The sequence below is a fragment of the Salmo salar genome, chromosome 10 (assembly GCF_965601325.2).
Source record: "Salmo salar chromosome 10, fSalSal1, whole genome shotgun sequence".
NCBI classification, from domain to species: domain Eukaryota; kingdom Metazoa; phylum Chordata; class Actinopteri; order Salmoniformes; family Salmonidae; genus Salmo; species Salmo salar.
In genome coordinates, this window is record NC_138300.1 from 126045001 (window position 1) to 126110000 (window position 65000).

General features: G+C 44.1%; 2 protein-coding genes and 5 non-coding genes across 8 annotated transcripts in view; 6 read left to right on the forward strand and 1 right to left on the reverse strand.

The window, feature by feature from the left end:
• Window positions 1-30508: 30508 nt before the first annotated feature.
• LOC106561854 (large ribosomal subunit protein uL4A) lies at window positions 30509-40952 on the forward strand. Of its 2 annotated transcripts, none has more exons than XM_014126120.3 (10): window positions 30509-30595; window positions 31276-31447; window positions 31662-31768; window positions 32256-32394; window positions 34916-35040; window positions 35325-35454; window positions 35649-35805; window positions 37258-37341; window positions 37689-37809; window positions 40826-40952. In XM_014126120.3, exons 1-10 carry the CDS (start codon window positions 30593-30595, stop codon window positions 40883-40885), a joined length of 1098 nt encoding a protein of 365 aa, XP_013981595.2. In that variant the 5' UTR covers window positions 30509-30592; the 3' UTR covers window positions 40886-40952. The 2 variants fall into 2 exon arrangements, with proteins under 2 accessions (XP_013981595.2, XP_013981596.2); XM_014126121.3 differs by having other exon boundaries at window positions 30551-30820.
• Window positions 31056-31154, forward strand: LOC123724981 (small nucleolar RNA SNORD16). The gene has a single exon (XR_006757458.1). It is a non-coding gene; the product is annotated as a small nucleolar RNA SNORD16 (small nucleolar RNA).
• On the forward strand, window positions 31513-31581 carry LOC123724978 (small nucleolar RNA SNORD18). The gene has a single exon (XR_006757455.1). It is a non-coding gene; the product is annotated as a small nucleolar RNA SNORD18 (small nucleolar RNA).
• Window positions 32018-32116, forward strand: LOC123724982 (small nucleolar RNA SNORD16). The gene has a single exon (XR_006757459.1). It is a non-coding gene; the product is annotated as a small nucleolar RNA SNORD16 (small nucleolar RNA).
• LOC123724977 (small nucleolar RNA SNORD18) lies at window positions 35142-35209 on the forward strand. The gene has a single exon (XR_006757454.1). It is a non-coding gene; the product is annotated as a small nucleolar RNA SNORD18 (small nucleolar RNA).
• On the forward strand, window positions 37068-37135 carry LOC123724979 (small nucleolar RNA SNORD18). Its single transcript, XR_006757456.1, has one exon. It is a non-coding gene; the product is annotated as a small nucleolar RNA SNORD18 (small nucleolar RNA).
• Window positions 40953-60648: 19696 nt separating the features above from the next.
• The window catches only part of LOC106591986 (ras-related protein Rab-11A), a 20909-nt gene continuing 16557 nt past the window's right edge, over window positions 60649-65000 (reverse strand). The window contains exon 5 of the mRNA XM_045688599.2: window positions 60649-61055. Coding sequence (XP_045544555.1) covers window positions 60919-61055 — 137 coding nt within the window. The 3' untranslated portion in view covers window positions 60649-60918. The remainder of the gene's footprint in view (window positions 61056-65000) is intronic.

Consider the following 65000-nt stretch of genomic DNA (forward strand, 5'->3'; position numbering starts at 1 on the left):
CACACTGCTTTTCAGATTCTTAGTTGTCCTTCAGAAATCATAATCTATTTTAAGGTGACTCAGAGTTTTATATATTTGAAAAATTGTGATTTGGCCTTCACACTGTTGTAAAAAGAAAATTCAAATGAGGTGGGGCACTTTTCTGGGTAAAGTTATAATTTAACTGTCTAATCTTCTTCCTCTTCTGCCAGTTACTGATGGTGTAATCTGTCTGGTGGGGCCTTCTACCAGTTACTGATGGTGTCATCTGTCTGGTGGAGCCTTCTACCAGTTACTGATGGTGTAATCTGTCTGGTGGAGCCTTCTACCAGTTACTGATGGTGTAATCTGTCTGGTGGAGCCTTCTACCAGTTACTGATGGTGTAATCTGTCTGGTGGGGCCTTCTACCAGTTACTGATGGTGTAATCTGTCTGGTGGAGCCTTCTACCAGTTACTGATGGTGTCATCTGTCTGGTGGGGCCTTCTGCCAGTTACTGATGGTGTAATCTGTCTGGTGGAGCCTTCTACCAGTTACTGATGGTGTAATCTGTCTGGTGGAGCCTTCTGCCAGTTACTGATGGTGTAATCTGTCTGGTGGAGCCTTCTGCCAGTTACTGATGGTGTAATCTGTCTGGTGGAGCCTTCTGCCAGTTACTGATGGTGTAATCTGTCTGGTGGAGCCTTCTGCCAGTTACTGATGGTGTAATCTGTCTGGTGGAGCCTTCTACCAGTTACTGATGGTGTAATCTGTCTGGTGGAGCCTTCTGCCAGTTACTGATGGTGTAATCTGTCTGGTGGAGCCTTCTGCCAGTTACTGATGGTGTCATCTGTCTGGTGGGGCCTTCTGCCAGTTACTGATGGTGTAATCTGTCTGGTGGAGCCTTCTGCCAGTTACTGATGGTGTAATCTGTCTGTCTGGTGGAGCCTTCTGCCATAACAGACCTCCATGCAGTTGTGAGTACTCTTAATACTCCACAGATTTTTCATGATGGGTTTAGAGTAGAACACCAACATTGTTCATTACAGGAGGATGAACACAGCCTGTCAGCTGCCACAGAGAGGGAAGATACAGAGACGCCTATTGAGGTTTACACCTTAAAAATAACATCTAACCGTTGACCATAATAAAGCTTTCACCTTCTTTTTCTCTAACAGAGCAATGCTGGAAATTACAATGAGGAAGAGGGTCCATCCACCTCCGCAGCACAACTTACCTCAGTAAGATGTTGTTCAGCATTGGTCTATGACTTACAATGAAACTAAGTAGACCTGGCACTGTGAAATTCAATGTCATTTTTTTGTGTCCCTACAGCTCCTTGGGTGCACTTCGAGAAACAAATTGAAAATGTGATTTAGAAAATGACCTCAAGGCTGTAGATGCAAAAGATAAAAATAGAAAAACAACTGCGGGAACATCAGTTAAAGGTCGGTGGATTTTTACTTGTTTGAACAACATCAAAAATATGAACTACTGTACTGCATTCGGACTTGCGGGAAATAAAGAAGACTTCATAAAAATACAGACATATTTGTAAGGACCGACGCTGGAGAAGAGAAGCGGGTACGAGGAGTAGAACATTTCATATTGGTATCAGACATCAAACGGGACAGAGACCGCGTCAGAATACATTAATCCTGAAGCGGGGGACAGAGCTTGGGAGTAGAGAGATACAGGGGAGGTAATGACAGAGGTGATTGAGTCCAATAATCGCTGATGCGCGTGACGGGGAAAGGCAGGTGCGCGTAATGATGGTGGCAGGAGTACGTAATGCTGGAAAGCCTGGAACCTTCGCGAGTGCCAGGTAGCAGGCGTGACAATATTGTCTTTATTTGACACTGAGGAGGTGATGGGTCAATCAGAAATGATGGAGGAGGGACTGAGGGACTGAGGGAGAGGGACTGAGGAGGAGGGGCTGAGGGAGAGGGACTGAGGGAGAGGGACTGAGGGAGAGGGACTGAGGGAGAGGGACTGAGGGAGAGGGACTGAGGAGGAGGGGCTGAGGGAGAGGAACTGAGGGAGAGGGACTGAGGAGGAGGGGACTGAGGGAGAGGAACTGAGGGAGAGGGACTGAGGGACTGAGGGAGAGGGACTGAGGGGGAGGGGCTGAGGGAGAGGGACTGAGGGAGAGGAACTGAGGGAGAGGGGACTGAGGGACTGAGGGAGAGGGACTGAGGGAGAGGGACTGAGGGGGAGGGGCTGAGGGAGAGGGACTGAGGAGGAGGGGACTGAGGAGGAGGGGACTGAGGAGGAGGGGCTGAGGGAGAGGAACTGAGGGAGAGGGGACTGAGGGACTGAGGGAGAGGGACTGAGGGGGAGGGGCTGAGGGAGAGGGACTGAGGAGGAGGGGACTGAGGAGGAGGGGACTGAGGAGGAGGGGCTGAGGGACTGAGGGAGAGGGGACTGAGGAGGAGGAGGGACTTAGGGACTGAGGGAGAGGGGACTGAGGGAGAGGGGACTGAGGGAGAGGGACTGAGGAGGAGGGGCTGAGGGAGAGGGACTGAGGGAGAGGGACTGAGGAGGAGGGGCTGAGGGAGAGGAACTGAGGGAGAGGGGACTGAGGGACTGAGGGAGAGGGACTGAGGGGGAGGGGCTGAGGGAGAGGGACTGAGGAGGAGGGGACTGAGGAGGAGGGGACTGAGGAGGAGGGGCTGAGGGACTGAGGGAGAGGGGACTGAGGAGGAGGAGGGACTTAGGGACTGAGGGAGAGGGGACTGAGGGAGAGGGGACTGAGGGAGAGGGACTGAGGGAGAGGGACTGAGGGAGAGGGACTGAGGAGGAGGGGCTGAGGGAGAGGAACTGAGGGAGAGGGACTGAGGGACTGAGGGAGAGGGACTGAGGGGGAGGGGCTGAGGGAGAGGGACTGAGGAGGAGGGGACTGAGGAGGAGGGGACTGAGGAGGAGGGGCTGAGGGACTGAGGGAGAGGGGACTGAGGAGGAGGAGGGACTGAGGGACTGAGGGAGAGGGACTGAGGGAGAGTGACTGAGGAGGAGTGGCTGAGGGAGAGGGACTGAGGGAGAGGGACTGAGGGAGAGGGACTGAAGGAGAGGGACTGAGGAGGAGGGGACTGAAGGAGAAGGACTGAGGAGGAGGGACTGAGGGAGAGGGACTGAGGAGGAGGGGACTGAGGGAGAGGGACTGAGGGAGAGGGACTGAGGGAGGGGCAGTCTTCTACAACTACCATACAGTTTGTCTTAATTAGATCAGATATATCCATGGTCTTTCATTTGTATGGCTGTGAATCGAAGGGTAAGAGAGGTCACTGTATCAGTGATCTGTCTGAAAAAGAAACTGAAGTACCCATTATCTTCCATTTCTATAACTGGTATAGATTACAATTGGATAGATCCACCGTTTTTGTAATGTTTTCACATTCTCTTACATTGACATTCCCTGTGTCCACCACATTTAAATGGACTTTCTATGTGAGTGGCATTTTATGATCATAGGGCCTGACAGGCCAGTTTAATGGTTTTAATTCTTAATCACCAGGACAGCACCTTCCCTCAATAACAACTTCCCTGTGTGTGTGTGTGTTTATACCAGGAGATCAATCAGACTCTGTTTCTATTCTATACCTCCTGTAGTTTATACCAGGAGATCAATCAGACTCTGTTTCTATTCTATACCTCCTGTAGTTTATACCAGGAGATCAATCAGACTCTGTTTCTATTCTATACCTCCTGTAGTTTATACCAGGAGATCAATCAGACTCTGTTTCTATTCTATACCTCCTGTAGTTTATACCAGGAGATCAATCAGACTCTGTTTCTATTCTATACCTCCTGTAGTTTATACCAGGAGATCAATCAGACTCTGTTTCTATTCTATACCTCCTGTAGTTTATACCAGGAGATCAATCAGACTCTGTTTCTATTCTATACCTCCTGTAGTTTATACCAGGAGATCAATCAGACTCTGTTTCTATTCTATACCTCCTGTAGTTTATACCAGGAGATCAATCAGACTCTGTTTCTATTCTATACCTCCTGTAGTTTATACCAGGAGATCAATCAGACTCTGTTTCTATTCTATACCTCCTGTAGTTTATACCAGGAGATCAATCAGACTCTGTTTCTGACCTCTAGTTCCTGTAACTAGGAGAAGCCATCATGATGACTCTGCCACGTCATCCACAGGAGGCTGCTGAGGGGAGGATGGCTTCGAATAATGGCTGGAACCCAGCGAATGGAATGCCGTTCCATAATTCCGCTCCAGCCGTTAACACGAGCCTGTCCTCCGCAACCTCCCGTGACTTCATTATAATGGTAATTGCCACGTTTCACTTTCAGTGAATGTATCCCCTTAAACCGTTTAGCAAATTATTGTATTCTGATTGTCCCACCTGCCCACCATGCTAATGTAGTTATTAACAGCTGCAATAATAGTACTGCTACATAACTGCTTAAATGCTTAACTGCTACATAAATGCTTATACCTTCACATTGATATGCAATTTAATTGACTAGCTCACAAGAAAATAAAAATGTTTATAGGTATATTTCATGCTCATGTAAACAGGATTATAAAACGTATTTCAATGAGAAAGAGCTTCATTGTTCTTGTAATTGTATAGTCTCCCAGTACAATGCACATATTTATAATGAACATTAAAAGTGTGCTATAAAAATGTTTATAGTTAATGGCAGAACATTATGGCTAGAATACAAGTGTTCTGTTTTCTTTTCTTTTCTTGAATATTTATCAAAGGGTTATTTTATTAACTCCAACCAAACAGCCAGGGCAACCAGAGGAAGCCAGGGCAACCAGAGGAAGCCAGGGCAACCAGAGGAAGCCAGGGCAACCAGAGGAAGCCAGGGCAACCAGGGGAAGCCAGGGCAACCAGAGGAAGCCAGGGCAACCAGGGGAAGCCAGGGCAACCAGAGGAAGCCAGGGACACCAGAGGAAGCCAGGGCAACCAGGGGAAGCCAGGGCAACCAGAGGAAGCCAGGGCAACCAGAGGAAGCCAGGGCAACCAGGGGAAGCCAGGGAAACCAGAGGAAGCCAGGGCAACCAGGGGAAGCCAGGGCAACCAGAGGAAGCCAGGGCAACCAGAGGAAGCCAGGGAAACCAGAGGAAGCCAGGGAAACCAGAGGAAGCCAGGGCAACCAGGGGAAGCCAGGGCAACCAGAGGAAGCCAGGGCAACCAGAGGAAGCCAGGGAAACCAGAGGAAGCCAGGGAAACCAGAGGAAGCCAGGGCCAACCAGGGGAAGCCAGGGCAACCAGAGGAAGCCAGGGACACCCAGGGGAAGCCAGGGCAACCAGGGGAAGCCAGGGCCAGCCAGGGGAAGCCAGGACCAGCCAGGGGAAGCCAGGACCAACCAGGGGAAGCCAGGGCCAACCAGGGGAAGCCAGGGCCAGCCAGGGGAAGCCAGGACCAGCCAGGGGAAGCCAGGACCAGCCAGGGGAAGCCAGGACCAACCAGGGGAAGCCAGGGCCAGCCAGGGGAAGCCAGGGCCAGCCAGGTCCAGCCAGGGCCAGCCAGGGGAAGCCAGGGCCAACCAGGGCCGGCCAGGGCCAGCCAGGGGAAGCCAGGGCCAACCAGGGGAAGCCAGGGCCAGCCAGGGGAAGCCAGGGCCAGCCAGGTCCAGCCAGGGCCAGCCAGGGGAAGTCAGGGCCAGCCAGGGGAAGCCAGGGCCAGCCAGGTCCAGCCAGGGCCAGCCAGGGGAAGCCAGGGCAACCAGGGGAAGCCAGGGCCAGCCAGGGGAAGCCAGGGGAAGCGCTGTTCCACTGTGAGTGGACATGAGACATCAGACAGTAGCAGAGAGACTACGATATCAGACCTGCTCGGCAATAAAAAATAAAAATAAATGGTGTTTGCTCTAGCCAGCCCTTAAATTATTTACAAAAGTATTTCAACCCAGGTCTGATGTTGATATTTCATCATCATCATCATCATCATCATATTCCAAAACTGTGTGTGTGTGTGTGTGTGTGTGTGTGTGTGTGTGTGTGTTTGTGTGTGTGTGTGTGTGTACACTGTAAGATCCCAGGGTCAACAACAGGCTGCCATGGTGATTCCGCCCAACCACACACCATAAAGCACACAATGGTGCTGCAAAAATATGTAAGGAAGGGAACGCTTGTCGTTAGTTCTCAACGGAAGAGTGACCTCATCCCGAGACTTTGACTATAAATGCACTTCACACAGGGAGCTTCGAGCTACACTCTGTGAGGGCCTTTGTTTGGTTGTGTGTCCACATAAAGTGGAGATATCTGGCCATAAATAACACAGATAGCTACTACTTCAGATCAGAGACATGTATGCATCTATATGTATATCTATGTGTATATCTATGTGTATATGTATATCTATATGTATATCTATGTGTATATCTATATGTATATCTATGTGTATATCTATGTGTATATGTATATCTATGTGTATATCTATATGTGTATCTATGTGTATATCTATATGTGTATCTATATGTATATCTATATGTATCTATGTGTATCTATATGTATCTATATGTATATCTATATGTATATGTATATCTATATGTATATCTATATGTATATCCATGTGTATATCTATATGTATATGTATATGTATATCTATATCTATGTGTATATCTATATGTATATCTAGATGTATATTTATGTGTATATCTATATGTATATGTATATCTATGTGTATATCTATATGTATATGTATATCTAGATGTATATTTATGTGTATATCTATATGTATATCTATATGTATATCTATGTGTATATCTATATGTATATGTATATCTATATGTATATCTATGTGTATATCTATATGTATATATATATCTATGTGTATATGTATATGTATATCTATATCAATATGTATATCTATGTGTATATCTATGTGTATCTATATATATCTATGTGTATCTATATGTATATGTATATCTATATGTATATCTATGTGTATATGTATATGTATATCTATATCTATGTGTATCTATATATATCTATGTGTATCTATATGTATATGTATATCTATATGTATATCTATGTGTATATCTATATGTATATCTATGTGTATATCTATGTGTATATCTATGTGTATCTATATATATCTATGTGTATCTATATGTATATCTATATCTATATGTATATCTATGTGTATATGTAAATGTATATGTATATCTATGTGTATATGTATATGTATATCTATATGTATATCTATATCTATATGTATATCTATGTGTATATGTATATGTATATCTATGTGTATATCTATATGTATATCTATATGTATATCTATATCTATATGTATATCTATGTGTATATGTATATGTATATCTATGTGTATATCTATGTGTATATCTATATGTATATCTATGTGTATATCTATATGTATATGTATATCTATATCTATATGTATATCTATGTGTATATGTATATGTATATCTATGTGTATATCTATATGTATATTGTCACGTAGAGTAGGCCAGAAGGCTAAACTGGAAAACCTAACCTCTATAAAAAATAAAAAAGATGGCGGAGCCGCAAAAGTTCTTCTGTGCAACGGTGTTTATTTACATAGTGATTCCGGAACAAAACAACAGCACTGCCATCAAACATATACCTTATGGGACAGCTTAAAAACAAAGCTGCCCCACCCACAGCTCAATCCAAAATGCCTCTCCATGAACTGAAAGAGAGGCTCCTTTTGTAGGGGTAGCCCCTCCCCTCAGAACAATTAACACTAATTAATTAAGCAATTATCTATTCAACATACAGTTTCCATTTATCTAAACATACCAAAATATATACATTGCACCACGTTTATGAAACAATATCACAATATAACATTTACAAAATTACATCACTACTGACTGTCTTCCAATATGCCCATTTACATTAATGAGCCATTCCGGACAGGCACTACAAAGTAAGCCCAATTCCCTTAGCTCGGGTCCTTATCCAGCATACCTGGAAGCTACAGAGATGGAGAGAGAGAGGAACAGAACAAACAACCGCTCATCCATAACATCGATAAGTATACTAAATATTGCTTATATTAAATATGAACACCTGTCTGTTTATTTCTTTATACCATAACCGGTTACTGAAGTAAGTGTGAAATGTATGTACTAAGATAGAGAAGCTAACTTGTGTGTCGACCCACATTGTTAACTTATCTGATAATGGAGCAGGGAGGAGTGATGAATGTGTGCGTGCGTTAAAGTACCAAATGCTGCCCGTGGCCAGTGACGGACTTCTACGTCACATATATCTATGTGTATATGTATATCTATATCTATATGTATGTGTATATCTATATCTATGTGTATATCTATATGTGTATATCTATATGTATATGTATATCTATATCTATATGTATATCTATATGTATATGTATATCTATATGTATATCTATGTGTATCTATATGTATATCTATATCTATATATATGTGTATATCTATATGTATATCTATATGTATATCTATATCTATGTGTATATCTATATGTATATCTATATGTATATCTATATGTATATCTATGTGTATATCTATGTGTATATGTATATCTATGTGTATATCTATATGTATATGTATATCTATGTGTATATCTATATGTATATGTATATCTATGTGTATATCTATATGTATATGTATATCTATGTGTATATCTATATGTATATGTATATCTATGTGTATATCTATATGTATATGTATATCTATATCTATATGTATATCTATATCTATATCTATATGTATATCTATATCTATGTGTATATCTATGTGTATATATATATCTATGTGTATATCTATATCTATGTGTATATCTATGTGTATCTATATGTATATGTATATCTATGTGTATCTATATGTATATGTATATCTATGTGTATCTATATGTATATCCTCTATGGGCTAGGTGGGACGCAAGCGTCCCACCCGTGGTGCACTCCATCAACAGCAGGTGCATTTCAAGAGCGGCAAATTTGAATCCAAATAAATGTCAAAATTCAAATTTTTCAAACATACAACTATTTTACACCCTTTGAAAGATAAACATCTCCTTAATCTAACCACGTTTTACGATTTCAAAAAGGTTTTACGGCGAAAGCATAAATTTAGAGTATGTTAGGACAGTACATTTACAAGAGTTGTGTGTAATGTTGTGCCAATTCAAAGACAGGCGTCACCAAAACCATAAAATCAGCTAAAATTATGCACTAACCTTTTACAATCTCCAACAGATGACACTCCTAGGACATTATGTTAGACAATGCATGCATTTTTAGTTCTATCAAGTTCATATTTATATCCAAAAACAGCGTTTTACTGTGGCGTTGATGTTCAGGAAATCGTTTCCCTCCAATAACCGGCATTCAAGTCAGCACCACAAATTAAATAATTAAAATTAGAAAACATTGGTAAAATATTATATTGTCATTTAAAGAATTATAGATTTACATCTCTTGAACGCAATCAACTTGCCAGATTTAAAAATAACCTTACTGGGAAATCACACTTTGCAATAATCTGAGCACTGCGCCCAGAAAAATACGCGTTGCGATACAGACTAGCCGCCATGTTGGGGAGGTCTAAAATCGAAAATACTATGTAAATAATTCATTACCTTTGATTCTCTTCATCAGATGTCACTTCCAGGTATCACAGGTCCATAACGAATGTAGTTTTGTTCAAAAAAGCTCATCATTTATGTCCAAAAATCTCCGTCTTGTTAGCACATGATCTAAGCCCGCCGGACTTCACTTCATGAACGAGGGGAAAAAATATATTTACGTTCGTTCAAACATGTCAAACGTTGTATAGCATAAATCATTAGGGCCTATTTTAACCAGAACATGAATAAAATTCAAGGCGGACGAATGCAAAATCTTTTCAAACGTATTGGAACGAGGGTACCCAGCATGACCTAGCGCGCCAGGTGTCTAATGGGCCATCATCGTTCCATGGCTCTTGTTCGGTCAGATCTCCCTCCAGAAGACTCAAAACACTTTGTAAAGGCTGGTGGCATCTAGTGGAAGCAATAGGAAGTGCCAAAATATTCCTCAGCCCCTGTGTTTTTCAATGGCATAGGTTTAAAGGTAATACAACACATCAGGTATCCACTTCCTGTCAGAATCTGTCTCAGGGTTTTGCCTGCCAAATGAGTTCTGTTATACTCAGACACCATTCAAACAGTTTTAGAAACTTTAGGGTGTTTTCTATCCATATATATAATAAGTATATGCATATTCTAGTTACTGGGTAGGATTAGTAACCAGATTAAATCGGGTACATTTTTTTATCCAGCCGTGCAAATACTGCCCCCTAGCCCTAACAGGATATCTATGTGTATATCTATATCTATGTGTATATCTACATGTATATCTATGTGTATATCTATATCTATATGTATATCTATGTGAATATCTATATGTATATCTATATGTATATCTATATGTATATCTATGTGTATATGTATATCTATGTGTATATCTATGTGTATGTCTATGTGTATATCTATGTGTATATCTATATCTATGTGTATATCTATGTGTATCTATATGTATATGTATATCTATGTGTATATCTATATGTATATCTATATGTATATCTATGTGTATATCTATATCTATGTGTATATCTATGTGTATATCTATATGTATATGTATATCTATGTGTATCTATGTGTATATCTATATCTATGTGTATATCTACATGTATATCTATATGTATATCTATGTGTATATCTATATGTATATCTATGTGTATATCTATATCTATATGTATATCTATGTGTATATCTATATGTATATCTATATGTATATCTATATCTATGTGTGTATCTATGTATATCTATATGTATATCTATTTGTATATGTATCTATATGTGTATCTATATGTATATCTATATCTATGTGTATCTATATCTATATGTATATGTATGTGTATATCCATATGTATATCTATATGTATATCTATATGTATATGTATGTGTGTATCTATGTATATCTATATGTATATATGTATATGTATATCTATGTGTGTATCTATGTATATCTATATGTATATGTATCTATATGTGTATCTATATGTATATCTATATCTATGTGTATCTATATCTATGTGTATATCTATGTGTATATCTATGTGTATATCTATGTGTATATCTATGTGTGTGTATATGTATATCTATATGTATATCTATATGTATATCTATGTGTATATCTATGTGTGTCTATATGTATATCTATATGTATATCTATATGTATATCTATGTATGGCTGTGCTTCAGCACTTTTGATTGATGTTTGATCCATTAGGCACTAAAACAGCTGAGGAACATCTCATGTCCCAGTCTGTCACTAGACACTGAGCAGTCTCAGGTTATGTCTCATGTCCTCTGAGTCTGTCACTAGACACTGAGCAGTCTCAGGTTATGTCTCATGTCCTCTGAGTCTGTCACTAGACACTGAGCAGTCTCAGGTTATGTCTCATGTCCTCTGAGTCTGTCACTAGACACTGAGCAGTCTCAGGTTATGTCTCATGTCCTCTGAGTCTGTCACTAGACACTGAGCAGTCTCAGGTTATGTCTCATGTCCTCTGAGTCTGTCACTAGACACTGAGCAGTCTCGAGGTTATGTCTCATGTCCTCTGAGTCTGTCACTAGACACTGAGCAGTCTCAGGTTATGTCTCAAACTGAACCCTATTTACCTACAGTATATAGTGCATTACTTTTGACCAGGGTCTTTTGGGTCGCGCACTATGTAAGTGACATGACTTTCATTAATGTGATGACTGCTATTTATCCAATAATTACAGTTGAAGTCGGAAGTTTACATACACCTTAGCCAAAATCATTTAAACTCAGTTTTTAACAATTCCTGACATTTAATCCCAGTAAAAAGTCCCTGTCTTAGGTCAGTTAGGATCACCACTTTATTTTAAGAATGTGAAATGTCAGAATAATAGTAGAGAGAATGATTTATTTCAGCTTTTATTTCTTTCATCACATTCCCAGTGTGTCAGAAGTTTACAAACACTCAATTAGTATTTGGTAGCACTGCCTTTAAATTGTTTAACTTGGGTCAAACGTTTCAGGTAGCCTTCCACAAGCTTCCCACAATAAGTTGGGTGACTTTTGGCCCATTCCTCCTGACAGAGCTGGTGTAACTGAGTCAGGTTTGTAGGCCTCCTTGCTCGCACCTGCTTTTTCAGTTCTGCCCACACATTTTCTATAAGATTGAGGTCAAGGCTTTGTGATGGCCACTCCAATACCTTGACTATGTTGTCCTTAAGCCATTTTGCCACAACTTCGGAAGTGTGCTTGGGGTCATTGTCCATTTGGAAGACCCATTTGCAACCAAGCTTTAACTTCTTGACTGATATTTTGAGATGTTGCTTCAATATATCCACATCATTTTCCATCCTCATGATGCCATTTTATGAAGTGCACCAGTCCCTCCTGCAGCAAAGCACCCCCACAACATGATGCTACCACCCCTGTGCTTCACGGTTGGGATGGTGTTCTTCGGCTTGCAAGCCTGGCGGTTTTGGAGCAGTGGCTTCTTCCTTGCTGATCGGCCAATCAGGTTATGTTGATACACGACTCGTTTTTCTGTGGATATAGATACTTTTGTACCGGTTTCCTCCAGCATCTTCCCAGGGTCCTTTGCTGTTGTTCTGGGATTGATTTGCACTTTTCGCACCAAAGTACGTTCATCTCTAGGAGACAGAATGCGTCTCCTTCCTGAGCGGTATGACGGCTGTGTGGTCCCATGGTATTTATACAGGCGTACTATTGTTTGTACAGATGAACGTGGTACCTTCAGGTGTTTGGAAATTGCTCCCAAGGATGAGTCAGACTTGTGGAGGTCTACAATTCTTTTTCTGAGGTCTTGGCTGATTCATTTTGATTTTCCTATGATGTCAAGCAAAGAGGCACTGAGTTTGAAGGTAGGCCTTGAAATACATCCACAGGTACACCTCCAATTGACTCAAATTATTTCAATTAGCCTATCAGAAGCTTCCAAAGCCATGACATCATTTTCTGGAATTTTCCAAGCTGTTTAAAGGCACAGTCAACTTAGTGTATGTAAACTTCTGACACACTGGAATTGTGATACAGTGAATTATAAGTGAAATAATCTCTGTAAAGAATTGTTGGAAAAATTACTTGTGTCATGCACAAAGTAGATGTCCTAACAGACTTTCCAAAACTATAGTTTGTTAATAACAAGACATTTGTGGAGTGGTTGAAAAATGAGTTTTAATGACTCCAACCTAAGTGTATGTAAACTTTCGACTTCAACTGTACCTACTATGTTTAAATATTACTCTATTAAATTAATCATGTAACAATTAACTCATTAGGAATTTGGGGCACCATAGGAAATGTTTGTTTAGTGAATTACCGTCTCCCGAATTAAGTCAAGAATATATAGATGTCATACCAGTCATTAATTAATAATTTCCTCATTTAAGTCTCATTCTGAATGTCGTAGACTCCATAAATCTGCACAAACCCAGGTCTCACTGATTATTCCGTACCGCACAAATTAATTGTATTATTTATTTACTAACAAGCTAAAAGATAACATAAGATACACATACATACACACGCTATAGGTTATTGATTAGAAACTTAACACGATGACAACAATTCCCTAGCGGACCAACTCAATATGACTCTTGTTACAAAAGATGGAGATTTAAAGAGAGAAAAAGAGAAGCAACATGCTTAGTTTAGCCCTAATACCTTGCCTCGAACTGCCACTCTTATGGGTAAGAAATAATATATGTATTTACGTGTTGAATGTCTTCGTCTGGTATCTCTGTTAGGTCCAGGCCTTCGTGGGCCGGGTTCCGGCTTGGTGAGAAGGGTTCGATGGAGACTTTGTTCTTTGGATGGCCTTCTCCTTCATTCTCGGGTGTAAGTCTCTGATTGTCCACAAGATGTCACACTGTCCTTCTTAGTTGTCTGTTTACTTGCACTCAATCTGGAAGAGTGGTCTTCTGAGGACGGCTAATCAGCTGTGTTGATGATCCCAGAGGGGTGATGAAAGCCGTGTAGACAAAACGATGATTTGAAGAGAATAACTGGATGGTCCTGCTTAAATTTGCCTTCTTAGATACAGTACTTAGAACAGCTACTCAACTGTAGCATTGATTGTTAAGAGGTTCCTTTGCCTTCTTCTACCTCATGTTGCGTTTTCGGGGTTGCGACTAATCGTAGACCTCAGCTGCAGCTCGTGGTCATTCTAGTCTTATGTTAATTCTTAACTCAAATGCTTTATACCCTCAGGTAGAAAGGCGGCGTTTACGTCTTGCTGACACAGTCTCTGGGTTCCCTGAGGCGTAGCTAGTCACGAGGCAAGGTATCACAATTTACTGTGATACCTTGTTAGAGAACTAAAATCACAATCTTATCATCACAAAAACAAAACTTTATCCTGGATATTTTCCAAACAATGTCAAGTATGTCAACATGATATACACCATATGAAAACTCTTCAAATTACAACGTTTTTGTTATAACGTCTTCATGCAACTTTTAATGACATTAATCTTCCACATTCAATCTCTCTTCATTACCAATATTCAGAGGATGAAATATATTGTCCCGGTGTCCGTTGTTTGACGTTGAAGTTCTTGGGCGGTAAACTCTTCATAAGGCACACAGACATTCCGATCACCCAAACTAGACCACAAAGGGAATCGTCTGCTGCCTATGGTTTACGATCGAGTCATAAAACCCCCACATCCGTCACTCTCCCGCCTCTGCGGAAGACAGAGAGTTCTGTAGAGATGATCCACTGTAACCTAATCCTTTGGATCCTCACAGGAGAGTCATGACAGTAGTGCCTTAGACCACCGCACCACTCGGGAGGCCGTGACCCGTGTCCTTGACAGGCTCCTTGTGACCCGTGTCCTTGACAGGCTCCTTGTGACCCGTGTCCTTGACAGGCTCCTTGTGACCCGTGTCCTTGACAGGCTCCTTGTGACCCGTGTCCTTGACAGGCTCCTTGTGACCCGTGTCCTTGACAGGCTCCTTGTGACCCGTGTCCTTGACAGGCTCCTTGTGACCCGTGTCCTTGACAGGCTCCTTGTGACCCGTGTCCTTGACAGGCTCCTTGTGACCCGTGTCCTTGACAGGCTCCTTGTGACCCGTGTCCTTGACAGGCTCCTTGCCCCTCACACACAAGCAGACCTGTAATATTTGTGATGATAGTGATTGTGACCTGTGTCTTGCCATTTAATCTTGCCATTTAGCTCTGTTTGCAGACAACACAACAGAACAGACAAAAGACTCCATCTGTTGGTGCTATTAAACACCCTTGTGCCTAATGATCCATGTATGCAGTCTAGTCTGTGTTGGTGTATGTGTACAGGGCGCCACTTGTAGGAGTGTCAGGGTTCAATGAATACACCGTAATGTAGTGTTGTTAGGGTTCAATGAATACACCGTAATGTAGTGTTGTTAGTGTTCAATGAATACACCGTAATGTAGTGTTGTTAGGGATCAGTGAATACACCGTAATGTAGTGTTGTTAGGGTTCAATGAATACACCGTAATGTAGTGTTGTTTCTGTTCAATGAATACACCGTAATGTAGCGTTGTTAGGGATCAATGAATACACCGTAATGTAGCGTTGTTAGGGTTCAATGAATACACCGTAATGTAGTGTTGTTAGGGTTCAATGAATACACCGTAATGTAGTGTTGTTAGGGATCAATGAATACACCGTAATGTAGCGTTGTTAGGGTTCAATGAATACACTGTAATGTGTTGTTAGGGTTCAATGAATACACCGTAATGTAGTGTTGTTAGGGTTCAATGAATACACCGTAATGTAGTGTTGTTAGGGATCAATGAATACACCGTAATGTATGTTTACTTAACAAAAATACAGTTTTACATCTCGTTGGGAGGTACGTATTAACACATTTCTCTGTCACGCTCAACTGTCCACAAGTAGCTCTCCTGCGCATGTGTTATCCTGCTCAGGCCTTGTAATCAATCTAGCACACACTATTTATCCTGCTCAGGCCTTGTAATCAATCTAGCAAACACTATTTATCCTGCTCAGGCCTTGTAATCAATCTAGCAAACACTATTTATCCTGCTCAGGCCTTGTAATCAATCTAGCAAACACTATTTATCCTGCTCAGGCATAGTTATCAATCTAGCAAACACTATTTATCCTGCTCAGGCCTTGTAATCAATCTAGCAAACACTATTTACTTATATCATTACATCTCCATTTCTTTAAATAAAAGTATTTTACTTTTTAAAATAAAAAATCTCTTTCTGTACTCAAAGTGAATTGTAAACAGCATTTCAACAGTGTTACCAAAATGTTATCAACTATATGCTTAGTAGGACCATTAGTGAAAATACTACATTAGTAATTGACTCTCTGTTGTAATATGGCGGCGGAGAAGAAGGCAGACATTTTGTTCATTTATTTGTGTTTGTAAATTATTTTTTAACTTATTTTGTACATAACGTTGCCTCTACCGTACTTACTTTCATCTCTTATTCTTATCCATGTTTTGTTTTTTTTAAACTTCATTGTTGGTTAGGGGCTCGTAAGTAAGCATTTCACTGTTGTATTCGGCACATGTGACTAATTCAATTTGATTTGAATTGTCCTCAGAGTCCTTAACAACACTTAATAAGTATTTCACTGCTGTGTGGATCTTCTGCTGGTTTGTTCTTCAAGCTGGGCTGCTGTCAGAGCTGTGCTTTCAGCCTCTTCAACAGTATCTGTGTGATGATGGTTTGTTCTTCAAGCTGGGCTGCTGTCAGAGCTGTGCTTTCAGCCTCTTCAACAGTATCTGTGTGATGATGGTTTGTTCTTCAAGCTGGGCTGCTGTCAGAGCTGTGCTTTCAGCCTCTTCAACAGTATCTGTGTGATGATGGTTTGTTCTTTACGCTGGGCTGCTGTCAGAGCTGTGCTTTCAGCCTCTTCAACAGTATCTGTGTGATGATGGTTTGTTCTTCAAGCTGGGCTGCTGTCAGAGCCTCTTCAACAGTGTCTGTGTGATGATGGTTTGTTGCTTAGAAGAAGAACACAACGATTTCACCGTAGAACAGTGGCATCTTCTGTTTGTATGTTGTATGATCTTGACTGTACTTCAGGGATCACTGTTCCTTTCTGTGTCCATGTGTTTGTTTTGTCTTTGTCCCTCAGTTGTCCCCAGGTTGGAGTTCAGGTAGGTTTCTTGTCCCTCACATGGATTTCATACAGGTTATCACAACGTCTGAGGTGGTGGTGTTCAGCCTACAAACCTCTGGATACAGGGTGTAGGAGTCTGTGACAACAAGGTAATCCATTTCATAACATGTGAAAAGGTCAGCTCCTACCTTTTGGTCTGGTCTCTCAGGTGCAGGGTTGGTTTTTAATGGCTCTGCAGTAGCTTGCTTGGTATTTCAGACATGTAGTACAGTTTGATACTTTGTCTGTCACTTCTCGGTTAATTCTGGGCCAATACATTACTTTACGTACTCTCAACTGTCATATCTTGGTTCCTAGGTGAATCTTTTTCAACAACTTAGAACGTTTCTTCAGTCGCAAAAACCATCAAACGCTGTGATGAAACTGGCTCTCATGAGGACCGCCACAGGAAAGGAAGACCCAGAGTTACCTCTGCTGCAGAGGATAAGTTCATTAGAGTTACCAGCATCAGATTACAGCCCAAATAAATCCTTCACAGAGTTCAAGTAACAGACACATCTCAACATCAACTGTTCAGAGGAAACTGCGTGAATCAGGCCTTCATGGTCGAATTGCTGCAAAGAAACCACTACTAAAGGACACCAATAATAAGAAGAGACTTGCTTGGGCCAAGAAACACAAGCAATGGACATTAGACCGGTGGAAATCTGTCCTTTGGTCTGATGAGATTTTTGGTTACAACCGCATTGTCTTTGTGAGACGCAGAGTAGGTGAACGGATGATCTCCGCATGTGTGGTTCCCACCGTGAAGCATGGAGGAGGAGGTGTGATGGTGTGGGGGTTCTTTGCTTGCGACACTGTCTGTGATTTATTTAGAATTAAGACACATTCAAGAAGGAGAGTGATGGAGTGCTGCATCAGATGACCTGGCCTCCACAATCACCCGACCTCAACCCAATTGAGATGGTTTGGGATGAGTTGGACCGCAGAGTGAAGGAAAAGTAGCCAACAAGTGTTCAGCATATGTGGGAACTCCTTCTCTCAACCAGGTGAAGCTGGTTGAGAGAATGCCAAGCGTGTACAAAGCTGTCATCAAGGCAAAGGGTGGCTACTTTGAAGAATCTAAAATCTAAAATATATTTTGATTTGTTTAGCACTTTTTGGTTACTATATGATTCCATATGTGTTATTTCATAGTGTTGATGTCTTCACTATTATTCTACAATGTAGAAAATAGTAAAAATAAAGAAAAACCCTTGAATAAGTAGGTGTTCTAAAACCTTTTGACTGGTACTGTATGTAATGCTAAGCAGCTCCCTTTCAATATGAGCATATCTGGTCCCGGGGTCTGGTCATATGCCAGTTGACGTTGTTCCATGCAGTCTACTGTTCATGATTCCATTCCCAATCTATTGTCTTTCCGTCAGTCTTCTCAGCAGAGCATTCTTCTCTGAGAGGTTGGGTATGAATGTTAGTAGTTGACCATCCCGTGAAACCTCTGTACATCCTTTTCGCTCTCTGGTTTTGGCATGTTATCCACAGCAGATATTTTTCTTGGGCGGTCGGATGTGTCATAACGAAAGTCGACTCTGTCGCACCAAGCTGGCATTTCTCTCTGTTCAGTTTCAAGTTTGCTTTCCTTGTTTATTGCAGCACTTTTTTCAGTCTTGAGTCTTGAGCTCTGCTTTCGACTTCCCCCATACAATAATGTCATCCATCGACGTGTCCACGTCCTCAATGTGTTTGTAGATCAGATGTATGGTTTTGTGTTAAACTTCAGGAGCTGAGGCAATTTCAAACGATAATCTCAGGAACCTATATCTGCAATTAGCAGTGTAGCAGGTACATAGTTTAGAGTTGGTCTCGTCTAACTTCAACTGCCAAAATACTGAAGATGCATCTAACTTTGCAAACTGTGCCATGATTTCCTGACGTGTCAGTAGCTTGAAATGTTATTTTGTTTATTGCTCGGTTCAAATCCATTGATCCAGGCAGACTCTCAGTTTAACATTATTTTTGTCCACAAAAACGTATCAATAATCAACTGACTGGCTGTCTTGAGGTCTATAGTATTCTCTCTGGTATGCAATCTGGTTTCCACTCAGGTTATGGATGTGTCACTACAACCTTAAAGGTCCTTAATGATGTCCCCATTGTCCTTTGATTCTGAGCAATGTTGTGGTGCTATTTTTATTGACTTGGCCAAAGCTTTTGATACTGGCAGACCATTCCATTCTTGTCGGCCGGCTAAGGAGTATTGGTGTCTCTGAGGGATCTTTGGCCTGGTTTGCTAACTACCTCTCTCAAAGAGTGCAGTGTATAAAGTCGGAACATCTGCTGTCACAGCCACTGCATGTCACCAAGGGAGTACCCCAAGGCTCAATTCTAGGCCCCACGCTCTTCTCAATTTACATCAACAACATAGCTTGGGCAGTAGGACGATCTCTCATCCATTTATATGCAGATAGTTCCACGTGGAGGAACTGGAGGAGTTCCACGTGGAGGAACTGGAGGAGTTCCACGTGGAGGAACTAGAGGAGGTCCACGTGGAGGAACTAGAGGAGTTCCACGTGGAGGAACTAGAGGAGTTCCACGTGGAGGAACTGGAAGAGTTCCATGTGGAGGAACTGGAAGAGTTCCACGTGGAGGAACTGGAAGAGTTCCATGTGGAGGAACTGGAAGAGTTCCATGTGGAGGAACTGGAAGAGTTCCATGTGGAGGAACTGGAAGAGTTCCATGTGGAGGAACTGGAAGAGTTCCGTGTGGAGGAACTGGAAGAGTTCCGTGTGGAGGAACTGGAAGAGTTCCGTGTGGAGGAACTGGAAGAGTTCCGTGTGGAGGAACTGGAAGAGTTCCGTGTGGAGGAACTGGAGGAGTTCCGTGTGGAGGAACTGGAGGAGGAACTAGAGGAGTTCCACGTGGAGGAACTGGAGGAGTTCCACGTGGAGGAACTGGAGGAGTTCCACGTGGAGGGAACTGGAGGAGTTCCACGTGGAGGAACTGGAGGAGTTCCACGTGGAGGAACTGGAGGAGTTCCACGTGGAGGAACTGGAGGAGTTCCACGTGGAGGAACTGGAGGAGGAACTAGAGGAGTTCCACGTGGAGGAACTGGAGGAGGTCCACGTGGAGGAACTAGAGGAGGTCCACGTGGAGGAACTAGAGGAGTTCCACGTGGAGGAACTAGAGGAGTTCCACGTGGAGGAACTAGAGGAGGTCCACGTGGAGGAACTAGAGGAGGTCCACGTGGAGGAACTAGAGGAGGTCCACGTGGAGGAACTAGAGGAGGTCCACGTGGAGGAACTAGAGGAGGTCCACGTGGAGGAACTAGAGGAGGTCCACGTGGAGGAACTAGAGGAGGTCCACGTGGAGGAACTAGAGGAGGTCCACGTGGAGGAACTAGAGGAGGTCCACGTGGAGGAACTAGAGGAGGTCCACGTGGAGGAACTAGAGGAGGTCCACGTGGAGGAACTAGAGGAGGTCCACGTGGAGGAACTAGAGGAGGTCCACGTGGAGGAACTAGAGGAGTTCCACGTGGAGGAACTAGAGGAGTTCCACGTGGAGGAACTGGAAGAGTTCCACGTGGAGGAACTGGAAGAGTTCCGCGTGGAGGAACTGGAAGAGTTCCGCGTGGAGGAACTGGAAGAGTTCCGCGTGGAGGAACTGGAAGAGTTCCGCGTGGAGGAACTGGAAGAGTTCCGCGTGGAGGAACTGGAAGAGTTCCGCGTGGAGGAACTGGAAGAGTTCCGCGTGGAGGAACTGGAAGAGTTCCGCGTGGAGGAACTGGAAGAGTTCCGTGTGGAGGAACTGGAGGAGGAACTAGAGGAGTTCCACGTGGAGGAACTGGAAGAGTTCCACGTGGAGGAACTAGAGGAGTTCCACGTGGAGGAACTGGAGGAGTTCCACGTGGAGGAACTGGAGGAGTTCCACGTGGAGGAACTGGAGGAGTTCCACGTGGAGGAACTGGAGGAGTTCCATGTGGAGGAACTGGAGGAGGAACTAGAGGAGTTCCACGTGGAGGAACTAGAGGAGTTCCACGTGGAGGAACTAGAGGAGGTCCACGTGGAGGAACTAGAGGAGGTCCACGTGGAGGAACTAGAGGAGGTCCACGTGGAGGAACTAGAGGAGGTCCACGTGGAGGAACTAGAGGAGGTCCACGTGGAGGAACTAGAGGAGGTCCACGTGGAGGAACTAGAGGAGGTCCACGTGGAGGAACTAGAGGAGGAACTAGAGGAGTTCCATGTGGAGGAACTAGAGGAGTTCCATGTGGAGGAACTAGAGGAGTTCCATGTGGAGGAACTAGAGGAGTTCCATGTGGAGGAACTGGAAGAGTTCCATGTGGAGGAACTGGAGGAGTTCCATGTGGAGGAACTGGAGGAGTTCCATGTGGAGGAACTGGAGGAGGAACTAGAGGAGGTCCATGTGGAGGAACTAGAGGAGTTCCATGTGGAGGAACTGGAGGAGTTCCATGTGGAGGAACTGGAGGAGGAACTAGAGGAGGTCCATGTGGAGGAACTAGAGGAGTTCCATGTGGAGGAACTGGAGGAGGAACTAGAGGAGTTCCATGTGGAGGAACTAGAGGAGTTCCATGTGGAGGAACTGGAGGAGTTCCATGTGGAGGAACTAGAGGAGGTCCACGTGGAGGAACTAGAGGAGGTCCATGTGGAGGAACTAGAGGAGGTCCCACGTGGAGGAACTAGAGGAGGTCCCACGTGGAGGAACTAGAGGAGGTCCACGTGGAGGAACTAGAGGAGGTCCACGTGGAGGAACTAGAGGAGGTCCACGTGGAGGAACTAGAGGAGGAACTAGAGGAGTTCCATGTGGAGGAACTAGAGGAGTTCCATGTGGAGGAACTGGAAGAGTTCCATGTGGAGGAACTGGAGGAGTTCCATGTGGAGGAACTGGAGGAGTTCCATGTGGAGGAACTGGAGGAGGAACTAGAGGAGGTCCACGTGGAGGAACTGGAGGAGTTCCACGTGGAGGAACTGGAGGAGGTCCACGTGGAGGAACTAGAGGAGTTCCATGTGGAGGAACTAGAGGAGGAACTAGAGGAGTTCCATGGGAGGAACTAGAGGAGTTCCACGTGGAGGAACTGGAGGAGTTCCATGTGGAGGAACTAGAGGAGGAACTAGAGGAGGTCCACGTGGAGGAACTGGAGGAGTTCCACGTGGAGGAACTGGAGGAGGAACTAGAGGAGGTCCATGTGGAGGAACTGGAGGAGGTCCACGTGGAGGAACGACACCCCTGAACTAGGAGGAGAGAGGGAGAAGACCCAGTAACCATAATGACACCCCTGAACTAGGAGGAGAGAAGACCCAGTAACCATAATAACACCCATGAACTAGGAGGGAGAAGACCCAGTAACCATAATAACACCCCTGTACTAGGAGGGAGAAGACCCAGTAACCATAATAACACCCCTGAACTAGGAGGGAGAGAGGGAGAAGACCCAGTAATCATAATGACACCCCTGAACTAGGAAGAGAGAAGACCCAGTAACCATAATAACACCCATGAACTAGGAGGGAGAAGACCCAGTAACCATAATAACACCCCTGTACTAGGAGGGAGAGAGGGAGAAGAACCAGTAACCATAACACCCCTGAACTAGGAGGAGAGAAGACCCAGTAACCATAATAACACCCCTGAACTAGGAGGGAGAAGACCCAGTAACCATAATGACACCCCTGAACTAGGAGGGAGAAGACCCAGTAACCATAATGACACCCCTGAACTAGGAGGGAGAAGACCCAGTAACCATAATGACACCCCTGAACTAGGAGGGAGAAGACCCAGTAACCATAATGACACCCCTGAACTAGGAGGGAGAAGACCCAGTAACCATAATGACACCCCTGTACTAGGAGGGAGAAGACCCAGTAACCATAATGACACCCCTGTACTAGGAGGGAGAAGACCCAGTAACCATAACACCCCTGTACTAGGAGGGAGAAGACCCAGTAACCATAATAACACCCCTGTACTAGGAGGGAGAAGACCCAGTAACCATAATAACACCCCTGTACTAGGAGGGAGAGAGGGAGAAGACCCAGTAACCATAATGACACCCCTGAACTAGGAGGGAGAAGACCCAGTAACCATAATGACACCCCTGAACTACGAGGGAGAAGACCCAGTAACCATAATGACACCCCTGTACTAGGAGGGAGAAGACCCAGTAACCATAATGACACCCCTGTACTAGGAGGGAGAAGACCCAGTAACCATAATAACACCCCTGTACTAGGAGGGAGAAGACCCAGTAACCATAATAACACCCCTGTACTAGGAGGGAGAAGACCCAGTAACCATAATAACACCCCTGTACTAGGAGGGAGAAGACCCAGTAACCATAATAACACCCCTGAACTAGGAGGGTGAAGACCCAGTAACCATAATGACACCCCTGAACTAGGAGGGAGAAGACCCAGTAACCATAACAACACCCCTGAACTAGGAGGGAGAAGACCCAGTAACCATAATGACACCCCTGTACTAGGAGGGAGAAGACCCAGTAACCATAATAACACCCCTGAACTAGGAGGGAGAGAGGGAGAAGACCCAGTAACCATAATGACACCCCTGTACTAGGAGGGAGAAGACCCAGTAACCATAATGACACCCCTGTACTAGGAGGGAGAAGACCCAGTAACCATAATGACACCCCTGTACTAGGAGGGAGAAGACCCAGTAACCATAATAACACCCCTGTACTAGGAGGGAGAAGACCCAGTAACCATAATAACACCCCTGTACTAGGAGGGAGAGAGGGAGAAGACCCAGTAACCATAATGACACCCCTGAACTAGGAGGGAGAAGACCCAGTAACCATAATGACACCCCTGAACTAGGAGGGAGAAGACCCAGTAACCATAATGACACCCCTGTACTAGGAGGGAGAAGACCCAGTAACCATAATGACACCCCTGTACTAGGAGGGAGAAGACCCAGTAACCATAATAACACCCCTGTACTAGGAGGGAGAAGACCCAGTAACCATAATAACACCCCTGTACTAGGAGGGAGAAGACCCAGTAACCATAATAACACCCCTGAACTAGGAGGGAGAAGACCCAGTAACCATAATGACACCCCTGTACTAGGAGGGAGAAGACCCAGTAACCATAATAACACCCCTGAACTAGGAGGGAGAGAGGGAGAAGACCCAGTAACCATAATAACACCCCTGAACTAGGAGGGAGAAGACCCAGTAACCATAATGACACCCCTGTACTAGGAGGGAGAAGACCCAGTAACCATAATGACACCCCTGAACTAGGAGGGAGAAGACCCAGTAACCATAATAACACCCCTGTACTAGGAGGGAGAAGACCCAGTAACCATAATAACACCCCTGAACTAGGAGGGAGAAGACCCAGTAACCATAATAACACCCCTGTACTAGGAGGGAGAAGACCCAGTAACCATAATAACACCCCTGAACTAGGAGGAGAGAAGACCCAGTAACCATAATAACACCCCTGAACTAGGAGGGAGAAGACCCAGTAACCATAATAACACCCCTGAACTAGGAGGAGAGAGGGAGAAGACCCAGTAACCATAATAACACCCCTGTACTAGGAGGGAGAAGACCCAGTAACCATAATAACACCCCTGAACTAGGAGGAGAGAAGACCCAGTAACCATAATAACACCCCTGTACTAGGAGGGAGAAGACCCAGTAACCATAATAACACCCCTGTACTAGGAGGGAGAAGACCCAGTAACCATAATAACACCCCTGAACTAGGAGGAGAGAAGACCCAGTAACCATAATAACACCCCTGAACTAGGAGGGAGAAGACCCAGTAACCATAATAACACCCCTGAACTAGGAGGAGAGAGGGAGAAGACCCAGTAACCATAATAACACCCCTGTACTAGGAGGGAGAAGACCCAGTAACCATAATAACACCCCTGAACTAGGAGGGAGAGAGGGAGAAGACCCAGTAATCATAATGACACCCCTGAACTAGGAAGAGAGAAGACCCAGTAACCATAATAACACCCATGAACTGGGAGGGAGAAGACCCAGTAACCATAATAACACCCCTGTACTAGGAGGGAGAGAGGGAGAAGACCCAGTAACCATAACACCCCTGAACTAGGAGGAGAGAAGACCCAGTAACCATAATAACACCCCTGAACTAGGAGGGAGAAGACCCAGTAACCATAATAACACCCCTGAACTAGGAGGGAGAAGACCCAGTAACCATAATGACACCCCTGAACTAGGAGGGAGAAGACCCAGTAACCATAATGACACCCCTGAACTAGGAGGGAGAAGACCCAGTAACCATAATGACACCCCTGAACTAGGAGGGAGAAGACCCAGTAACCATAATGACACCCCTGTACTAGGAGGGAGAAGACCCAGTAACCATAATGACACCCCTGTACTAGGAGGGAGAAGACCCAGTAACCATAATAACACCCCTGTACTAGGAGGGAGAGAGGGAGAAGACCCAGTAACCATAATGACACCCCTGAACTAGGAGGGAGAAGACCCAGTAACCATAATGACACCCCTGAACTAGGAGGGAGAAGACCCAGTAACCATAATGACACCCCTGTACTAGGAGGGAGAAGACCCAGTAACCATAATGACACCCCTGTACTAGGAGGGAGAAGACCCAGTAACCATAATGACACCCCTGTACTAGGAGGGAGAAGACCCAGTAACCATAATGACACCCCTGAACTAGGAGGGAGAAGACCCAGTAACCATAATGACACCCCTGAACTAGGAGGGAGAAGACCCAGTAACCATAATGACACCCCTGAACTAGGAGGGAGAAGACCCAGTAACCATAATGACACCCCTGAACTAGGAGGGAGAAGACCCAGTAACCATAATGACACCCCTGTACTAGGAGGGAGAAGACCCAGTAACCATAACACCCCTGTACTAGGAGGGAGAAGACCCAGTAACCATAACACCCCTGTACTAGGAGGGAGAAGACCCAGTAACCATAATAACACCCCTGTACTAGGAGGGAGAGAGGGAGAAGACCCAGTAACCATAATAACACCCCTGTACTAGGAGGGAGAAGACCCAGTAACCATAATAACACCCCTGAACTAGGAGGGAGAAGACCCAGCAACCATAATGACTCCCCTGTGAACTTCCTATCATAAACATACCAATGACAATCTGCACAAAAATACACGTACACCTCTAGAGCTGTCAGCACCTCCTTTTAGATTAAAACAGACCACCTCCAGATTAAAACAGATATAATAAAAGCCACTCTTCACAGTGATGAGTGAAGGCCCAACCAGTCCTTGTGACTGTTTTCACCCTTTATAAACTGCATAGAGCGTTACTAGAAGGAACATTGACTTGAATGGGAATGTCCAATCGAATAATTAGACTACAGTATATTTACATGGTAAAGACCTCTTCTCCTGAACAAGCGTTTCCTAATGGTCTGAAAGTCTGTTTCAAACAGCCTGATGTTACCTGGCACCACGACAGTCCCAGTCTGATGTTACCTCGCACCACGACAGTCCCAGCCTGATGTTACCTGGCACCACGACAGTCCCAGCCTGATGTTACCTGGCACCACGACAGTCCCAGTCTGATGTTACCTGGCACCACGACAGTCCCAGTCTGATGTTACCTGGCACCACGACAGTCCCAGTCTGATGTTACCTGGCACCACGACAGTCCCAGTCTGATGTTACCTGGCACCACGACAGTCCCAGTCTGATGTTACCTGGCACCACGACAGTCCCAGTCTGATGTTACCTGGCACCACGACAGTCCCAGTCTGATGTTACCTGGCACCACGACAGTCCCAGTCTGATGTTACCTGGCACCACGACAGTCCCAGTCTGATGTTACCTGGCACCACGACAGTCCCAGTCTGATGTTACCTGGCACCACGACAGTCCCAGTCTGATGTTACCTGGCACCACGACAGTCCCAGTCTGATGTTACCTGGCACCACGACAGTCCCAGTCTGATGTTACCTGGCACCACGACAGTCCCAGTCTGATGTTACCTGGCACCACGACAGTCCCAGTCTGATGTTACCTGGCACCACGACAGTCCCAGTCTGATGTTACCTGGCACCACGACAGTCCCAGTCTGATGTTACCTGGCACCACGACAGTCCCAGTCTGATGTTACCTGGCACCACGACAGTCCCAGTCTGATGTTACCTGGCACCACGACAGTCCCAGTCTGATGTTACCTGGCACCATGACAGTCCCAGTCTGTTTTAGTCTAAGGTTAACTTGCACCACCATATACATTTGCTAAAATTTCTTTCAAGCTGTTTTTGCTTTGTCATTACGGGCTACTGTGCGTAGGTTGCTGAGGAACTTCCTTAATCCATTTTAGAACACGTGTGACGTAACAAAATGTGGAAAAGGTAAAGTGGTCTGAAAACATATGCACACACACACACACAGAACCAGTCAAAAGTTTGGAAACACCTACTCATTCAAGGGATTTTCTTTATTTTTACGATTTTCCACATCGTAGAATAATAGTGAAGACATCAAAACTATGAAATAACACATATGGAATCATGTAGTAACCAAAAAAAAGTGTTAAACAAATCAAAATATATTTTATATTTGAGATTCTTCAAAGTAGCCACCCTTTGCCTTGCTGACAGCTTTGCACTCTTGACATTCTCTCAACCAGCTTCATGAGGTAGTCACCTGGAATGCATTTTAATTAACTGGTGTGCCTTGTTAAAAGTTCATTTGTGGAATTTCTTTCCTTCTTAATGCGTTTGAGCCAATCAGTTGTGTTGTGGCAAGGTAGGGGTGGTATACAGAAGATAGCCCTATTTGGTAAAAGACCAAGTCCATATTATGGCAAGAACAGCTCAAATAAGCAAAGAGAAACGACAATCCATCATTACTTTAAGAAATTCAGGTCAGTCAATCCGGAAAATTTCCAAAAATGTGAACGTTTCTTCAAGTGCAGTCGCATAAAAAAATCAGGCACTATGATGAAACTGTGGCCACTTTCAAGAATCTAAATATAAAATAAATTGTTGATATGTTTAACACTTTTTTGGTTACTAGATGATTCCATATGTGTTATGTCAGTTTTGATGTCTTCACTAGGTAAAAATAAAGAAAAGGCCTTGAATGAGTCGGTGTGTGCAAACTTTTGACTGGTACTGACTGTATGTACACTCCGTCCACAACCGGAAATGTCTGGAAGCAACCCACGTCAATGAATGAATTAATGAATGGAGGCTACAACAACATTAGATAATTGTCAAGTCCTCCTCTTGTTCACCATCCAAAGGACACAGGGACAACTCAATTTTCCAACTCAATCTTTTTTATTTTTAGTTTGCCTTCAGTTGGTTGGTCTGTCCAGTAAATTAGCCAGTAAATTAGCCAGTAATTTAGCCAGTAATTTAGCCAGTAAATTAGCCAGTAAATTAGCCAGTAATTTAGCCAGTAATTTAGCCAGTAATTTAGCCAGTAATTTAGCCAGTAATTTAGCCAGTAATTTAGCCAGTAAATTAACCAGTAAATTAACCAGTAAATTAGCCAGTAAATTAGCCAGTAAATTAACCAGTAAATTAGCCAGTAAATTAGCCAGTAAATTAGCCAGTAAATTAGCCAGTAAATTAGCCAGTAAATTAGCCAGTAAATTAACCAGTAAATTAACCAGTAAATTAGCCAGTAAATTAGCCAGTAAATTAGCCAGTAAATTAACCAGTAAACCTTTAAAGACAGAACAAAAGTTTCCATCTTAATTAAACATTTTAATGAACTTAAATTAGTTTAAACATTTAAATAACATTCTAAATAACTAAGATGAATTAACCATTTAAGCCTTTTACCATTGGCGTCTTTGGACTGAACCTGTGAGTGAACTTGGAGTTTTCCCTCTGAAGTTTGTTCTTCTGAATGACTGACACCCTCCATGCCTTCACAGGTGCTCCAAATAAGTGAAAATTATTGATCAGGTGACAAACAGCCGGTTTCCTGCTGCTGGTGCACTCTGGGAAGTGTAGTCCTTCACTCACTCCTGATATTCAGCTCAACAATAATATTGCTAACCAGCTTAATGCACAAAGCCTAGTTTTATCCCAAACTAGAACCAAACATTACGAGTAGCAGTTTATAACCAACAGTATGGTACAGTACAACGTTATAAGTTAACATGAGTTAGCTAGCTTATGTTAGCTGGCTGGCTAGCCATCACCATTCAACCAAAACCTGCACCAACCTAGTTAGCCTGCAGATTTTTTTAGTTTGTGAGACTTATTTTTCCAGATGAAGTCAAGAAAGGTCTTATTGATCTCTTTACAAGTAGCCGGATTGACACATAACGATAATGAGGGGTACACAAAACGAGACAGTCCCTCTGCCTTGGACAGAAGTACTCTCCCAAGTACAGAATGATCTCTTTGTAGCCAATTATTAAATATATTTTTAGTTCTCTTAATTTTAGGAGAGAAATTCAAATGTTGCCTGACTAAGTGTTTTTTTTGACAGAGGCCTTACTGAACTTTGTTTGGTATACAATATTTGTAAGTGCACTTCAAACTTTTACATAAAATATATCGATGTAATTCTATGAAATCCACATGTGTGGCTATTGATGATATCTGCGTTTTCTGTGAAAAAGATGGTGAGAATCTGTCTCACCAAATTTGTGTCAGAATTTGGGGAAAACCTTGCAAATTACATATTTACCATTATGAACACTGGCTATGTTTTTGACATGAAAGATATAATATGTTACTATTGCAATGATAACAAGACCATTGAAATGATTGTGAATTTTTTTATTCTTGTTGCCAAATACTTCATACACAAACAAAAATTCCAAAATTCTATACCAAAATTATATATTTTTTTGATTGAATTTAACTATTTTATTAAAACATTAACCCTAGTAAACAATAACAAGAATAACATTTCCCTAAATCATTACAATAAGACTTTTTCAGAGTGATTACAATTGCACTAGAATTGTTCATTTTTTTAAATATTTTTTGTTTGTTTGTTCCAGTATTCGCTCATTAATACCTGCGTTCAGTTTTGTATGATGTAAGAATGTAAATTGTTGATCTGTATTTGAATACATTTTTATTTTTTTTATTTTTATCAATAACTATTTCACTTGTAAGACAAAATAAGTATTTTGTCACATGTAACTATATTTAATTATAAAAAATAAATTACTATCCCGAAAGTAGTCCGGTCACCGTCTTTGTTTCCTCCGCCGTATTGCGCAGTAGAGACCTAGATTGTCCCATTTATGAAAGTTGTTTTCGCCGTTGTATAGTTTTTCAATATCAATATTTTTATTGAAGGAATATATATTGATTTAAAATAGAAACATTTGCCTCTATAGTATTGCATTTATTTAACGTTTAAGTTACCGGAAGTGTGACGACGTCGGAAGCATATAACCGTGTGAGTTGTATTACCAACTTCCTTTTCTACCGTGACTTCCGCTGAGTGAGCAGCGTGGTTCACAGGGAGCCGAAACACAAATAATAAAATGGTGAGAATCCAGGATAATTTATTTCAGTTGCATATACAATTTGGCGTCAACGTTAGTGAGCAAGTTATAGTCCCAAACCCGAACAGTTGTCTCGATGAAAACTTTCCAAGGCCGTTTAACTTATTCCATGTCGGATCTGAACGAAGCTGGAGACATGTTGGACGGTTTCTAGCCGGGTCACATGTACTGTCCTTACAACCACAGGCCGGGTTTGCTCAGTTATAGGTGAGATTCGTAAACCAGTATACCTTTCTTCATGTAACTGTTGTGAATATGTTCTTAGTAAAACATTAGCTCGAGCTAAAGGTTTACTATCTAGCTAGTTACCCACTTATAACGCATCCAAAGCTCACATTATTTGGTTAGTACCTACTAACATAGCGGCTAATTAGCTAGCCAAGGGATCCTGCCACTAGGTCGTAATTTTACTTTGATATTGCGGTACTTAACTACATTTCCTTGCTATGATGGTGTAATTTGCGTCCTACTTTGCAATCAGTCGACAGATGCCTACTGTCACATGCTGGCGCAAGTGAATGACGACGACTGAGTCTGAGCAAGATTATAAACTGGCTATGTTGGCTAAAGTTAAACATTTCAGATAACTATCAACATGCGATTAGGTACATTATAACCTACTGCAGGATTAATCAGATTTCCCTGACCTTTGTCTTCCTCAGGCTTGTGCCCGGCCTTTAATCTCTATCTACTCCGAGAAAGGAGAGAGTTCAGGCCTAAATGTGGTGATGCCTGCGGTGTTCAAGGCTCCCATCCGCCCGGACATTGTCAACTTTGTGCACACCAACATGTGCAAGAACAGCCGTCAGCCCTATGCTGTCAGCAAACTGGCCGGTGAGTGAGTGTTTTCAGCATGTATTCAATCAAATAAACATTGCTTTTTGGAGACAGGTTACAAGGTTCAATGATGAGTTTACACTTCGGTCCGTGTTTCTGAAAGCAGTGATTATACTAGAAGTTCTGAAGGGCTTTCATCTGTACCATAAAACCAATAGCAGGCTATTTTGATGTGTATAGAGGACAGGTTGTAATGCACTCTGGGTTCCAGGTCATCAGACGAGCGCGGAGTCCTGGGGTACAGGCAGAGCTGTGGCTCGTATTCCTCGTGTGAGAGGAGGTGGTACCCACCGCTCCGGTCAGGGAGCCTTCGGAAATGTATCCTTCTCTGACAGACAGAATTAAACATTTCCTATTAATCTTGCCATGTCTGTAACGGGTACAAATGTGCTACTGGGGTTGTGTTCATTATGGCTCATTGTAACTAAACATTTTGTAGAGTTAATTAGTTTCTGATTGGACGAGTACAGGTGGCACCACACTGTTTTGGTGTTGATCAGTTTGTTGTCTAATGAACGAAGCCCTGGTGGTTAAGGCATGCTGAGGTGGACTAGACATTAACGGGCTTGCAGTGATGGTGTAATTTGCGTCCTACACTGTGAACAGTGACATTATGCCTGATGTCGTATGCTGGCACAAGTGGCTGACGACCCTGAAGTCTGAGCAAGGCACTCAAACGCATTTAGGGCTGGTTTCCCGGACACAGATTAAGGTCCCAGACTAAAGACCACTTAATGTTTGGTAAACTGGCCAAGAAGATGCCGATTTCAATGTGTTGTTTAGCCGTTCCTTAACGTAACTGTAGATGTGTCGTGGAGGCCGCATGTTCGCCCCCACCAAGACGTGGCGCCGCTGGCACCGCAGGATCAACACTACCCAGAAGCGTTACGCCATCTGCTCCGCCCTGGCTGCGTCTGCTCTGCCTGCACTTGTCATGTCAAAAGGTATGCTGCCCACCATGCTCTGTTGTACTCACTGCATAGCTTAGTCTTCTTACCATGTGTAAATATGTTTTTATTTAACCTTTTATACAGGTAATCATTTTTAGGTAAGACTCTTGTTGCTAGACAACTTCTGTATTTAAGAAATCACAGGCTATTAAGAGTTCAGGATTTTGGCAAGGGGCCCCTTTTCAGCTTCCCCAGAGTTTATTTTTATTTTAACTTTATTTAACTAGGCAAGTCACTTAAGAACAATTTCTTCTTTTCAATGAAGGCCTAGGAACAGTGGGTTAACCTCTGGGATTTGTGGGATGCTAGCGTCCCACCTCGACAACAGCCAGTGAAATTGCAGGGCGCCAAATTCAAACAAATCTCATAATTAAAATTCCTCCAACATACAAGTATTATACACCATTTTAAAAACTTCTTGTTAATCCAACCACAGTGTCCAATTTCAAAAAGGCTTTACGGTGAAAGCGTACCATGCGATTATCTGAGGACAGCGCTCAGCCACCAAAACAAGCCATACAGATACCCGCCATGTTGTGGAGTCAGTAGGTCAGAAATAGCATTATAAATATTCACTTACCTTTGATCTTCATCAGAATGCACTCCCAGGAATCCTAGATCCACAAATGTTCCATAAAGTTAATCTTTATGTAAATACCTCCTTTTTGTTTGTGCGTTTAGTTCACAATCCAAATGCACAAAGCGCGAGCACCAAGTCCAGACAAAGTCGGAAAAGTTCCATTACAGTTCATAGAAACGTGTCAAACGATGTATATAATCAATCTTTAGGATGTTTTTATCATAATTCTTCAATAATCTTCCAACCGGCCAATTCCTTTGTCATTAGAAAGGAAAGGGAATGGAGCTCGTGCTCACGGCCGCGCTCGATCAATAACTAAAGGCTTTCAGCTGAGCCATCTACTGTGACTGGTCTTATTCGCTCCCCTTTCACAATAGAAGCTTGAAACAACATTCTAAAGACTGTTGACATCTAGTGGAAGCCTTAGGAAGTGCAATCGGACCCCATTTACACCCTATATTGGATAGGCAATCACTTGAAAAACTACAAACCTCAGATTTCCCACTTCCTGGTTGGATTTTTCTCAGGTTTGTCTGCCGTATCAGTTCTGTTATACTCACAGACATCATTCAATCAGTTTTAGAAACTTCAGTGTTTCCTATCCAAATCTACTAATAATATGCATATCGTAGCTTCTGGGCCTGAATAGCAGGCAGTTTACTCTGGGCACGCTTTTCATTCGGACGTGATAAATACTGTCCCCTACCCTAGAGAAGTTAACAAATTCTTATTTTCGTTGACAGCCTAGGAACAGTGGGTTAACTGCCTGTTCAGGGGCAGAACGACAGATTTGTACCTTGTCAGCTGGGGGGATTTAAACTTGAAACCTTTCGGTTACTAGTCCAACGCTCTAACCACTAGGCTTCCTGCCTCCCCTCTAACCACTAGGCTACCTGCCTCCCCTCTAACCACTAGGCTACCTGCCTCCCCTCTAACCACTAGGCTACCTGCCTCCCCTCTAACCACTAGGCTACCTGCCTCCCCTCTAACCACTAGGCTACCTGCCTCCCCTCTAACCACTAGGCTACCTGCCTCCCCTCTAACCACTAGGCTACCTGCCTCCCCCCTCTAACCACTAGGCTACCTGCCTCCCCCCTCTAACCACTAGGCTACCTGCCTCCCCTCTAACCACTAGGCTACCTGCCTCCCCTCTAACCACTAGGCTACCTGCCTCCCCTCTAACCACTAGGCTACCTGCCTCCCCTCTAACCACTAGGCTACCTGCCTCCCCTCTAACCACTAGGCTACCTGCCTCCCCTCTAACCACTAGGCTACCTGCCTCCCCCCTCTAACCACTAGGCTACCTGCCTCCCCCCTCTAACCACTAGGCTACCTGCCTCCCCCCTCTAACCACTAGGCTACCTGCCTCCCCCCTCTAACCACTAGGCTACCTGCCTCCCCCCTCTAACCACTAGGCTACCTGCCTCCCCCCTCTAACCACTAGGCTACCTGCCTCCCCCCTCTAACCACTAGGCTACCTGCCTCCCCCCTCTAACCACTAGGCTACCTGCCTCCCCCCTCTAACCACTAGGCTACCTGCCTCCCCCCTCTAACCACTAGGCTACCTGCCTCCCCCCTCTAACCACTAGGCTACCTGCCTCCCCCCTCTAACCACTAGGCTACCTGCCTCCCCCCTCTAACCACTAGGCTACCTGCCTCCCCTCTAACCACTAGGCTACCTGCCTCCTCCTCTAACCACTAGGCTACCTGCCTCTCCTCTAACCACTAGGCTACCTGCCTCCCCTCTAACCACTAGGCTACCTGCCTCCCCTCTAACCACTAGGCTACCTGCCTCCCCTCTAACCACTAGGCTAGTGGACGTGACGATCAAAAGTGCATGTCTCTCACTGTACAAGATGATAGTTGTGGCGCTAGATGGTACTTGTGGAGCTAGATGGCTATAGATCTCTAACCAGAGGGCCTCCCCTCCTTCAGGACACCGTATAGAGGAGATCCCAGAGGTTCCACTGGTAGTCGACGATAAAGTGGAGGGTTACAAGAAGACTAAAGAGGCCGTGCTACTGCTGAAGAAACTCAACGCCTGGAACGACATCAAAAAGGTTAATACTGTAGCTAGGGTTAATACTGTAGCTAGGGTTAATACTGTAGCTAGCGTTAATACTGGTCGATGTGAACTTTTCCTGGTCTTATGAGTGAAATGATGCCGTGATGAGGTTCCACTTCAGGTCCGTGTTTCTGAATCCTGATTTGAATGGAAGTCCTGAGCCATTCCAATAGGCTGCAGCCATTGCGTGGTGGTGAAATTGGATGTTCTTAGTGGCTGAGATAAATGTGTCCTCTCTGTGTGTGTGTGTGTGTGTGTCCTGTGTGTGTGTGTGTGCAGGTGTACGCGTCACAGCGCATGCGAGCTGGTAAAGGTAAGATGAGGAATCGCAGGCGTATCCAACGCAAAGGACCGTGCATCATCTACAACCAAGACCAAGGTGTTACCAAGGCCTTCAGAAACATCCCTGGTAAGTACTGGCTCGTTCTCTCTTACTCCTACTCTCCACTCTAAATTACCCAATGTAGCTCTTCTTTTCAAAAGGAAACAGTCTGGCTGTAGATGCAACTGTGTAGAAAATGGGAGTTTGGGTCTCTTTGTATAACTCACTAAGTGCCTTTTTGTCGATACTAAACTGTACATGTCCTCCCACCCCTCGACCAGGCATCACCCTACAGAACGTGAACAAGCTGAACCTGCTCAGGCTCGCCCCCGGTGGCCATGTCGGCCGCTTCTGTATCTGGACCGAATCCGCCTTCCGTAAACTGGACCAGCTCTACGGAACCTGGCGCAAATCTGCCTCTCTCAAGGTGGACTACAAGTCAGTAAAACCAGGGTTACACATGACAGGGTGTGGCATATTAAGATGCTGATTACAAAGCATGATCATTACACAGGTGCACCTTGTGCTGGGGGACAATAAAGCTGCTCTAAAATGTGTGGTTTTTGTCACAACACAATGCCACGAAGTCAAGTTGAGGGCGCAGTGCAATTGGCATGGTGCCTGCAGGAATGTCCACCAGAGCTGTTGCCAGAGAATTGAATGTTCATTCCTCTACCATAAGCCAGCTTCCGTCGTTTGAGAATTTGTCAGTACAGCCTTACAACTGCAGACCCCGTGTATGGCGTTGTGGGCGGTGCTCTGTTTACATAGGGGGTGCGGCTGGTTTCAGCAGAAGGAGCGGGGGCCTGGGAGAGGTGAGGGGAGCGGGGGCATCAAATCGTTCTAAAGCGAGCTACAGTATCGAGGCTATTTTACTGCGCCCTCGTCTACATCAACTACATATGAAACAGCCTACGTGTTGGTTGATCATTGCAGCCTCATTTAGCCAACCTAATTCAGTCATTTTAAATAGTCTCCCACTTAACACACTCTCTGACTGTAACACGGCTTTGACTGACAATAACATCCAGCTACTGTACACTTTAATGAGGCACACTCATAAAACTGTTTTTATAAACATGTTGAATGTAGTTCTTTGTTAAAATAAACCTACTTTGTCTCAAAAGAATACTCTCCCAGGTAATAGAATATTGTTTGTTGGGATAGTGGAATAACCGTTATTTATTTGCACAATGCCCTTTTGCGGTAGGTAAACTACCTTCATACTTTTATTTATTTTAATCCGGTACCGGTGTTCGTTGAACATCCCCTTTCCTCAGTGGGGTCCAGTTAGTTTGGCAGCTTCTCAACGGTTTGGGCTACAGATGTTGGCACACCGGCGGTTCTGGCTTGGGACGTGTCCTCAGATCTCCACCAGTGTATAGAGTGAACTTACTATTGGGCCTTATCTTCCTAGTTGGTTAAAACTGGTTGAAATTGAAGTTCGTCATTTGAACTAGTTAGTGATGTTAACCGGTTGGGCATCATGTAGTGTTACCCCAGCTCAGTCCTCCAGAACCCCCAACAAAGCTTTTTTTGTTGTTGTATCCCTGAACAAACTTGCCCGATTCAACTCTGAGGGCTTGGTTACTTGGCCAGCTGAATCAGGTGTGCTTGTCCGGGGCAACAACGAGTTGAGGTGCTCAAGGACTGGCCTTCAGTGTGTTGGTTAGTAACAGATTTTGAGAGCGATTTAATTTCTACAGTGATGAGCTTCCACTTCGGTCCGTGTTTCTGAATCCTGATATCTACCAGAAGTTCTGAGTTTTAATGAAATGCTCTAATGGTCTGTTGCTAAACCACATGCTACTCCCTAACAACCTTAGAGGTTCTGCCAGTTGTAGTCTGACCTCTGTCCCGTCTGACCTCTGTCCTGTCTCCCCCCTCCAGTCTGCCCATGCACAAGATGACCAACACAGATCTGAGCAGGATTCTGAAGAGTGAGGAGATCCAGAAAGCACTTCGTGCACCAAAGTAAGACCTGCTCACTTTATATTGTACAGAGCATTATGGGTACTGTAGTAGGATGTGCTGCATTGTCCTCCACTGTGACATGAGGTTCCACTTCAGGTCCGTGTTTCTGAATCCTGATTTTGAATGGAAGTCCTGAGCCATTCCAATAGGCTGCATCCCGAATGACCCTATTCCCCATAATGCACTACTGTTGATCGGGGCCAATTGGGCTCAGGTCTAAAGTAGTGCACTATGTAGCGAAGTGTTCCATTTGGGATGCTACCATCAACATGAAGGTTCACACAATGCTGCTAGATTTGACCCCCCCCCCCCCCCCCCCCTCTTGAACCTGTCTGGTCTCCTCACAGCAAGAAGATCAGGCGCAGAGTCCTGAAGAAGAACCCTTTGAAGAACCTGAGAATAATGATGAAGCTGAACCCCTACGCCAAGACAGCCAGACGTCAAGCCATCCTGCTGCATGACCCGGCTGTGAGTAGACCACCAAAATGGCCGACTAGGGCTCTCAGTTGCATATGAAGGCCTGTATAATTAGGGAGACTGGTTAACCAGTAGGCCTAGTCCTGGAGTTTTAGTCTAGGACTGGGCTTAATCTGTCTGGCGAAACAACCCCCAAATTATAAATGTCTGTAGTGCAGGGAGTGGTCAGTAACAGAAGGAGCTATTTAATTCTACACGGAGCTTCCACTTTTGTCCCTGTTTCCTGATATCTTAACCTCTATGGGCTAGGTGGGACGCTAGCGTGCCACCTGTGGTGCACTCCATCAACAGCAGGTGCATTTCAAGAGCGGCAAATTTGAATCCAAATAAATGTCAAAATTCAAATTTTTCAAACATACAACTATTTTACACCCTTTGAAAGATAAACATCTCCTTAATCTAACCACGTTTTACGATTTCAAAAAGGTTTTACGGCGAAAGCATAAATTTAGAGTATGTTAGGACAGTACATTTACAAGAGTTGTGTGTAATGTTTTGTCAAGTCAAAGACAGGGTCACCAAAACCATAAAACCAGCTAAAATGATGCACTAACCTTTTACAATCTCCATCAGATGACACTCCTAGGACATTATGTTAGACAATACATGCATTTTTAGTTCTATCAAGTTCATATTTATATCCAAAAACAGCGTTTTACTATGGCATTGATGTTGAGGAAATCCTTTCCCTCCAATAACCGGCAGTCAAGTCAGCGTCACAAATTAAATAATTAAAATTAGAAAACATTGGTAAAATATTATATTGTCATTTAAAGAATTATAGATTTACATCTCTTGAACGCAATCAACTTGCCAGATTTTAAAAATAACCTTACTGGGAAATCACACTTTGCAATAATCTGAGCACTGCGCCCAGAAAAATACGCGTTGCGATACAGACTAGACGTCATGTTGGGGAGATCTAAAATCGAAAATACTATGTAAATAATCCATTACCTTTGATTCTCTTCATCAGATGTCACTTCCAGGTATCACAGGTCCATAACGAATGTAGTTTTGTTCAAAAAAGCTCATCATTTATGTCCAAAAATCTCCGTCTTGTTAGCACATGATCTAAGCCAGCCGGACTTCTCGTCATGAACGAGGGGAAAAAATATATTTACGTTCATTCAAACATGTCAAACGTTGTATAGCATAAATCATTAGGGCCTTTTTTAACCAGAACATGAATAATATTCAAGGTGGACGAATGCATACTCTTTTATAACGTATTGGAACGAGGGTACCCAACATGAACTCGCGCTCCAGGTGTCTAATGGGCCATCATCGTTCCATGGCTCTTGTTCGGTCAGATCTCCCTCCAGAAGACTCAAAACACTTTGTAAAGGCTGGTGACATCTAGTGGAAGCAATAGGAAGTGCCAGGAAGCAATTCCTCAGCCCCTGTGTTTTTCAATGGCATAGGTTTAAAGGTAATACAACACATCAGGTATCCACTTCCTGTCAGAATCTGTCTCAGGGTTTTGCCTGCCAAATGAGTTCTGTTATACTCACAGACACCATTCAAACAGTTTTAGAAAATTTAGGGTGTTTTCTATCCATATATAATAAGTATATGCATATTCTAGTTACTGGGTAGGAGTGGTAACCAGATTAAATCGGGTATGTTTTTTTTATCCAGCCGTGTCAATACTGCCCCCTAGCCCTAACAGGTTAACAGAAGTTCTGATTAAAGCCTGTGAAATACTCCCTCCCCATTGCACCTAAATAATGTGACGTAGTAGAACAACCTTCTGTATTATCAGAAATCCCTGCTTCTGACTTGCCTAGTTAAATAAATACAAATCTATCACCTCTATTCATACATTGAAATTGACCCACCCCTACATCAATATCCTATATTGTCCTAATGACAAGTCTCTCTCCAGCGGCCCCCGCACTCTCTCAATTCAATGTAAGAGCTTTATTGGCATGGGGAAGCATGTTAACTTCATATGGGCAGGTGGGACAGTAGCGTCCCACCTGGCCAACATCCGGTGTAATTGCAGAGCGCAAAATTCAAATATTTAACATTCTTGAAAATGTTATACATCAAAATAAAGCTTAACTTCTTGTTAATCCAGCCACTGTAAGATTTCTAAAAGGCTTTACGGCGAAAGCAGACCATGTGATTATCTGAGGACAGCGCCCCGCATACAAACACATGAAACATATTTCAACCAGGCAGGTGCGCCACAGAAGTCAGAAATGGCGATATAATAAATGCCTTACCTTTTGATCTTCTGTTAGCACTCCAAAATGTCCCAGTAACATCGCAAATGGTCCTTTTTGTTTGATAATGTCCTTTATGTCCCAAAAATGTCCATTTATTTGGCGCGTTAGATTCAGAAATACACCGGTTTCAACTCGCCCAACATGCCTACAAAGTATCTAATAAATTACCTGTAAACTTGGTCCAAACATTTCAAACAACTTTCCTAATCAACCTCCGGTACCCTAAAATGTAAATAATCAATAATTTAAGACAGAATAAACTTTCTAATACCGGATAAAAACAACGTGAAGCGTGCTCCAGTCCATGTGCACCAAAACAGTCCACCTGGAGTGACACTTACAATGAATAGGACTACTTCTTCATTTCTCAAAAGAAAAACATCAAACAATTTCTAACGACTGTTGACATCTAGTGGAAGCCATAGGAACTGCAATCTGGGCCCTAATAAATCAGCTCTCCCATAGAAATCCATTGGAAAATCCCATGACCTTAATTCTTTTCCCCCTGGATGGTTTGTCCTCGGGGTTTCGCCTGCCAAATTAGTTCTGTTATACGCAGACATTATTTTAACTGTTTTAGAAACTTTTGTATTTTCTATCCTAATCCTAACTTCTGGGCCTGAGTAACAGGCAGTTTACTTTGGGCACGCTTTTCATCCGGATGTCAAAATACTGCCCCCTACCCCAGAGAGGTTAACATGGCCAAAGCAAGTGAAGTAGATACACAATATAAATGATACTAAACATTACCTTCCTGCTCTCTTTCTTCCCAGATCAAGGCCAAGATGCTGAAGCCTAAGAAGAAGCTGTCAAAGGCCCCAGCCAAGGCATAAAGCAGCTCGTCTCTTCTAACAGACTGGTGTTCAGAGATGGTTTCAAATAAAATGTATAGAAAAACAATCATCCATTTGGACTTGTATTTCTTTCGGAGAATCGGAGAGGTGCGGAGGACTGCCTTAATGACATCCACGTCTTCTGCTCCCGGGGAACAACGGGTTAACTGCCTTGCTCGGGCAGAATGACAGATTTTTTTTTTTCGGTTACTGGCCCAACAAATCGTTCTGAAAACCTACTTTGATGTAGGGGTGTGATATGCAACTGTACTCTTGACCTTTATCCACACTGATATATCGAGAAGATTGAAATACTGCAAAAATGTGGAGTACAGTGGCATACCCCATCCCTGCATTGAGCTACATTTTCTGACCAATATCTCCATGGTGTCAATAACCATGATTCTGCTGGGTAAGTTTCTGGACACTCACTCTGTGGCAAAGCTACTGTTGATGTTTCCATCAGGGACCGGTTTGAGTTTAATTACCTTAATTTCCAGACTATTAAGCGCACCTGAATATATATAAGCCGCACCCACTGAATTTAAAAAATCTATATTATTTTGAACATAAATAAGCCGCACATGTCTATAAGCCGCAGGTGCCTACCGGTACATTGAAACAAATGAACTTTACACAGGCTTTAACGAAACACGGCTTGTAACAAAAATAAATTATCGGTAAACAGTGGCCTACCAAGAAAGTCATTGGTCACTATCCTCCTGTGCACTGAAACCACGGAAGTCATCTCCTTTCAACAAAAAAAATTGAAAGCGGGAAAAATCCATATTAGTCACGTCATTGTTAAAGCCGCGAGGTTCAAAGCGTGGGGGAAAAAAGTTGCGGCTTATAGTCCGGATTTTACAGTAGTTTGGGCTTCCTTCTGTTCTGCTTCCTGTCGGTCAGTCTTCCACTTGTTTAATCAATCCACTAGGCCACCTGGGACGGCAGGTAGCGTTGGACTAGTAACCAAAAGGTTGCTGGATTGAATCCCCTGAGCTGACAAGGTTAAAAATCTGTCGTTCTGCCCCTGAACAAGGCAGTTAACCCAGTGTTCCCCCAGTAGGCCGTCAGTGTCTGGTTAAATAGAGAAATTAACCTAATTAACGGGTATATTTCGACGCTGTTTACTCTGCTGTCTGTCAAGAACAATTCAGTCCTGCTAATTTTGATTAACTAAATAACACTGAATCAGTTTGAAAACAGTCTAATTCATACCGATATGCTCTGATAATCAGATATAAGAACACTGTACACACTAGACGACAGTGAAATACATGACGTTGTCTTCTGTTATTTACACCGGACAGCATGGTCAGTGTGGAGAAGGCTGACACCTAGTGGATTATAGTGGTACTGCCCTAATGTGCATCATGAGTTGAGTTGGTTACAGAGACCAGTAGATGTAGGATTATACACATCTGGGGCTCTGTGGGGTCTGTTTGTGTTGTGAACAGAGCCCCAGGACCAGCTTGCTTAGGGGACTCTCCTCCAGGTTCATCTCTCTGTAGGTGATGGCTCTGTGGGGTGTGTTTGTGAACAGAGCCCCAGTACCAGCTTGCTTAGGGGACTCTCCTCCAGGTTCATCTCTCTGTAGGTGATGGCTCTGTGGGGTGTGTTTGTGAACAGAGCCCCAGGACCAGCTTGCTTAGGGGACTCTCCTCCAGGTTCATCTCTCTGTAGGTGATGGCTCTGTGGGGTGTGTTTGTGAACAGAGCCCCAGGACCAGCTTGCTTAGGGGACTCTTCTCCAGGTTCATCTCTCTGTAGGTGATGGATTTGTTGTGGAAGGTTTGGGAATCGCTTCCTTTTAGGTGGTTGTAGAATTGAACGCCTCTTTTACGGATTTTGATAGTTAGCGGGTATCAGCCTAATTCTACTCTGCATGCATTATTTGGTGTTTTACATTTTATGAATTTGTGTTTGGTGAGCGAACCCCAGACCTCACAACCATAAAGGGCAATGGGTTTTATAACTGATTCAAGTATTTTTAGCCAGATCCTAATTGGTATGTCTGAATTTTATGTTCCTTTTGATGGCGTAGAAGGCCCTTCTTGCCTTGTCTCTCAGATCGTTCACAGCTTTGTGGAAGTTACCTGTGGCGCTGATGTTTAGGCCGAGGTATGTATCGTTTGTTGGGTGCTGTAGGGCAACGGTGTCTAGATGGAATTGGGCCTGTAAGTAAGCATTTCACTGTGAGGTCTACTACACCTGTTGTATTCAGCATTTCACAGTAAGGTCTACTACACCTGTTGTATTCAGCATTTCACTGTGAGGTCCACTACACCTGTTGTATTCAGCATTTCACTGTGAGGTCCACTACACCTGTTGTATTCAGCATTTCACTGTGAGGTCCACTACACCTGTTGTATTCAGCATTTCACTGTGAGGTCTACTACACCTGTTGTATTCAGCATTTCACTGTAAGGTCTACTACACCTGTTGTATTCAGCATTTCACTGTAAGGTCTACTACACCTGTTGTATTCAGCATTTCACTGTGAGGTCTACTACACCTGTTGTATTCAGCATTTCACTGTAAGGTCTACTACACCTGTTGTATTCAGCATTTCACTGTGAGGTCTACTACACCTGTTGTATTCGGCGCACGTGACATATAAACTTTGATTTGATTTGGTGGACATTCCTACAGTCAGCAATTGCACTGCTCCCTCAAAACTTGAGACATCTGTGGCATTGTGGTGTTTGACAAAACTGCACATTTTAGAGTGACCTTTTTATTGTCCCCAGCACAAGGTGCACCTGTGTAATGATCATGCTGTTTAATCAGTTTCTTGCTATGCCACACCTGTCAGGTGGATGGATTATCTTGTCAAGGAGAAATGATTAACAGGAATGTAAACAAATTTGTGAGAAAGAAGCTTTTTATGCAAATTTTTTATTTCAGCTCATGAAACATGGGACCAAACTTTACGTTGCGTATATGTTTCTGTTCAGTGTAATTATAAAAGTAAAATAACAAATAGCTTATTTTAAGCAAAACCAGATGGCTCCATATTATTGTTTTTTTAATTTACAGAAAGCCAGGGACACACTCCAACACTCAGACATAATTTACAAACGAAGCATGTGTGTTTAGTGAGTCCTCCAGATCAGAGGCAGTAGGGATAACCAGGGATGTTCTCTGTTTAGTGAGTCCTCCAGATCAGAGGCAGTAGGGACGACCAGGGATGTTCTCTGTTTAGTGAGTCCTCCAGATCAGAGGCAGTAGGGACGACCAGGGATGTTCTCTGTTTAGTGAGTCCTCCAGATCAGAGGCAGTAGGGACGACCAGGGATGTTCTCTGTTTAGTGAGTCCTCCAGATCAGAGGCAGTAGGGAGGACCAGGGATGTTCTCTGTTTAGTGAGTCCTCCAGATCAGAGGCAGTAGGGAGGACCAGGGAAGTTCTCTGTTTAGTGAGTCCTCCAGATCAGAGGCAGTAGGGAAGACCAGGGATGTTCTCTGTTTAGTGAGTCCTCCAGATCAGAGGCAGTAGGGAAGACCAGGGATGTTCTCTGTTTAGTGAGTCCTCCAGATCAGAGGCAGTAGGGACGACCAGGGATGTTCTCTGTTTAGTGAGTCCTCCAGATCAGAGGCAGTAGGGACGACCAGGGATGTTCTCTGTTTAGTGAGTCCTCCAGATCAGAGGCAGTAGGGACGACCAGGGATGTTCTCTGTTTAGTGAGTCCTCCAGATCAGAGGCAGTAGGGACGACCAGGGATGTTCTCTGTTTAGTGAGTCCTCCAGATCAGAGGCAGTAGGGACGACCAGGGATGTTCTCTGTTTAGTGAGTCCTCCAGATCAGAGGCAGTAGGGAGGACCAGGGATGTTCTCTGTTTAGTGAGTCCTCCAGATCAGAGGCAGTAGGGAGGACCAGGGAAGTTCTCTGTTTAGTGAGTCCTCCAGATCAGAGGCAGTAGGGAGGACCAGGGAAGTTCTCTGTTTAGTGAGTCCTCCAGATCAGAGGCAGTAGGGAAGACCAGGGATGTTCTCTGTTTAGTGAGTCCTCCAGATCAGAGGCAGTAGGGACGACCAGGGATGTTCTCTGTTTAGTGAGTCCTCCAGATCAGAGGCAGTAGGGACGACCAGGGATGTTCTCTGTTTAGTGAGTCCTCCAGATCAGAGGCAGTAGGGACGACCAGGGATGTTCTCTGTTTAGTGAGTCCTCCAGATCAGATGGCAGTAGGGATGACCAGGGACTGTTCTCTTGATAAGGGAGTGAATTGGACCATTTTCCTGTCCTGTTAAGCATACAAAATATAACTTTTGGGTGTCAGGAAAAATGTATGGAGTAAAAAGTACATTATTTTATTTAGGAATGTAGTGAAGTAAAAGTTATAAATAGACTACAGATACCCCAAATAACGATTTAAGTAAAAATACTTTAAAGTAGAACTTAAGTACTTTACACCACTGATGATCCAAGACCAGCACTCCAACTCTGAGAGGCTCTGTGGATGTGAGCCCAGAGATCCTGTATGTGGACCAGCTAAGGCGCAACTGGAGGAGGAGACTGTTCCCCAATGGAAGACAGGAATCGCTGGAGGAAGGGGCTTAGAGCATCTAACCCTGTCAATCTGACTGGTAAACTCATGGGTACACTCATAGAAATAAAATCTAGATTCTACATCTCTGCTTTTCATCAAGTGGATTCCAGACGACCTGGTGGTGCACCATCTTGACAAGGGCTACATCCTGGTGCACTATGGCATACTGTATATGATATTATATAGGACTACATCCTAGTGCATTATGGGATACTGTATTATATAGGACTACATCCTAGTGCACTATGGTATACTGTATATTATATAGGACTACATCCTAGTGCACTATGGGATACTGTATTATATAGGACTACATCCTAGTGCACTATGGGATACTGTATTATATAGGACTACACCCTAGTGCACTATGGGATACTGTATTATATAGGACTACATCCTAGTGCACTATGGTATACTGTATATTATATAGGACTACATCCTAGTGCACTATGGGATACTGTATTATATAGGACTACATCCTAGTGCACTATGGGATACTGTATTATATAGGACTACACCCTAGTGCACTATGGGATACTGTATTATATAGGACTACATCCTAGTGCACTATGGGATACTGTATATTACATAGGACTACACCCTAGTGCACTATGGGATACTGTATATGATATTATATAGGACTACATCCTAGTGCATTATGGGATACTGTATTATATAGGACTACATTCTAGTGCACTATGGCATACTGTATATGATATTATATAGGACTACATCCTAGTGCACTATGGGATACTGTATATTACATAGGACTACATCCTAGTGCACTATGGGATACTGTATATTATATAGGACTACATCCTAGTGCACTATGGGATACTGTATATTATATAGGACTACATCCTGGTGCACTATGGGATACTGTATATTATATAGGACTACACCGTAGTGCACTATGGGATACTGTATATGATATTATATAGGACTACATCCTGGTGCACTATGGGATACTGAATATTATATAGGACTACATCCTAGTGCATTATGGGATACTGTATTATATAGGACTACATCCTGGTGCACTATGGGATACTGTATATTATATAGGACTACATCCTAGTGCACTATGGGATACTGTATATGATATTATATAGGACTACATCCTGGTGCACTATGGGATACTGTATATTATATAGGACTACATCCTAGTGCGTTATGGGATACTGTATATTATATAGGACTACATTCTAGTGCACTATGGGATACTGTATATTATATAGGACTACATCCTGGTGCACTATTGGATACTGTATATTATATAGGACTACACCCTAGTGCACTATGGGATACTGTATATTATATTATATAGGACTACATCCTAGTGTACTATGGGATACTGAATTATATTATATTATTGTCTCCAGTCAGTGTATTGATCAGTAGGACAGTATATTATTGTCTCCAGTCAGTGTATTGATCAGTAGGACAGTATATTATTGTCTCCAGCCAGTGTATTGATCAGTAGGACAGTATATTATTGTCTCCAGCCAGTGTATTGATCAGTAGGACAGTATATTATTGTCTCCAGCCAGTGTATTGATCAGGACAGTATATTATTGTCTCCAGTCAGTGTATTGATCAGTAGGACAGTATATTATTGTCTCCAGCCAGTGTATTGATCAGTAGGACAGTATATTATTGTTTCCAGCCAGTGTATTGATCAGGACAGTATATTATTGTCTCCAGTGTATTGATCAGGACAGTATATTATTGTCTCCAGCCAGTGTATTGATCAGTAGGACAGTATATTATTGTCTCCAGCCAGTGTATTGATCAGGACAGTATATTATTGTCTCCAGCCAGTGTATTGATCAGTAGGACAGTATATTATTGTCTCCAGTCAGTGTATTGATCAGTAGGACAGTATATTATTGTCTCCAGCCAGTGTATTGATCAGTAGGACAGTATATTATTGTCTCCAGCCAGTGTATTGATCAGTAGGACAGTATATTATTGTCTCCAGCCAGTGTATTGATCAGTAGGACAGTATATTATTGTCTCCAGCCAGTGTATTGATCAGTAGGACAGTATATTATTGTCTCCAGCCAGTGTATTGATCAGTAGGACAGTATATTATTGTCTCCAGTCAGTGTATTGATCAGTAGGACAGTATATTATTGTCTCCAGCCAGTGTATTGATCAGTAGGACAGTATATTATTGTCTCCAGCCAGTGTATTGATCAGTAGGACAGTATATTATTGTCTCCAGCCAGTGTATTGATCAGTAGGACAGTATATTATTGTCTTCAGCCAGTGTATTGATCAGTAGGACAGTATATTATTGTCTCCAGCCAGTGTATTGGACAGTATATTATTGTCTCCAGCCAGTGTATTGATCAGTAGGACAGTATATTATTGTCTCCAGCCAGTGTATTGATCAGTAGGACAGTATATTATTGTCTCCAGCCAGTGTATTGATCAGGACAGTATATTATTGTCTCCAGCCAGTGTATTGATCAGTAGGACAGTATATTATTGTCTCCAGCCACTGTATTGATCAGGACAGTATATTATTGTCTCCAGCCAGTGTATTGATCAGTAGGACAGTATATTATTGTCTCCAGCCAGTGTATTGATCAGTAGGACAGTATATTATTGTCTCCAGCCAGTGTATTGATCAGTAGGACAGTATATTATTGTCTCCAGACAGTGTATTGATCAGTAGGACAGTATATTATTGTCTCCAGACAGTGTATTGATCAGTAGGACAGTATATTATTGTCTCCAGACAGTGTATTGATCAGGACAGTATATTATTGTCTCCAGCCAGTGTATTGATCAGGACAGTATATTATTGTCTCCAGCCAGTGTATTGATCAGTAGGACAGTATATTATTGTCTCCAGCCAGTGTATTGATCAGTAGGACAGTATATTATTGTCTCCAGACAGTGTATTGATCAGGACAGTATATTATTGTCTCCAGCCAGTGTATTTATCAGTAGGACAGTATATTATTGTCTCCAGCCAGTGTATTGATCAGTAGGACAGTATATTATTGTTTCCAGCCAGTGTATTGATCAGTAGGACAGTATATTATTGTCTCCAGCCAGTGTATTGATCAGTAGGACAGTATATTATTGTCTCCAGCCAGTGTATTGATCAGGACAGTATATTATTGTCTCCAGCCAGTGTATTGATCAGTAGGACAGTATATTATTGTCTCCAGCCAGTGTATTGATCAGGACAGTATATTATTGTCTCCAGACAGTGTATTGATCAGTAGGACAGTATATTATTGTCTCCAGCCAGTGTATTGATCAGTAGGACAGTATATTATTGTCTCCAGACAGTGTATTGATCAGTAGGACAGTATATTATTGTTTCCAGCCAGTGTATTGATCAGTAGGACAGTATATTATTGTCTCCAGACAGTGTATTGATCAGTAGGACAGTATATTATTGTCTCCAGCCAGTGTATTGATCAGTAGGACAGTATATTATTGTCTCCAGACAGTGTATTGAAGGTTTATTATATTATCACCAGCGGTTGGAACCTAAATTATTTTCCAATCGTTTCGTTCTGAACAGAACCATTGTTTTTTTAGTTCTGTTCCACTGTTCCGACCAGCAAAACAAGTTCTGGACCGGTTCCAAACAAAATAGCACCAGTTTATATTGTTCCTTTATCGTTCCTTTTTAAACCTCTGAAATATATATTTTTTTACATTTAGCTCAACATGAAATTACTTCACCAATCAGAGCAGCTTCCTATAGAGCAGGAGCAAGCTATTGCTCAGTGAGTCGTTTACATGGAGCAGGCAAGCTATTGCTCAGTGAGTCGTTTACATGGAGCGGGCAAGCTATTGCTCAGTGAGTCGTTTACATGGAGCGGGCAAGCTATTGCTCAGTGAGTCGTTTACATGGAGCAGGGGAAAGCTATTGCTCAGTGAGTCGTTTACATGGAGCAGGAGCAAGCTATTGCTCAGTGAGTCGTTTACATGGAGCAGGGGCAAGCTATTGCTCAGTGAGTCGTTTACATGGAGCAGGGGCAAGATATTGCTCAGTGAGTCGAGGGGCTTGTAACATCAGTAGGTTACAGCTATGTTTCAGAGAGGGAGGGGCTTGTAACATCAGTAGGTTACAGCTATGTTTCAGAGAGGGAGGGGCTTGTAACATCAGTAGGTTACAGCTATGTTTCAATCCTGACTAGAACCAAAAAATGTGATCATATTACTCCAGTGCTAGCCTCCCTACACTGGCTTCCTGTTAAGGCAAGGGCTGATTTCAAGGTTTTACTGCTAACCTACAAAGCATTACATGGGCTTGCTCCTACCTATCTTTCCGATTTGGTCCTGCCGTACATACCTACACGTACGCTACGGTCACAAGACGCAGGCCTCCTAATTGTCCCTAGAATTTCTAAGCAAACGGCTGGAGGTAGGGCTTTCTCCTATAGAGCTCAATTTTTATGGAATGGTCTGCCTACCAATGTGAGAGACGCAGACTCAGTCTCAACCTTTAAGTCTTTACTGAAGACTTATCTCTTCAGTAGGTCCTATGATTAAGTATAGTCTGGCCCAGGAGTGTGAAGGTGAACGGAAAGGCTGGAGCAACGAACCGCCCTTGCTGTCTCTGCCTTGCCGGTTCCCCTCTTTCCACTGGGATTCTCTGCCTCTAACCCTTTTACAGGGGCTGAGTCACTGGCCTACTGGTGTTCTTCCATGCCGTCCATGGGAGGGGTGCGTCACTTGAGTGGGTTGAGTCACTGACGCGGTCTTCCTGTCTGGGTTGGCGCCCCCCCCTTGGGTTGTGCCATGGCGGAGATCGTTGTGGGCTATACTCAGCCTTGTCTTAGGACGGTAAGTTGGTGGTTGGAGACATCCCTCTAGTGGTGTGGGGACTGTGCTTTGGCAAAGTGGGTGGGGTTATATCCTGCCTGTTTGGCCATGTCCGGGGGTATCATCGGATGGGGCCACAGTGTCTTCTGATCGCTCCTGTCTCAGCCTCCAGTATTTATGCTGCAGTAGTTTATGTGTCGGGGGGCTAGGGTCAGTCTGTTACATCTGGAGTATTTCTCTTGTCTTATCCGGTGTCCTGTGTGAATTTAAATATGCTCTCTCTAATTCTCTCTTTCTGTCTTTCTCTCGGAGGACCTGAGCCCTAGGACCATGCCTCAGGACTACCTGGTATGATGACTCCTTGCTGTCCCCAGTCCACCTGGCCGTGCTGCTGCTCCAGTTTCAACTGTTCTGCCTGCGGCTATGGAACCCTGACCTGTTCACCGGACGTGCTTGTTGCACCCTCGACAACTACTATGATTATTATTATTTGACCATGCTGGTCATTTATGAACATTTTAACATCTTGACCATGTTCTGTTATAATATCCACCCTGCACAGCCAGAAGAGGACTGGCCACCCCTCATAGCCTGGTTCCTCTCTAGGTTTCTTCCTAGGTTTTTGGCCTTTCTAGGGAGTTTTTCCTAGGGAGTTTTTCCTAGCCACCGTCCTTCTTTCACATGCTTTGCTTGCTGTTTGGGGTTTTAGGCTGGGTTTCTGTACAGCACTTTGAGAATATCAGCTGATGTACGAAGGGCTATATAAATAAATTTGATTTGATTTGATTGATGTTTCAGAGAGGGAGGGGCTTGTAACATCAGTAGGTTACAGCTATGTTTCAGAGAGGGAGGGGCTTGTAACATCAGTAGGTTACAGCTATGTTTCAGAGAGGGAGGGGCTTGTAACATCAGTAGGTTACAGCTGTGTTTCAGAGAGGGAGGGGCTTGTAACATCAGTAGGTTACAGCTGTGTTTCAGAGAGGCAGGTAGCCTACACACCCCCTGGTAAAGGTTTCCAGCTGACAGGCAGACACTGGAACAAGTTTCTGAGTGACAGAGGGAGGGCTTTGCATTGACACTTGAAAAAAAGATGTCCAGAACGTAAAATAACATTAACAAGTTCCCTTGCTTTTAAAATAACGGTTCTGTTCCGGAACAGTATAGATCACTTTCCTACAGTTCTGATTCAGTTCCTTGAAAAAAAACGGTGTTATTTTCCAGTTTTGTTCCCTGAACCGGTTTCAACTCCTGATTATGTCTGACTGCTGTTCCTCTGAAGAAGCATCTCTATTTCCCTGCTGCCTGATGTTTTGGTATTTCAATTAAACATGTCAAGTCTATGCTGCCATCAGAAAACGTCCATCTTGGACAGAGTTACTGAAAACATACAAGACATGCTTAGACAGATTTCTCCCCCCCCCCGCACATACACACACATTACATCAGTTGTAATAGTTAATTGTATTTATTTGCACTTTTCAAATTGTAATTAGTGGACAGAGATAACAGTTTAATGATAAAAAAATAAAAATCACAGTACAGCGCGAATGAAAAATAAAAGAGTGGAGCCGAGGCATAAAGTGAAAGATTGACATAATTAATTACATAACAGTAATAGTAAGGGGATGCAGACAGAGCAGAGCAAGGCTAATTAGAGATTATAACTTCTGTAACCTCATCATTGGCACTGCCAGCCTGACAGACACAGACTGGGTCTGCATACCAAATGGAATCCATTCTCTATATAGTGCACTACTACGGGCCCAGGTCCCTCCATTCCCCTACGGGCCCAGGCCCCTCCGTTCCCCTACGGGCCCAGGTCCCTCCGTTCCCCTACGGGCCCAGGCCCCTCCGTTCCCCTACGGGCCCAGGCCCCTCCGTTCCCCTACGGGCCCAGGCCCCTCCGTTCCCCTACGGGCCCAGGCCCCTCCGTTCCCCTACGGGCCCAGGTCCCTCCGTTCCCCTACGGGCCCAGGTCCAAAGTAGTGCTCCATATAAGGAATAGGGTGCCATTTGGGATGCACTACAGCCTAAAGCAGGGCTGTGTTCAGCAGGACTAGCATGCTAGTTGTTCCTGTGGACTTCCAGTCATTGCACTAACGCGACTTCGCATTGGCTAACTTCTGTCATACTGGACGCAGACATGAAATGTTTATCCACGAGTTCATCTCTGGGGGAGGACATAAAGGGCTTCATCTGACTCTGGGTCAGTAGATAAAGGACCTCATCTGACTCTGGGTCAGTAGATAAAGGGCTTCATCTGACTCTGGGTCAGTAGATAAAGGACCTCATCTGACTCTGGGTCAGTAGATAAAGGACCTCATCTGACTCTGGGTCAGTAGATAAAGGAGTTCATCTGACTCTGGGTCAGTAGATAAAGGAGTTCATCTGACTCTGGGTCAGTAGATAAAGGACCTCATCTGACTCTGGGTCAGTAGATAAAGGACCTCATCTGACTCTGGGTCAGTAGATAAAGGACCTCATCTGACTCTGGGTCAGTAGATAAAGGACCTCATCTGACTCTGGGTCAGTAGATAAAGGACCTCATCTGACTCTGGGTCAGTAGATAAAGGACCTCATCTGACTCTGGGTCAGTAGATAAAGGGCTTCATCTGACTCTGGGTCAGTAGATAAAGGGCTTCATCTGACTCTGGGTCAGTAGATAAAGGACTTCATCTGACTCTGGGTCAGTAGATAAAGGGCCTCATCTGACTCTGGGTCAGTAGATAAAGGGCTTCATCTGACTCTGGGTCAGTAGATAAAGGGCTTCATCTGACTCTGGGTCAGTAGATAAAGGACCTCATCTGACTCTGGGTCAGTAGATAAAGGACCTCATCTGACTCTGGGTCAGTAGATAAAGGAGTTCATCTGACTCTGGGTCAGTAGATAAAGGACCTCATCTGACTCTGGGTCAGTAGATAAAGAGCTTAATCTGACTCTGGGTCAGTAGATAAAGGGCCGTGTTGCCAACATCCAGAACAATCCCTTTTAATACATGGAAATAGCACAGACTTATTTGTAGTGCTCTGTTTGATAGGGGGTGTGTTTTAAGTTCAATGAGACACACTTTATGTGAAGTGGACTACTAGGCTTATTAAGTGTATTCAGGCTAACTTCAGACTGGCTCCCTCTTCTCCACACCTGCAGCTGATCTAAGTCTGCAGACCGTGGTGTGTTGTGGGAGTGATCTGCTTGACAAGAGTCACTTGGAGGGAACCTGCCAACCAGCCTGATCAATATCTAAAGGCCAGGAACCAGTCCTGTCCACTAACAAGTTAGTACTATCCGATTCTTGGCACGTCCCTACCCTAACCCTTATCCTTACCTAACCTTAACTGTTTAAAATGTCACCTTCAAAGGGGTGGCAGAGTTGGACGTCCCACTAATCCAGAGAGCCTGGTGAGCCGGCCAGGCTTGAACAGAAGGAGAGGTCTGGAGCCTCCCAACCGACATGACATTGTACCCATAAAGGCACTGAAGAAACACTACTCACTCACTACTAGAAACAAAAGGAGCTTACAATCAGGGTTGGGCCATTTCCATTTTAATTACAGTAAATTCAGAAAGTAAATTCAATTCCATTTCCAAATGTTCCTTATTGAAGATAATTGGAATTTCAGTGTACTTCCTGAATTGATTGGAACTGATCCCATTCCTGGCATAGAGCATGATACAAAACAGCAGCAGCAGCGTATGAATGAATCAGACAGCCTGTTAGACAGTCTAGCTGTAGTCTGGTCTCACCAGATAGTGGTTATGTATGTGCCATTACTTGACTTGTTCCCATTGACACCAAGGTAAACCATGGTTAGCCTGAATCCCAGATCTGTTTGTGCCGTCTTGCCATTACGCCCATGTCCCTGAAATTCAAATCTGGACCTCAAAGTTGAACTGCTTTGTATCATTCTTCCCCTCTAATTAGGGACTCATTTCGACCTGGGACACCAAGGTGTATTCATTCTGCCAAACAGGTAGAACAGAGAAGCAGCGGTAGTCCGTACCTCGTAGGGTAATACCCCCCCGTCTTATGTCTTTGATAATGACAGAGTTGGCAAGACCGCACAAACAGAGCTGGGACTCCTGACTCATGAGCAGTGACATCACTAGACTTTATGCTACCATCCCTTCACCATGACAACAAGCTCCACCTGGCTCCCTGCTGGATAAATCCTTCAACAGGGATTTCTGAAAAACCTGGAAAATGTAGGGACATTTTACAACCCCTTCAATTGTGAATAATAGACTACTTGGAGGCAGGAAGCTCAGAAGGACCACTGATCCCTAGCCTATCATCATTAGCATTACTACCACTGATCCCTAGCCTATCATCATTAGCATTACTACCACTGATCCCTAGCCTATCATCATTAGCATTACTACCACTGATCCCTAGCCTATCATCATTAGCATTACTACCACTGATCCCTAGCCTATCATTAGCATTATAGCATTACTACCACTGATCCCTAGCCTATCATTAGCATTACTACCACTGATCCCTAGCCTATCATCATTAGCATTACTACCACTGATCCCTAGCCTATCATCATTAGCATTACTACCACTGATCCCTAGCCTATCATCATTAGCATTACTACCACTGATCCCTAGCCTATCATCATTAGCATTACTACCACTGATCCCTAGCCTATCATCATTAGCATTACTACCACTGATCCCTAGCCTATCATCATTAGCATTACTACCACTGATCCCTAGCCTATCATTAGCATTATAGCATTACTACCACTGATCCCTAGCCTATCATTAGCATTACTACCACTGATCGCTAGCCTATCATTAGCATTATAGCATTACTACCACTGATCCCTAGCATATCATTAGCATTATAGCATTACTACCACTGATCCTAGCCTATCATTAGCATTATAGCATTACTACCACTGATCCTAGCCTATCATTAGCATTATAGCATTACTACCACTGATCCCTAGCCTATCATTAGCATTATAGCATTACTACCACTGATCCCTAGCCTATCATTAGCATTATAGCATTACTACCACTGATCCCTAGCCTATCATTAGCATTACTACCACTGATCCCTAGCCTATCATTAGCATTATAGCATTACTACCACTGATCCCTAGCCTATCATTAGCATTATAGCATTACTACCACTGATCCCTAGCCTATCATTAGCATTATAGCATTACTACCACTGATCCTAGCCTATCATTAGCATTATAGCATTACTACCACTGATCCTAGCCTATCATTAGCATTATAGCATTACTACCACTGATCCCTAGTCTATCATTAGCATTATAGCATTACTACCACTGATCCCTAGCCTATCATTAGCATTACTACCACTGATCCCTAGCCTATCATTAGCATTATAGCATTACTACCACTGATCCCTAGCCTATCATTAGCATTATAGCATTACTACAATACAGTAGCGTCACCAGGCTCCCCACTGCCTGAGTCCCACATGGCCCACTATTCCCTACACAGTGCACTACTTTAACCAGGTTCATTTTCAAATGAACAAAAACCAAACCTCACATTATCCTTGAAGAATTTTTTACGAGTACCACTTCAGCGCAACGACACCCACACTGCTCAAGTCATAGGCAAACACACCTTTATTATCCTACTGATGTTGGTAGAAGACTGCCTCAGTAGGCATGGTAGTCTATAGACTGTATAGACTGTCTATGGCTGTTCTTCAGTAGCTAACTATAGACTGCTATGGATACTGGGTAATTGGCTAGTCTTCAGTAGCTAACTATAGACTGCTATGGATACTGGGTACTTGGCTAGTCTTCAGTAGCTAACTATAGACTGCTATGGATACTGGGTAATTGGCTGGTCTTCAGTAGCTAACTATAGACTGCTATGGATACTGGGTACTTGGCTAGTCTTCAGTAGCTAACTATAGACTGCTATGGATACTGGGTAATTGGCTAGTCTTCAGTAGCTAACTATAGACTGCTATGGATACTGGGTACTTGGCTAGTCTTCAGTAGCTAACTATAGACTGCTATGGATACTGGGTACTTGGCTAGTCTTCAGTAGCTAACTATAGACTGCTATGGATACTGGGTACTTGGCTAGTCTTCAGTAGCTAACTATAGACTGCTATGGATACTGGGTACTTGGCTAGTCTTCAGTAGCTAACTATAGACTGCTATGGATACTGGGTAATTGGCTAGTCTTCAGTAGCTAACTATAGACTGCTATGGATACTGGGTAATTGGCTAGTCTTCAGTAGCTAACTATAGACTGCTATGGATACTGGGTACTTGGCTAGTCTTCAGTAGCTAACTATAGACTGCTATGGATACTGGGTACTTGGCTAGTCTTCAGTAGCTAACTATAGACTGCTATGGATACTGGGTAATTGGCTGTTCTTCAGTAGCTAACTATAGACTGCTATGGATACTGGGTAATTGGCTGGTCTTCAGTAGCTAACTATAGACTGCTATGGATACTGGGTACTTGGCTAGTCTTCAGTAGCTAAGTATAGACTGCTATGGATACTGGGTACTTGGCTAGTCTTCAGTAGCTAACTATAGACTGCTATGGATACTGGGTAATTGGCTAGTCTTCAGTAGCTAACTATAGACTGCTATGGATACTGGGTAATTGGCTAGTCTTCAGTAGCTAACTATAGACTGCTATGGATACTGGGTAATTGGCTGTTCTTCAGTAGCTAACTAGTTCAGATGTAGAATCAGGGCTCTCCCTAGGACTTTCTGCCAAGGTGGTGCTGATGTAGGGGAAGGTCCAGACTTTCCCCTCAGGAAATTGGGAGCATTTGACGGACATTTCCTGAAACCTAGAGCTACAAAGGAAATCAAACACTGTAGTAAACACAGAAGTCTTGTGTTTGATGCTAAATGAAATGGAGGTGGGGGGGTTTTTCTAGGTTAAATTGAGGGGTAATGATTACTCTAAATCAATAGGTGGCTTGAGGTGGATAGTCGAGTGAAAATGCAAACTGCCTTCTTCTTAAATTTGTTTGAGGAGAAAATTCTAAATAATTCAGTTAATGGATGCACTGTAGGATAGATGGAATATGAAACATCTGAGCTAGGACTATAGGAGCTGGTTCCAGAGAGCTGGAGATTTTTCCTCCTCGGCCAAGTCCTCTGTTTGGCTCACCTCCAACTTCAGACGGTTGAGTCAAAAACCACAATGTGCCAAACAAAAGCCTAGAAGCCAAATGGTAGGTACAATGCATGTTGGCAGGTCTGCATTATTACTAATAAAACTAGTCCATCATATATCAATACATTTCTGTGCAGATTCTTCCAGCGTTTGTCTGGTTATTAAAACGTAGCTATATAATAATATAAAAGACGGCAAAAATAAAAAGCTGTATAGTCCTGACTGGGGTTCCTTAAGGAACCAATGGGATCGGACACAGCTGTATAGTCCTGACTGGGGATCCTTAAGGAACCAATGGGATCGGACACAGCTGTATAGTCCTGACTGGGGTTCCTTAAGGAACCAATGGGTTCAGACACAGCTGTATAGTCCTGACTGGGGATCCTTAAGGAACCAATGGGATCGGACACAGCTGTATAGTCCTGACTGGGGATCCTTAAGGAACCAATGGGTTCAGACACAGCTGTATAGTCCTGACTGGGGATCCTTAAGGAACCAATGGGATCGGACACAGCTGTATAGTCCTGACTGGGGTTCCTTAAGGAACCAATGGGATCGGACACATGCTGCACCCTAATTATCCACAATTTTCTCAAAGTGTTCACTTGCACACTTCCCATCATACATTTAACAATGGTGGAAAGAAACTCCCTTCAGCCAATGATTACAATCTAATGCCTTTAAATCCATGACATGGAGTGCCACACTTTGGGAGGAAGGGTGGAGAATCTGGACACAGCCTCAGTCTCTACATGGAAGTCTAGAGCCTGGCCATGCAGCTGGGTCTCAGTCTAGAGCCTGGCCATGCAGCTGGGTCTCAGTATAGAGCCTGGCCATGCAGCTGGGTCTCAGTATAGAGCCTGGCCATGCAACTGGGTCTCAGTATAGAGCCTGGCCATGCAGCTGGGTCTCAGTATAGAGCCTGGCCATGCAGCTGGGTCTCAGTATAGAGCCTGGCCATGCAACTGGGTCTCAGTCTAGAGCCTGGCCATGCAGCTGGGTCTCAGTATAGAGCCTGGCCATGCAACTGGGTCTCAGTCTAGAGCCTGGCCATGCAGCTGGGTCTCAGTATAGAGCCTGGCCATGCAACTGGGTCTCAGTCTAGAGCCTGGCCATGCAACTGGGTCTCAGTACTAGAGCCTGGCCATGCAGCTGGGTCTCAGTATAGAGCCTGGCACATGCAGCTGGGTCTCAGTATAGAGCCTGGCCATGCAGCTGGGTCTCAGTATAGAGCCTGGCCACTGCAGCTGGGTCTCAGTCTAGAGCCTGGCCATGCAGCTGGGTCTCAGTATAGAGCCTGGCCATGCAGCTGGGTCTCAGTATAGAGCCTGGCCATGCAGCTGGGTCTCAGTATAGAGCCTGGCCATGCAGCTGGGTCTCAGTATAGAGCCTGGCCATGCAGCTGGGTCTCAGTATAGAGCCTGGCCATGCAGCTGGGTCTCAGTCTAGAGCCTGGCCATGCAGCTGGGTCTCAGTATAGAGCCTGGCCATGCAGCTGGGTCTCAGTATAGAGCCTGGCCATGCAGCTGGGTCTCAGTATAGAGCCTGGCCATGCAGCTGGGTCTCAGTATAGAGCCTGGCCATGCAGCTGGGTCTCAGTATAGAGCCTGGCCATGCAGCTGGGTCTCAGTATAGAGCCTGGCCATGCAGCTGGGTCTCAGTATAGAGCCTGGCCACGCAGCTGGGTCTCAGTATAGAGCCTGGCCATGCAGCTGGGTCTCAGTATAGAGCCTGGCCATGCAGCTGGGTCTCAGTATAGAGCCTGGCCATGCAGCTGGGTCTCAGTATAGAGCCTGGCCATGCAGCTGGGTCTCAGTATAGAGCCTGGCCATGCAGCTGGGTCTCAGTATAGAGCCTGGCCATGCAGCTGGGTCTCAGTCTAGAGCCTGGCCATGCAGCTGGGTCTCAGTCTATAGCCTGGCCATGCAGCTGGGTCTCAGTATAGAGCCTGGCCATGCAGCTGGGTCTCAGTATAGAGCCTGGCCATGCAGCTGGGTCTCAGTATAGAGCCTGGCCATGCAGCTGGGTCTCAGTATAGAGCCTGGCCATGCAGCTGGGTCTCAGTATAGAGCCTGGCCATGCAGCTGGGTCTCAGTATAGAGCCTGGCCATGCAGCTGGGTCTCAGTATAGAGCCTGGCCATGCAGCTGGGTCTCAGTATAGAGCCTGGCCATGCAGCTGGGTCTCAGTATAGAGCCTGGCCATGCAGCTGGGTCTCAGTATAGAGCCTGGCCATGCAGCTGGGTCTCAGTCTATAGCCTGGCCATGCAGCTGGGTCTCAGTATAGAGCCTGGCCATGCAGCTGGGTCTCAGTATAGAGCCTGGCCATGCAGCTGGGTCTCAGTATAGAGCCTGGCCATGCAGCTGGGTCTCAGTCTATAGCCTGGCCATGCAGCTGGGTCTCAGTATAGAGCCTGGCCATGCAGCTGGGTCTCAGTCTAGAGCCTGGCCATGCAGCTGGGTCTCAGTATAGAGCCTGGCCATGCAGCTGGGTCTCAGTATAGAGCCTGGCCATGCAGCTGGGTCTCAGTCTATAGCCTGGCCATGCAGCTGGGTCTCAGTATAGAGCCTGGCCATGCAGCTGGGTCTCAGTCTATAGCCTGGCCATGCAGCTGGGTCTCAGTCTAGAGCCTGGCCATGCAGCTGGGTCTCAGTCTATAGCCTGGCCATGCAGCTGGGTCTCAGTCTAGAGCCTGGCCATGCAGCTGGGTCTCAGTATAGAGCCTGGCCATGCAGCTGGGTCTCAGTCTATAGCCTGGCCATGCAGCTGGGTCTCAGTCTATAGCCTGGCCATGCAGCTGGGTCTCAGTATAGAGCCTGGCCATGCAGCTGGGTCTCAGTATAGAGCCTGGCCATGCAGCTGGGTCTCAGTCTAGAGCCTGGCCATGCAGCTGGGTCTCAGTATAGAGCCTGGCCATGCAGCTGGGTCTCAGTATAGAGCCTGGCCATGCAGCTGTGTCTCAGTATAGAGCCTGGCCATGCAGCTGGGTCTCAGTATAGAGCCTGGCACATCGCAGCTGGGTCTCAGTATAGAGCCTGGCCATGCAGCTGGGTCTCAGTATAGAGCCTGGCCATGCAGCTGGGTCTCAGTATAGAGCCTGGCCATGCAGCTGGTGTCTCAGTATAGAGCCTGGCCATGCAGCTGGGTCTCAGTCTATAGCCTGGCCATGCAGCTGGGTCTCAGTCTATAGCCTGGCCATGCAGCTGGGTCTCAGTCTATAGCCTGGCCATGCAGCTGTGTCTCAGTATAGAGCCTGGCCATGCAGCTGGGTCTCAGTCTATAGCCTGGCCATGCAGCTGGGTCTCAGTATAGAGCCTGGCCATGCAGCTGGGTCTCAGTATAGAGCCTGGCCATGCAGCTGGGTCTCAGTATAGAGCCTGGCCATGCAGCTGGGTCTCAGTATAGAGCCTGGCCATGCAGCTGGGTCTCAGTATAGAGCCTGGCCATGCAGCTGGGTCTCAGTATAGAGCCTGGCCATGCAGCTGTGTCTCAGTCAGACAGGACAAAGCAGTCTTTTAGGGGAGGGGATCAGGTGGTATTGGTGATGCTGTTAGATGCTCTGACAACACTGCATCTTTGGTTTATTCTCCGTCGGCTGCACCTGGATGTTAACCACGTTGTTGCTAGGCGACATGTCGTTGTCTCGTCGGTCCGACATCTGTTTCTGAGACACGATACGATAGATTTCTGCGGGGGGGGGGGGGGGGGGTTAGGGAGGAGAGTGAGCGAGGGGGGAGAGAAGAGAGAGGGCATTAACATCACTCACACAGAAAGACAGAACACTAGGGCTCTGTCTCAATTCATCTTTCCTCATTTCCTCCGGTCCCATCTCCACACCGCTTTCTCACAACCCATTGGAGGAGAAGGTTACTCCCCTCTGCCTTTTCAGGAGGTGGTGAGGAGATGGGGATATATATAGTTGAGAACAAGCCTAGTACCAAAAAGTTGTTCACAGCTAGTGTTAAGTACCCTCTGTGTAGGTGAGCGTTAGGCTTTATCAATAAGGACCAAGGGGGCATGGTATATGTCCAATACATCACGGCTAAGGGCTGTTCTTAGGCACGACACATCACAGAGTATATTGGCCATATACCACAAACCCCCGAGGTGCCTTATTGCTGTTATAAACTGGAGCAGTAAAATTACATGTTTTGTCATACCTGTGGTATACGGTCTGATATACCACGGCTGTCAGCCAATCAGCATTCAGGGCTGGAACCACCCAGTTTATAATGGTCTTTAACCTGTTTGGGATAGGGGGGCAGTATTTTCACGGCCGGATAAAAAAAACGTACCCGATTTAATCTGGTTACTACTCCTGCTCAGACTCTAGAATATGCATATAATTAGTAGATTTGGATAGAAAACACTCTAAAGTTTCTAAAACTGTTTGAATGGTGTCTGTGAGTATAACAGAACTCATATGGCAGGCCAAAACCTGAGAAGATTCCATACAGGAAGTGCCCTGTCTGACAATTTGTTCTCCTTCTGTAGCATCTCTATAAAAAATACAGCATCTGTGCTGTAACGTGACATTTTCTAAGGCTTCCATTGGCTCTCAGAAGGCGCCAGAAAGTGGAATGGGGTGTCTGCAGTCTCTGGGCGAAGTACAGCAGCTCTGTTTGTGAGTGGTCAGGCTGGGAACAGTGACACTGGAGATGCGCGTTCACGAGACGACTCCATTTTTTTTCTTTCAGCCTTTGAATGAATACAACGTCGCCCGGTTGGAATATTATCACTATTTTACGAGAAAAATAGCATAAAAATTGATTTTAAACAGCGTTTGACATGCTTCTAAGTACGGTAATGGAATATTTGGAATTTTTTTGTCACGAAATGCGCTCGCCCGTCACAACGTCACACCCTTCAGATTGTGACCTGAACGCAGGAACAAAACGGAGGTATTTGAATATAACTATGGATTATTTGGAACCAAAACAACATTTGTTGTTGAAGTAGTGTCACGCCCTGGCCATAGAGAGGGTTTTGTTCTCTATTTTGGTTAGGCCAGGGTGTGACTGGGGTGGGCGTTCTATGTTCCTTTTTCTATGTTTTTGTATTTCTTTGTTTTGGGCCGAGTATGGTTCCTAATCAGAGGCAGCTGTCTTATCGTTGTCTCTGATTAGGAATCATACTTAGGCAGCCTTTTCCCCCCACCTGTGCTTTGTGGGATCTTGTGTTTGTGTAGCTGCCTGTGAGCAGCCCAGAACGTCACGCTTCGTCTTCATCTGTATTGTTTTGATGAGTTTTCATATTTATTAAACATGTGGAACTCTAAGCTCGCTGCGCCTTGGTCTACTCCTTTAGACGAGTGTGACGAGTAGAAGTCCTGGGAGTGCATTCTGACGAAGAACAGCAAAGGTAATCACATTTTTCTTATAGTAAATCTGACTTTGGTGAGGGCCAAACTTGGTGGGTGTCAAATTAGCTAGCCGTGATGGCCGGGCTATGTACTCAGAATATTGCAAAATGTGCTTTCACCGAAAAGTTATTTTAAAATCGGACACCGCGATTGCATAAAGGAGTTCTGTATCTATAATTCTTTAAATAATTGTTATGTTTTTTGTGAACGTTAATCATGAGTAATTTAGTAAATTCACCGGAAGTTTGCGGGGGGTATGCTAGTTCTGAACATCACATGCTAATGTAAAAAGCTGGTTTTTGATATAAATATGAACTTGATTGAACAAAACATGCATGTATTGTATAACATAATGTCCTAGGAGTGTCATCTGATGAAGATAATCAAAGGTTAGTGCTGCATTTAGCTGTGGTTTGGGTTTATGTGACACATATGCTTGCTTGGAAAATGGCTGTGTGATTATTTGTGTCTATGTACTCTCCTGACATAATCTAATGTTTTGCTTTCGCTATACAGCCTTTTTGAAATCGGACAATGTGGTTAGATTAACGAGAGTCTTGTCTTTAAAATGGTGTAAAATAGTTGATTGTTTGAGAACTGAATTGTGGTATTTTAGTTGGTTTTGTATTTCGTGCCGTGCGATGCCATTGGCTGTTGGCTAGGGGTTCCGCTAGCGGAACGTCTGTCCTTAACCTCTATGGGCTAGGCGGGACGAATTCGTCCCACCTACGTAACAGCCACTTGAAGCCTGTGGCGCGATTTTCAAAACCTTAAAAATCCTATTACTTCAATTTCTCAAACATATGACTATTTTACAGCTATTTAAAGACAAGACTCTCGTTAATCTAATCACACTGTCCGATTTCAAAAAGGCTTTACAACGAAAGCAAAACATTAGATTATGTCAGCAGAGTACCAAGCCAGAAATAATCAGACACCCATTTTTCAAGCTAGCATATAATGTCACCAAAACCCAGAAGACAGCTAAATGCAGCACTCACCTTTGATGATCTTCATCAGATGACAACCCTAGGACATTATGTTATACAATACATGCATGTTTTGTTCAATCAAGTTCATATTTATATCAAAAACCAGATTTTTACATTAGCATGTGACGTTCAGAACTAGCATACCCCCCGCAAACTTCCGGGGAATTCGCTAACATTTTACTAAATTACTCACGATAAACGTTCACAAAAAGCATAACAATTATTTTAAGAATTATAGATACAGACCTGCTCTATGCACTCGATATGTCCGATTTTAAAATAGCTTTTTGGTGAAAGCACATTTTGCAATATTCTAAGTACATAGCCCAGGCATCACGGGCTCGCTATTTAGACACCCGGCAAGTTTAGCACTCACCATAATCATATTTACTATTATAAAAATTTCATTACCTTTTGTTGTCTTCGTCAGAATACACACCCAGGACAGCTACTTCAATAACAAATGTTGGTTTGGTCCAAAATAATCCATCGTTATATCCGAATAGCGGCGTTTTGTTCGTGCGTTCCAGACACTATCCGAAATAGTAAAGAAGGGTCGTGCGCATGGCGCAATTCGTGACAAAAAAATTCTAAATATTCCATTACCGTACTTCGAAGCATGTCAACCGCTGTTTAAAATCAATTTTTACGCCATTTTTCTCGTAGAAAAGCGATAATATTCCGACAGGGAATCTCCTTTTCGGCAAACAGAGGAAAAAAATCACAAAGGCGGGGGCGGTCGGGTCACGCGCATAAGCCCAGAGTCCCTTGATCGGCCACTTGAGAAAGGCGATAATGTGTTTCAGCCTGGGGCTGGAATGACGACATTCTGTTTTTTCCCGGGCTCTGAGCGCCTATGGAAGACGTGGGAAGTGTCACGTTAGAGCAGAGATCCTTTGTAAAGGATAGAGATGGAAAAGAAGTTCAAGAAATGGTCAGACAGGCCACTTCCTGTAAAGGAATCTCTCAGGTTTTGACCTGCCATTTGAGTTCTGTTATACTCACAGACACCATTCAAACAGTTTTAGAAACTTTAGGGTGTTTTCTATCCATATGTAATAAGTATATGCATATTCTAGTTACTGGGCAGGAGTGGTAACCAGATTAAATCGGGTATGTTTTTTATCCAGCCGTGTCAATACTGCCCCCTAGCCCTAACAGGTTAACAAGTAACATGTTGCTACAGGACTTTACTCACAGCTTAAACAGGAAGCTATCTAACACAATCACCACATAGTACTCCCTTTAAAACATTGGTTTGACTACATTGTTTGCGTG

Coding starts and splice junctions, on each gene's coding strand:
- LOC106561854 (XM_014126120.3), top strand. Junction 31,448..31,661: donor TGCTGTCAGCAAACTGGCCG/GTGAGTGAGTGT, acceptor TCTGGGTTCCAG/GTCATCAGACGAGCGCGGAG. Junction 37,810..40,825: donor TCCTGCTGCATGACCCGGCT/GTGAGTAGACCA, acceptor CTTTCTTCCCAG/ATCAAGGCCAAGATGCTGAA.